The sequence below is a fragment of the Echeneis naucrates genome, chromosome 8 (assembly GCF_900963305.1).
Source record: "Echeneis naucrates chromosome 8, fEcheNa1.1, whole genome shotgun sequence".
In the NCBI taxonomy this organism is placed as follows: Eukaryota; Metazoa; Chordata; class Actinopteri; order Carangiformes; family Echeneidae; genus Echeneis; species Echeneis naucrates.
Genome location: NC_042518.1, coordinates 10,452,264 through 10,523,647, shown reverse-complemented (window position 1 = coordinate 10,523,647; position 71,384 = coordinate 10,452,264). Strand labels below are relative to the sequence as shown.

The following is a 71,384-nucleotide window of genomic DNA, read 5'->3' as shown; positions in this document are numbered from 1 at the left end:
ACAGTGTCAGCTCCATGTTTTTGCGTGTATTCAGTGCTCTTTTCCCCTATTGCAGCACATCTGTGGTGTAACCTTCTTGGACATCGCAAGATTTCACTCTCCGCCGCCACATTCTCAAGGGTGAGTGTGTGTGAGTGAATACATGTGTTTGTGTGTGCAGCATGTATGGGTGTAGTGCAGTCTCTACAGGGCTGGAAGAAGAGCTTTGATGTGCCTCTGTCTGAAAAGAGTATAACTATGTTGTCTCTATTTTGGACATGTTGGTAGATAGTGTTTACCTCTATTGTAAACAACCTGCAGCACGCAATGTGCATCTTCACTTTCATCACACCGGCGAAGGGCCACTGGTGAAAATTATGGTCCTGCAGTTGTAATTTGGGAAATTATGCAAAAGTGGAGTTGTGAATCTGGCATCTAAAATAAATTTGAATTTCAAATATGTAGACTTTGAAAGATGCCTTATACAATACCTGCATCTCAGGTGCATTGTATTGCTGACCGAGGCTAAGGAGGGCATGGAGAAAGATAATAATAAGGTCCTCGGAGTGGTGAGAGCTTTGTGCTTATTCTGAAAGTAAATGCAGGTAACAGACACCTTATAAAGTGCCTTCTTAACATTCATTTCTGGCTCTACTTTTTCTCCCAGCATCCATTTGAACATAGCTGTTATCGGTTGATATCTCCAAGTGTCTGTGGTCATACCTGCTACGTCCCTATGGTTTCATCTTCCCATTCCCCCCCCCCCCCCCAAAAGTTGAAGTCATGGCAGAGGCCGAGAGGGAGAGAGATAAAGAGGGAGACACTAGTAGGATAAAAGAATGGTTTTACATAATTAAGCAGATAGAAGTGATTACAGCAGCTTATCCACAGAGCACGAACTGCGCACATTCAGCCTCATTATGAAGTTAAAGACTCCAAACTGTCGCTGATGGCTTAATTACAGTTCCACAGTGGAACAAACGCTTTAGAGCCATTACTGCAATTCACAAACCTGTTTGTTAACACACAAGCAGTCATCAGAATAGATCCTTTTTTGTTCTCCTAATGTTTGTTTACTCCTTGTTTTCATTCGTACTTTCTTCATCTCCAAGCCTCACTCCTCCCCGTGCAACCTTGATGATCAATAATACTGAAAAAAGGTGAACTAACGAATCGCCTCTTTACACTGATTGTCTCTAATCTGATTCTCTACAATCCTCGCTAAGACCACTTCCAGTCTTCTGCACTGTAAGTTATAGAGTGAAGTTGTCCCTCCAGATTCCAGAGTGCTGCCAGCACTGCCGAGCTCCACAGAGGCTGGCCAGCCGGCAGCAGAGTGTGGAGTCAGCACTTCTGAGGAGTTAGTGTCCAAGGCCAGGCACAGGGGCTTTTATTCTCCAGTCTGCTTCTGCATTATTGAATCAAAAGACTGCCTTAAACTTGGGATTGGACACAGCCAAAAGGCAACATGCACATTTGATAAATCGATGTATAGCAGTGGAAGTGTGGAAGGAAGGCACACAGCAAAGGGACACTGACATGACTGGATCAGATAGAGACAGAGCAATGGATTTCTTCTTTATGCCTCACCTACTTATCTCTCCGTTGCAGCTATATACATTGGGACTGAAATACAGATGTCCTGAAATGCATACACTGCACATCACTCTTTCATATGTACACACATGCATCTACACACACGCACAAATCTATAGAGATGCAAAACACACAAACACCCATGCTCCCTCCCCTGAAGGCCTTCATTAGATAAAAGGAAAACAGCTCTTTTCAGAGCTACAGTGCAATTATTCAGTGTAGTCAAGCATGTCTCTGTGTGACAAAGCAAATTGCTTTTTTCGGTTTGCTGTTCCTGATACAGATAGGGCTTTCAAAATCTGAGGGGAAGCCTCGCGCCACTGCTTCCAATGCTACAAGAGATAGCGGCAGTTATTTACCCCACTGTGAGAGTTTGTGTTTACAGATGACTTTAGGTGCGCCTGTGTGCTGTGTATTTGTGTGCAGATATCAGCGTTTTTGCTGTATGCAGTGGGGGTGTGTGACAATCAATCACCTGTGTTCCTTATTGCAGTTCAGTAAAACCTGGCTTGATTGATAGGGGGGCCAGTGAGATGTGGTGTGTTATGGTCCATGTAGAAGAACTTGATGACCTGAGAACTATGTGGATGATATGCAGCGTGGAGTGAAAACTGGCAGTCACCTGCTGAAATGATGCACAGTTGAGGAGGCACCATGCGCCGGCCTTCTGTTAAGCACCTGTAATGTTTGCAGCTGCACTTCGTTTTATTTTTTCTGGTTATGATGGGATGCTTTACAGCTGGTTTTACTTAAGAACCACAGCCATTTTAGGACAATATGAGCAGAATGACAGGTTCTCCTGTAAGAGCAAGAAATCTTTTAAAAGCATGAGTGGATTCGGTGGATTCTTCAGAGAAAAGTACTATGCACAATCATTTGTATTAAAGTGACCTGAGAAACATATGACCACTTATTCAGATCTGGCAGATGATTACCCTTCCCTTCAAGTTAGGGTGAGTGAGAGAGCCATTCATGGCCACTGACTTCTTATTTATCTTATCCCTGCCTGCTTCTTCCACTAGGGTCCCAATCAATATCCAAGGACCTGGAGCGGGAGAAGGAGACAGAGGACAAGTCATTTGTAGGGAGGCGCAGGGGAAAGAGAGCGCAAGGGCAGAGCAAAGCGTGGAGATTTATTTGGACTGCCTGACTGTTTGTGGCCACACAGGGAGACAAATGCTTATAGGAAGCTGCAAGAATTTCCGATGTGATTTTGGGCCACTTCAATTGATTTTGTAATGATTTTCATCTCTGTACAATATTGACTAGCTGTATATCAGTCAGTGGTAATTTAAGTTTATGATGACTTGGCTGATTGGAATTGGAAAACAGAACAATGAATGGTTGCCTTGTTTGTTTTGCTGCATTGTTATGCTATACGCCAAGAAACCTAAGGGCCGTATAATGCCTGATGCTAGACTGCTCGCGGTTGATTGTGTCTGTGAGAGGACAAGGACGAGCATGTGTTAACCCTTTCTGGCTCGGAAAGAAATATCGATCGTTAACTGCTGTCCCAGCACCAAGGGACCTGGGAAAAGCTTGAAGCAACACTTCTTGTCCAAACACCCAGGAATCAAGGTACTTGCTAGTCTGTTGCCATAGAGACATGTTGTTGTCATGCCGACAAGCTACATAGTTTGCAATGCAAAAAAATAAAACCAAGACGGGATGATCCGGCCATACAAAAGCGCCCAACTTTGCTCAGAGAGGTGGGATGCCAGTTGCTCTGAATATCAGTCACCTCTCAGGATGCAAGTGCACATTCATCAAACATGGAAGAGCTGGGACATGCATTAGTATCAACACACAGGATAAAGGATGAAGACAGGGAAAGCTTACAGAGGCAGCGGTTGACACTTTATAAAGGAAGGTAAGAGAAAAAATTTTGGCATGAAACTGGAGGTAGATGGAGGGATTTCATGTGCCAGTTTCTCTGCTCACTACAAGCACTCCGAGGACACTTCAAAAATACTGATGACTTATGCCCATCAGTGCTGTCCATGTGTGGTTGGAATATCTGATCAAGAGAGAAAGAGAGGCCGAAATGAAGAGTACAAATACAAATGCAGTGGATGAGATGAAAGAAGAGCCGAGACAAGAGAAAGAGATGATGAGAAAACAGGGTGCAATGGGGTATATGGATGTAGACTGACAATTGAGGGGGAGATGCTAAAAGAAGAAGCTAACAATTGGAGAGTAGGAGAGAGGGAATGAAGGACAGATAAAGCAAGAGTGCAGCTTAGCTGTGTACGGCCCCATGGAAGCCACCGCCCACTCTAATTATCCTCGATTTTCTTCAAACATGGGCCGAGGCATTGTGAGCCAGTCCCCTGAGACACAACCCGCTCCTCATTTTCTCTGAGATTCAATTCCACTCCATCCTCCTGTGTCTTTTACATATAAAACACTTTCTTCAATTATTCCTCCAACACTCATATCTGTATTATTTGACGCCTTTGCCTATTCAGAGTGACTGCTCATTTTGCCCCACTCTAATGTGACTAGAATCAATCCCAGGATCACTCCAAGATAGGCAGAGAGAGTGAATGTGTGTGCGTGCGTGTGCATGCGTGCGTGTGTGCGTGTGTGCATGTGTAGTTTGTTGAGTATGACGGAAGACAAGACACGAGATTGGAGAAAAAGGCAGACCAGAGACGGGAGGGCAATACAATTTAAAAAGAGGTGTGCAAACGTGTGTGTGTGTGTGTGTTTGTTGTGTATGCAAGAGTGGAGCCAAGGAAGTAAGAATACAGGGGTATGTGTTTGGTGTAATGAAGGTGTTTCCATCTTATCCTACCCTTCTCTCTTTCCCTTGTGTAGGACAGCATGGTTTATTTGCGATCAAATGAGGCTACAATTACACAGTGGATGCCTTTCTCTCTGGATCGATTACAAACTAAAGGAGCATTCCATCAGACTCACTTAACTAGAGGTGCTGCCGCATGCGTCGCCATCTATAGCTTACTGGTTCATTGTTCCACGGCTTTGAATCTCACAAGGAAAAGGAGTTAGCTATAAGAGTTTTCAGAGAGTTATTTTCAAATGGATTGTCTCTGCTCAAATAGACGCTTAGCACGGAATGGAAGTTTGAATGTGAGGTGTTTGTATTCTAATTTTCTCTGCCAGAGAAAATGGTTTCTGGCTGCTCAGAGAAGTATTAAAAAAAAAATCTTCAGGTGATGTTACATGCTAATTTCACTTTCAGAAATGTTGTCAAGAGTGGTCTTGCCTGAAAAGATATAGTGACATTAATTACATTTGCAACTATTTGCTTTTTTTTTTTTTTTTTTTTTTTTCAAATAAGCATGATGATTAGACATCTGTAGATTAGACTAACGAGCCACAACGATTAACTACTACTAACTGCATTTGTTAGAAATCCCTCTTTTGAGGATTGATGAGAATCAGACGAGAGTATTTATCGTGTGTGTGCTATTGAACAGTAATAAGAAGCCAAATCATTGTGACATTCCAACAGAACAAACCTTCACATTTAATTGAAATCATCATAATCATGTAGGCAGGAAAACTGGGAGTAATATGACACAAGAACCTATACCACGATTTTGAGTTGTATGTCAGTAATAAGTAAGTTAATCTACCGTAAAATTAAAGCGGTAGGCAGTCATTTTCCACAATCAGAATGGAAAAGTTAATTAACATGATAGCAAACATGCTGTCTGGCTGAGCTAAATTGACTTTAGTTTCCTTTGCCAGATAATCTGTGTTATTATCTTGCTTGTTACAAGTCTCAGACAGATTGCCAACATGTCTATGACCTGCAGCTTACCAGCCATTTCCTGCCATCCTGATTAAGCCATACTGCTTTTACTCCCGCCTTCTGACTTAAAACACATTTTGATTATTGTTCTGATTGAATAGTCTCTTGAGTCTAACCACCAATACGTATTTGAATCCATTGTGTGGTTGTGAATCACTATATGAGAGATACAGAATAATGAAACATTAAAACCATATATGAGCCGCTGCAGTAGAGAAGCTATTCTCGCCCTGCTCCTGGGACTGGTCGCCTTTCATGCCTTTTGTGTTGTTTCCAAATGGAACCAGCACTCTGCAATCAATACATTTCACACTGCTTTGTCTGTCTTCATGCACTGAGCTGAGGCTCAGTCAAGTTTTAAACCTAAGCGTGTGTTTCACAATTTTCAGGGATGAATGAGTTAAGTTAGCATCCTTGTATGCTGCTGGGGAAAAAAAAACAACAACAAAAAAGTCTGTCATCTACAATGTTGACCCTGTCACAGCTGCAGAGGGCAATATTTGGAGAAACCACAATACACATTTATACTTCTATGTGTGTTAGCTGCGATGAATAGCTCAGGCGTGTAAGGGTCTCAGGGATGTTTTGGTGTCTTTACTCTGTGCAAATGGATTCAAAGTAAGTAAAAGAAAGAAACAAAACAGTGTGTAGATATTATTCTGCTATTTACTATTTTGTCATTTCAGCAACCATCACGTCGAATCCATGGATTGTACCTGAAATGGTCGTGACCACCATTCACATTCTAGTCTTGCACAAATAACAGGGGCCCGCTAGTGAGTTCTGAGTTTTTTCTTCCTCCGATTTTATTTTTTTACCACCAGCTGTGTTTCCTCAATGTGGAAGGACAAGGAGTGATGACATATTTCAATCTTATAAAAGTTTTGTTTTTTTTTTTTACAAATGTGTTGATTCTGAAATAGAAAGACATGTTCAATCAACAGCACATACTGAAATTGCTATTCACATTTCAATTTGACTCAGCACTCAGTTTGGGCCACATAAAACATTTTCCAAGCCTGATCGGAGGAACACTATTCACATTATGATGCTCTTCTAAGACCATGAAACCATCACCGCTTTCGCTCACTTTTTTTCTGTGAAACGTGACAAATACAAAAGTGATAAAAACACAGATGCATGTGTTCAGTTTTTAGGTCACCTTGTGGTAGAGTTTTAACTTTCTTCCAAAGTTGTCAAAAATGAAAGTGAAGCAGACAATAAAATGTGCCCGATATTTCTTTAACAGAATAGTTTGGCAGTACTCAGAAAGTGAATATCGCTTCCTCTGTAGCTTTAATCTTTTGTACCTCTTTGCACTCTGGGCCTCATTCAGAATTTACATCTGGCAGGTATTTCCATATTCACTGAGGGTCTTGCCCTAGTGGGAGCAGTCTGTGCACATAAGCAACACACACACACACTGCGCTCATGATGTCAGGGGAAAGACAGGATTGGCCTCTGCTCCGCAGCAGGCTCAGAGGACCCAGATGAAGGGGATCTGATCTAAGTGTGCGTGTTTGTGGTTGCGGGCACATCTGCATGTTCCTTCTGCATAGGTGCATGCATTTCCGTGCTTGTGTGTGTTTCTGTGCAAGTGTGTACACATAGGGGAAAAGGGATGGGCTGCTGTTCCAGTCTGCTGGCTGACAGTCTCTTGGTTAATGAGCAGCTGTCGGCCATCACTATTCATGAGCCCTGTCACTCACCTTCTCTCTGAAAGTACCAGCACCTGAAACCCTGAAACCCAGAGTCTCTCATTAGTTCTGCAGCAGCGTAGACACGCACATCAACACACATTCTGTGTAACACAGGCATGCATTCATTTCACAATGTAATCGTAACACTCCTACATGTGTTAAGATGTAAAAAAGAAAAAAGAAGAAGAAAAAAAAAATCATGCAGCGGAGAAAGATCATCTGTGAAGCTTGCATATTCTCCAGACTTCCCATTGATGTGCTGCGGTTGAAACATTGTGGTTTCTGGTTTATTCGGGCAGCGAAGCGTCTTTCAGTCCATCATCTGATGCTGAATCAGGCATGCGCATGAGACTTGACTAGAAATAGCTGTTTGATGTATCCTAGATGAAATGAGTAGGGGGTTTAGCTGAAGACCTCTGTATGTGCAACACAGTATGGGGGACATTCAAAGCAAGTGAACCATCCGCACAAAGACTTCTCTTATTGATAACAGCTGTATGTTAACGTCTGCTTCCTTTTCTTGCCTTTGTACTTTTATACTATAACCCAGCAAACACATGTCAGGCTTTCTCAGTAGATGCCCGCTCCTCCCTTCGCAATATTCAAGAGCCTGCTCATTTGAGTGGAGATGCTGTGTTTGAGAGAAGGCCTTGGGAGTTAGAGCCCACCCCTCCTCCATTAAAGTTGCTCTGTTGATTGTGAAGTAATCATTCTAACAGTTACTGCTTCCATTAAAGAAAAATCATTCATTATAGGAGATGAGTAGTAATGATTCTGAGTAATCCAGCGTTCTCAACTCGTGCCTGATCATTTCTTTGCCAGACCGAAGGTTCACCTTGTACCGCGTTAAGGCTGCTAATGCCACTTTTGTGTGACCGAAGTGTGCGTGTGCCGTGCCATGTGTAAGTGTGAGTGAGATAAAGCAAAGGCTTGACTCCTGTGAGCTGTGAGATGTGATCGTATACAGTGTGAAATAGAGAAGAACCAGGTTGAAAGAACAAATCTGCGTAAGTGAAAAAGACAGACATCAAAAAACAAGCTACTGCAAAAATAATTCCCAATCGCAGATTCAGAATATTGCTTCCTGTCTCAGGTTGGTTGTGAATTATTCAAGATCAGCAAAATCAGACCCAATTGTACCATTTGCTGTGAAACATATGAAAGCGTAATTCAAATGTTGCAATGATGAGTGGAGAGAAAAAAGATGCACTTTACCCCCTCAGCAGGTTTATTGGGTACTAGACCTTATCTATTTTGCTGGTGTAAGTACATACAGTTTTCGCAGCATTGGCAATTATGCGCCAGTGACACAAAACACATTGCTGCCTCTAACCACTATATGAGTTTCAGCAGCCTCATACCTCAAACAAGGTATTTTGTCCATATCTCTTTTTAGACTAAATGAGGCCTTTGAATACCAATTCTTTCCTGTTCTGTCACGCAACAAGCTCTGCTTCCCCTGCAGCTCACCTCTGCCTTGCAAGATTTATGAAAAGTGTCCAGGTGCCCATGAAATGCTGCCGTGTCTGATTCTCTGTGACAGAATAACAACCGTGTCAGTGCTGCTACAGGAGCTGATACAGGGCAAGGTACATTGATCATGCCGAGAGGGAGAAAAAGAATGACGTGGGGGTGAAGGAAAAACTGGTCCGAGGGGTGACAAAGCGATATGCAAATGGCTGATGAGGATCTCTTTGCATTCAGGACGCAGACACCGAGAGGCCAGACTCATCGGGGTGAATGGAAACAATTAGTTTCCCCTGCTTTTGGGCCTCGGTCTGGGCGGGTGTACTCCCGCAGCTGAATCACTCTGTCTCTGTCTCTCACTCGCTGCCTCATCTGATTTATGGGAGAAAATCATCTCTATTGAGTGATGGGGTCATGCAGTTACCACTCTCCCTCTCTCTCTCATTCACTCACTCCCTCACTTACTCTCACTTGCTAACAAATCAGAAACACACGCACATATGCACACACACACTCTGCCCCCCTCTCTCTCAATCTTATGCGCACACAAAGCTGAAGACAGGTCTCCTGTGACAGTCTCTCCTGCTTTCCTGATCAGGGATAAGTTTGTTCATTAACACTGTCTGTTTGGATTTATGAGCGGCTGTGCCTCTTTAAATTGGCCTGAGTGATTCATACAGTCCGGGCGTGCCTAATGATTGACTGTCACTCTCTTCCTCTCTCCTACCCTCTCGGTCTCTTCATCCTTCTCCTTCTCACTTGTCCCTCCCCCTACTCTGGTAAATAAGACGCTGTTGATTACTTTGGGTCTGTAGGGGAGCTTGGAGACAACTGAGCCCTCTTTTTTACAGAGGACTAAGTTAAGTGAGGATGGCGTGCCTGTAGTAGCGGCTATGGCTGTGGATGCTGAGAGCTGCGGCAGACAGCAAATTAGGAGAAGGGCGTGTATTTGTGTGTGTGTGTGTGTGTGTGCGTGCTTTGGAGGCGGCAGGGTGTTCTCAAGCTGTGTGTTTGAATTTGGGCTCTCTGTCTGCTCGATAATAATCTGACGCTTTCTGAGACACACAGAGCCTTGGGCTCCCAAACTATCACCAAACTCTTTGTCCACTCTCCCAGTGTTTTCTATTTCCCTGCTTTGCCTTGAAGTCTTTTTTTTTTTTCAAACTGCTTTACTAATGTTAGCGTTGCTGATAAGTGCTTTTGATAGAAAAGGCATCTGTGGAAATTATTCCCTCCACCCTTGTTGAGATAAAGCGGCTGAAGATGGGACCTGGCAGGAGAGGTGCCTGCATGCACACTAATAAGCGTGTCCCTGCTCAGCCACAAAGCCTCATGACTGTCACATAGCCACACGAGCATGTGCACAGTCACTTGCATCAAAGAGCATGTTTAGTGCTAGCAAGAGATGACCTAAGTTAATCAAACTGCTGCTTGTGCAGTAAAAGATGTTAAACTAAAAGGAGCGCTCATACACACATCAGCGGCATCTAAAATAATTTTTGCTGTTATCTGCTGTGACACAACATCCGGATTTGGGTGGATGTGCTGAGACCAAGGGATTGTCCCTGCTCACCCGGAAATAGTGATATTCAAATTCCCGCTGACTTGCTGGCATTAATCTGAATGTCTGTTTAAGTTGTTCATTTCTTACTGTGACTTTGTGACATGTTCAGCTTAGTTAGAATCAGTGTCACGGGAGAAGAGCTGAGGGCAGGAGGAAAAAATTGGAAGAGAGAGAAAAAGGGAGAGTACAGGAGGGAGACGAGACGAGACAGTCCAACAGGCAACAAAGAGAAATCTGTAAGATTTTCAACTTGCCAATAATGAAGCAGAGATGTGAGAAGAGCCGAAGAGCCACAGAGAGAGAGTGAGAGATGAGAAATGGAAAGACAGAGAGCAAGACTTGTTCCCAATATGCACCAACTAAGCGTCTCACTGCCGGTGTGTTGTGTATTCCACTCCATCACTGCTAAACCTCAGGTCCACAGCTCTGCTCAAATCCCTGACGGAAGTGAAATGGTGAATGTTACCATGCCGTTGGCTGGTGGCTCACCTCAAGAGTACATCGTAAGATTTTCTGATTTGCACGGCAAGACTTACAAGGTGACAGCAGATAAGCATAGATCACGCCGGAAGATCAGCATGCGTCAGGTTCGGCATTTCACCCTCCAGATACAGCGGGGGAGATACCACAAAGATGTGGCAACAATCCTGTTCCTCCGAACCAGTAAGCCTCGGTGTTCTGATTATTTCAACTTATTTTTATTTCACCAGCATGTAAGTCAAATCTAATTTTTCCCCCCGTTTATATCAAGGGTAATGCTATTCTTATCATTACATGTCCTCATAATTTGAGCAGCCAATTAGTATGACCTCACACTTCAGTTTGTGAGCTGCTGTTTTGAGGCCTTGAGCAATTTGGTCATCAGAATTGTGCTTTTTTGAAACAAGAATAAAGCATATTTGGAGGAGCAGGTGGAGTGAGGGATGGATCTGGCCTGGTCTTTACTCTACCCTGATTGCCAGGCAGGAGAGTAAATCACAATACTATCCATTCTCCTAATGCCTATCCAGCTTTATGAAGCATTTTCCTTGAAATGGGACCATATTGGTTAGCATGTTCTTTCAAAGAATCGAAACTACCACCTAAGACCATAATTGATTAGAGTTTAGATTTACTAAGGTAATAAATCAAGTGAGAAGTAAGTACATTTTCCCATCAACTTCAATACAATCTGTTTGCTTTTGAACAACCAGTGGAGTTCCCCCCTGATTTTCATTAGATAGAATGCAGGTTTAAGTTTCCTTAGAAACCAGCTTCACTTTTCATATCCAGACTCGATCTAAAAATAATGTATCTTGTGTTCTCATCCAGTTTGACAAAACAGTTTGTCAGAACAGATGGATGGTATCCTTTCATTTCTATGTTGTTGTTGTTGTTTGCTTTTTTTTTTTTTTTCTTGATGATTTGACAAAAAAACAAAACAAAAGCAAAACAATATATTTTCTGTTGTGCCTCTCATTTCTTCCTGATCCCAGAAGCCTTCACTCATCCACACAGTGCAGAATTGTTATATGTATGCTATGTGTTTATATTTGTAGCATATAATACATTTTCTTTTTGTGAAAGTGCAATTTCTTGGGATTTCCACAGCCTTTACCGAGCTGAGATCCAGGATCAGCTGGATGAGGAGCTCTTGTTACTGCTTAGCTCAAGCTGCTTTATCTCTGTGCACTGCAGAGTGTGTGTATCAACATTTTCCAAATGATTGTCATGTTTGACAACTCAATTCTGAGGGTGTCGTGCCGTGGAAAAGGGGAGTGTGTTATTTTATGTGCATGAGGCGTTTACTCTCCTTGTGCTGCATTTGTTCCATGGGAAGTGTGTGGCTTTGACAGACTTTACCCTTTTACTCAAATGATATCTCACGAATGAAATATAATTTGTTGGCCACTGCAGTGGTGCCACGCAATCGTTACGAATACTACTCCAGAATAAAGCTTTTTCTGGACAGTGGTAGTGGCCCTCAGCACTAAAGTGATGCCATCTGATAACTGTCCAGCTATCAGTGGGAGAAAAACAAGTGTTTGGACGCACAACGTCGCAGAAGCAGAGGACACTCGAGGATGGGAGGCAAGCAAGGAGAAAGGGCATAGTGCTGTGAAATACCATATTGACAGTCACACTGCTCTTCTGCTTGATCATTATTCTGAGGTAGTGGCAACAGATGACCTTTCCTGGTCAAGAGCTCAGTGTGGTTAAAATTCAATTGAGTGGAAGAGAGCAGAAAGGGAAAAAAAAAAATAACATGGTAACCTTTATTCTGCCATTGATGCTAACCTTGAACAATGGGCCCCAAAGGGGATAAGTGTCTTGTACTTTAATGTGCACGAGAGAACAGGCTTTAGAGTGCGTGTGCGCGTACGGCTCGGTATAAAGCATGCGTGTGTTGTGCATGCGTGCGATTGTGTGCGAATGGAGCAAACAGCAAAGACCGTGTGTGCATATTAATGGTAGCAACAGAGATAAAAGACAAAGCGTTTTGGATGGGGGTACAATGAAACTACTAAAACACAAAATCAGACATTGGTCAAGAAAGGAAAATTGGCAATGGAACATTTCCAGCACCTCTTTGTCTGTTTTATATACAGATGAATCAGACACCAAACACAATTGAATCTCCCCAGCTGCTTCTTATCCGCAGCCATTTTTTTTTTTTTCCTAAGTGACCGGTTCTGTCATTGTCACTATCCGCCCTTCCATCTTTCCCTTTCCTTTTTTCTCCTCTCCACCTTCCCTCTTGAGAAATGAAGAGGGACTAATTGAAAAAAATGAGCTGAGGAGCAAATCAGGTTTGATAACATCGTCTGTGTGAGGATGCTGATTACGAGCTTGTTGAGTGAGTGTTGCAGACAGGTTGATAATGAAGAGACTTGTTTTCCTATTAAATACTGACTGGACATGGTAGACAGTCACATCCCCTAAATGGATATTCTTTTAACCCACCAGTTGGGGTCTGGAGAGGAAAAACAACAAAGTGATTTATTCTCGTTTTTATTCGCAAATCCTTTTTTTTTTTCTTCTTTTTTCTTTTTTTTTTCTTAGGAAATACATTTTGTTTTTCAAGTCCTCAGCATAACTGTACAGTATATAAAATTAGTACAACAAACACTATACACCGAGGGGGGGGGGGGGGGGGGGGGGGGCAGGACGGGACAGGAGGAGAGGAGCTCATCACTGGAATGTTTAAATGCTATGAAACAAATACAACAGTGGGAGTAAATAGTGACATTACACTTGCTGGGTACACAGCCTACTGTTGGAGTTGGAGGAGGCGAGCAGAGCATTAAGAAATTTCATTTGCTAGAGGGAAAATGAACCATAAAATAGAATCCACATACATATGTCATTTCTGTAATATTTCACAGCTCTTTGCTAATTTAACCTAAATTTAACCCCTGCATTCTGAGATAGACTGTAGGAACAAATTCACTGAGAGACAAATCCTGCAGCTGCTCAACACTGAATACTGAAACAATAGCTGACGCCGTAATATCAATTACAGTCATTAAAAATCTCTCATTCACAGCTCCGCAGTAAAAACATTGTATTGACAAAATGATCTAAGAAAAACACCTGTAAAGGAACAACAACTCAAACTGTTGTTGCATTACTGCAGTTCTCAATTACAAGTCTCAATGTTTGTCATTTGTGGTTAAGGGAAACAGATGTCTGTAGATGTGGATTTGCTATCCAACATCGTTGGAGCAGCAGAGTCAGTTTTGATTTGAGAGTGTATCTTTCCTCTCAAGTGATCAACCATATTGCTCTGACCTCCTTTCACTGGCCTTGTGAATTCAGCCAAGAAGATGTGCACAAAAAAAAAAAAAAAAAAACCAACCCAAAAGAATCACAGCCGACTAGTCTCCAGCTTCTGGGGATGTTTGGTGCTGCTGAAAGAGCAATAACCCCTTTCCTCTCTAGTCCTATAATCTTGCCCAAGGAAACACACAAACAGAGTGACACAAACATCACAGAATCATATTTAGCACCACTGAAGAGCAAATGGTGTACGATGCTCAAATTTCTGCTCAAATTTCAACATGTCAACATAACAGAGAAACAAAACCCTTTGATGAAGGCAGAAAAGCAAAATCAGGTTATGCCAGCAACTCTAAAATGCTTTCAAGAGACGGAGCGTAACGTGTCTCTTGGTATAACGAACGGCAGTTAAGACAGAACATTTTAATCAGCTTACTCTCAATTCTTGCCCTGAAACATCCCAGCCAAGAGTCTGAAGTATGTGTAAGCATGTACATACCACAGAAGAAAGGATGTTGGTCTGACATATACAGTACTAACTCAGTGGAAACATGGAGGGCTCAAAAAGCTCGTTATCAAGCCCAGCGAGGGAAGCAGTCCAACGCAGGAAACAACCTTATCCATTCAAGTAAGTGTTGGGTTCAGTAACTACCTACACCTATTGAATACTAATCAAGGTAATTTGCTGCAAAAACTGCAGTTGAAGGGTAAAAAGGACAGTTTATCATTCCTGCACACAGGAAATTAATTATGGCGCTGGTGTGGAATTAATATGCTAGGCTAGTTCACAGCTGCTATGCAATTGTCATTATAGAGAAATCTGAGCATGCAAATGAATATGACGATGTCTCTGATTTATTCAGCCTCAGTCTTTGCAAAACATTAGCTAGCAATTAGCTCGTCCACAAGCTGAGAAGTCCCACTTAACTCACCCATACCACAGGATGACGGACTGTTCCTGTCTGGGATGGGACAGGTCCGTCTCATTTATAAGTGGTCATTGCCAAGTAGTGCGGTCCTCATAACTCTTGAGGATCACTTAGAATACAATTATACACTGGAAAAAAAAAAACACTTAAAATTAAATATATCTAATTGGAATATTTCCCTTTGGTAAATGTGCTTTGTGCCCACTGTTGCATATCCTCTTCCTCACCATTCTTCTTGTTGCTTTTGTAAAGCCATAGAACCGATTTCACCAGCTGTTGAAGAATCTTAAATAATATACCACAAACCAACCACATACATGAACATGATGTAATAAATATTGATTGGGGGCAGCGGCAAAAATTCAGTTCTTTTCACTGAAAACTTGCATTGGATTTTTTGTTTGTTGGTTGCTGGCAAGATGTTAACCATTGAAGCATACTCGTCCAACTTGGAATCCAAACTTCTGATTGTTGCTGCCAAAGTCGGCTGCAGCCACATCTATAATAGGAAGCAGCTCTGCCGAGGGGGAGTCGATCTCTAGAACAGTCCTTTCCTGACCTTTGCGGATCTGAAAGACAAAATATTTAAAGCAGCTATTAGTATGTGGACAGTTTCATTTGACTAACAAGCTCCCTCCACTATGGACTGAATCAAGACAGAGATTTGATGACTCCCCATTTAAAGTATGGGTTAGCAAGTGTAACAACTATTAGTTTCATTCAAGCTATGTCCTGTTTCTCCAGCTAGCCCCTGCCGCTGGCATGTCCGAGCACAGACCTGACATCCATCGTACACGGCGTTGATGAATGGGCTCTTTGCCTGTGTCAGCTCTTCATCATTGCTGCCCCGGAAGCGGATTGCATGCTGGTAGGAACGGGAGGCGTTGTCGAACCATCCTGCTGAGTTCTGGCAGGTGTAGGTGAAGGTCTGCTTGGCTGTGGCGCTCAGTAACTTCAGGAAGGTCAGCTGAACTACATGTACAGGATTCCCATCCCTATCATTGTAGGAGAACTGGATGACACAAAAAGACAGGCATTAAGACGTGCTGCTGCCACAACTTTATAGCAGCATTACCCTGGCACGACACCACACTTTCCTGAAGCAGAAGAAAGTACACAAAAACAGGATTTCACTCAAAGAAATGCAGCCGCAGATAAACACATCGGGGCCCATAATCTAAATCAGAAGCATCTGGGTTGCCTCGAAAGGGACAAATCTCTCTTTGAAAAAGTTTTCAGAAACTTTTTCTTCAGAATCAGCACAGACAGGCAAAGTAAAGGAAAGAGTAAGGAAATTAAAGGGAGGAGAAAAAAAAACAAACTACACAAATCCTGGCACACTGTGAGAAATGCAGTGGATCGCAATTGCGCTGCCAGCTCTGTGATTATCTGAGAGCGTTATGAGACCTCTGATCAGGTGCGCATGAAAAGCCAGTGCTCTAAGCATACTGCCCTGAATACTACTCAGAGATACAGAGCTGCCTGTGACTTTGTGTGTGTCATTCTGACTGCTGAAAGGCCCTACTGGCAAAAAAGTCTGCTCTCTCATGCCATACAGACTAATGAATTACTACCAAAATGTGCAGTGAATACATATAAACCCACACATTCACATATACTGTAGTCATATGTTTATGGACACACAAACACACACACACAGACACACAAATGCATGCCAACATATCCATGTTAATTAAATGCATGAATCACTGGAAAATAAAGAATGCTTGGTATGTTGTGCCAGCTAAAATTAATAGTAGGAGGTGAGGTTTGATGTTTTGTTTTGTTTTTTTCTCGCTCTGTACCTGCTTGCCTTTCCTGTACTGGCTGTACCAGCTTCCTGGCTTCTCTTTGTTCCATGCTGCTAATTTCACCTTAGACACAGATGCAGAAAGAGAGAGACAGAGGATGTTGTAGAACATTTTATGCTCAAGGGATATAAGGAGTTATTTGTGCTCTGATACGATATGATGAGGTCGACTTTGTTAAGGTTGACAGCATTACATTTGGAGACTCACCATTTCAAACCTCTTGTCAGGGTAAAGACAAGTCTCTCCATCAGCTGTGAAGTTGCAGTAGACCTTCATGGAGTCTCTGTTACAGCCCTGGTTAGGATCTATCCAGTACTCTCCTATTAAAAATGTACATCAATCAGTCAAGCACAAACACATGCGGAATAACAAACCAATATTATGTAGCTGGCAAAATAAAACCGTATGGTGAAATTGTCAAGCAATGTCTTAGCTAACCATCTTTGAAATCAGGCTGAACCATCATGAGCTCTTTGCAGGTTCGGGCAGGGCTCTCGAAGGTTCCCAAAGGCTTCCTCATCAACTCCACCTCAGTTTTCATAGAGGAGAGGGTAGCAAAGACTTCTTCCATCCCCTCAGCATCCTCCAGTGGCTGATCTCCCTGGAGGAACTCCTCCCTGTCTAGATCCACGTCTTCCTCCCTGGATGTGGCTGCTCCTCCTGCCTGATCGGAGTGCCTCCGCCTCTTCCGCCTGCCCTCCCTCATAGGCAGAGGCTCAACCATTTGAGCAGGATGTCCCTGGAGGGGGGCAAGGAGAGGCGAGCAAGATGTAAAAGGAAAAAGAAATGACAGAAAGCTGGCAATGAGAAGGCCATGATGCGGATCATTCAGTGTACTCACAGGCGGTCCCGGGGGGCCAGCAGGGCCTGTGTCTCCTCTTGGGCCAACGACACCCTTTAGAAGAGAGGAGGACAAAGTTTTGTGTCAATCATGTCCCACCTGGAGTCCCTCTCACACCACTTGGCTAAACCCTGGCTTTATCCAGGGAGATATGGCTGCTGTTTTATAGGATTATCCAGCTTTGTGCATCAGCACTCTGCGGTCAAAGCCTTGGCTCTTAAGACACACTATGGTGGTTTTCATAACATCACACACAGAGAACCAAATCCTATTAAAAGGGACCCAATGGAAAAATCACACACAAGGCAAGAGTGGCTGTACAGCCGGCTTTTAGTTCCAAAGACATGCAGTAAACATGGTAAAGTATTATGATTATGAAACGTGGTAAATTTCAGCCAACAAACACACTTTTCCCCTCTTCCCCAGCATATGCTCCCAGCAGCTGCTAAGCAAGCCCGGGCCTGAGTACAGAAGTGGCAGTGTGTATACAAGACAGATTACTGGACTTCATACTCACCACATCTCCCTTCGATCCTTTTTCACCAGCTGCACCCTAACAGCAGAGAGAGAAAGTGAGCAAACAACAAAAATATTATTTAAAGTATCAAAGTTGAGAAAACATAAGTAGAAAAAAAAAAAGCTATAACTGGAAAATGAAGCACCTGCTAAGCATCAACAAAGGTCGTGGTCAATTCCTGACCTCTCACTATTGAGTAACAATAAACCAATAACAGGACTGTGCACTTTCTGAACGGAAAAGGTGCTCGGCTCCTTGTAGACAGAATCATCAGTTGAAAGAATTATTTGTTCAATTCATTTCCTAAAAAGTTGTAAAATAATTATACTTAGTGATGCATTTGCTGTAACCAACTGTAACATTGCCTTTGTTGCGTTTGTCTAATAGCATATTAGTTTGTCTTATACCCTCTGGCATCTTTTTAAAAGACCAAAAGGTTGATTCCTGATCCAACTATTATTTACAATAACCAAAAAAAAAAAAAAAAACAATCACTGGTTACCTTTTTGATCATTTTCCATATAAATCTTTGACATAAATCCACACCAAAAAACAGATTTCAACACTCAGCTGTGCAGAAAAAAACTCTTGTATATTTCTTGCTATCATCCATAATTTCCTTTTTTTTCTTTCTCTCTGATTATCAGTCAGTTATAGAGCTATTCCTTTTAAAAGGTTTATCATGGCCTAACAGCCTGTTCTTAAAGCAACAGTAGGTGGTAACTTACTGCACATCTGTTGATGGCCGCTTCAGTGCGCTTTAAACATTTCTACTGTTGTTTTTGTGAGTCGTTGCCCAAATTATTTTAAGCATTATGACAATACTGGTGTATCATTAGACTAATGCAGACCAGCGGGATCTGTCTGTATATTGTAATTGCATGAATGTTTTGTGTTGAACGCTCAGCAATATCAAATCATTTTAAATAATGTTAGCTTGAAACATGATTGATGACTAAAATGGATAGCTGAAAAGCTTATTGGTGTAACACTGATTCACTTACTGACAGTCCAGGTGGTCCTGGTGGGCCGATGGGACCAGGTGAGCCAACTACACCCTAGAAATGACAACAATCGTATCATGTCAGTGAACTGAATAGTCCCTAGATACCTGTTTCAGATATACATAAGCTAAAGTTGCAAATGTTTTTACCATGTCTCCTTTGGGCCCTTGTGTACCCTGGTTCCCTGGCAGGCCTCGGTCTCCCTTCTCCCCAGATTCCCCTGGGGGGCCAATTAAACCGATCAACCCACCATGTCCCTGCAGACAATTATGTGGTTTATTACCATTGTATGCCAGGTTAGACTACCAAGTACTGATGGCTAAACAGAGCTCAACACTCACTTTATCACCCTTATATCCAGGGTCTCCTTTTAGCCCTGGAAGTCCCGGCGGCCCCTGTTAACAGTTTCAAATGTGGTATATTAGAAGTGGTTGGTTGTGATGGGTCTGAATCCACATTTATCATTATTAATGCTCCAAACACCCTCCCATTTTGTAGACCCCACTGTCAGGCAGATATAAAGATCTTACTAATGGCCCTGGCGGTCCATTTTGTCCTGGCGGCCCATTTAAACCTTGTTCGCCCTTTTAAAAGTAAGACAAGGATTAAAGATCATATTAATTAAACTTGAACACAAAAACACATATCGTTAAGTATTAAATTAATTTGGAGGGTTGGCAGTGTGTACTAACCGCAGGACCCGGGATGCCTCTAAGCCCTTCTGGGCCAGACCTTCCTGGCTGTCCTTGAGGTCCCACAGGTCCTGTCTTACCCACTGGACCCATGGTTCCAATTGTCCCCTACAGAGAAAAGGGTAGGCAACATAGATTAGAAAGATTTGGTTGAGGGGCAACATATACAACCACTGAGTCCTGGTCTTCATCTTTACCTTGGCTCCCTTCATGCCTTGCTTCCCTTCTTTACCGGCAGTACCAACATGACCCTGAGGTGAAAAACACCATCTTGTTAAGATGATAAATGTACAGCCTATAATCAAACATACGCATAGCTACATAAATATGCATTCATGCTTCATCCATTTTTATGCAGTAGACTAAGCTCACCCTCCGTCCAGGAGGTCCTGGCGGACCAGGCTCTCCAGAGGCTCCTGGGGGGCCCTGAAGCAGAAAAATTAGTCATATTAAAACAGAGACCATTCTCTATCAGGTAAAAAACACTGGAAGGAAATCTCAGTTTAAGATATGAAGTTTGTCTGTGCCAGAGGACAAAGACTTCAGCTAAGCATACAAGCAATAATAATGTTGTCAGTAAGCAAATTAATAAACACTGCTTACTGCTTTGCCAGGTTCTCCATTGTCTCCCTTAGGCCCTGGTCCACCATCTACTCCCTGGGTGAAGAAATGGCATACAGAATAAGTTATCATAAAGTTAATAACAGTTACTGCAAAATTAAAAATGACCATAATTCTCACATTGGGGCCAGCCTCTCCAGGGGGGCCTGAATCTCCAGGAAATCCAATAGGGCCCTATGGGTAAAACATTATATGCATGACATTAACAATAACCTGATTATCAGAGCAAAAAAAAAAAAAAAACTGAACAAGAGAGCAAAACCCACGATGTTGCCTTTGGGTCCATCCTCGCCTGGTGTTCCTCTGATTCCTGGAGGCCCAGCTGCACCGGGAGGACCAGAGTCACCCTTCTCCCCCACATCGCCTTTAACACCCTAGGACAGCAACAAATGAGATCACAACCACTGAAATGGCAAAGACAGAAAGCAAAGAAAGGATGACTTTCAGCAGGCCAGAAAGGAGATATGGCGCCAACGTGACTCACAGCAATGCCAAGCTCTCCAACTGAGCCGGGGTCTCCGGCCTCACCGTCCTCACCCTGGCCGAGAGGGGACATTCAGTAAAGACACAACACACCACACACAAGTCCAGCAACATTCATAAAACACCAGCGCCTCACTGTACATGCATGGGCACACACAGCCTAGTTACTGATGGGAAATGCTGACCTTCTCTCCAACAATTCCAGGCTGACCCACTCCGCCGGGCATTCCAGGTGGCCCCTGTAGCAGGAGAAGAGAGAACAGCTTGAACCAAAATACAATGAAAAATGAGGGCAAGTTTTAAATATTCATTTCGTTCTTGAAAATCAAGTTCTTGGTGTGGTATTTCTGGTGATAGAATACTGGAACAGATTTATCACAGATAAATACAGTGTCAGGTGACTGTAAGGGGCTAGTTCCACATTAATCGGGTGGTTCGTTTGTTGGTATATTTGCATGCATGTTAGCATGCACAAATGCATGGTGGCGTATTGTGCTTTATGTCTTCAGAGTAGAGTACTGACATGAGAGCTGAGTACCGAACTACCGAACTCCTGCTGTCAGCTGCTTTCCTCACATGTCATCCCGCCCCATTTTTTACTTCCTATTTTCCTGTATCAGTCCATTTATGGATCCCAGCATCCCTGCTCCACTGCATTTCTACGCTTTCTGTGATGAAGAACTACCGTGACTCACACAGCTTTCTGCAACTCACTGCTGAATAATTGACTGGTATGAGAGGCTGCAGAGAGACGGCCATTACTAGAGGTAAATATAACTGCCTCTCAGAGATGATAGTCTAATACATCTTAATGATTCATACAGCAGTAAATATAACTCTCTCCCAGGGATTATATCCTAATACTGTTTAATAATTCACTTTTCAAGCGCAGCAGAGGGTCTGCAGGAGACCGTAGCCGTAGAAATGAGGGGCTGCAAGATATAAGCATCTGTGGTGTATAAGAATCGGCTGCTGTTCAGTTTGAACTTTAGATAAGACTGTGTTTGAGATTTCTAAACTTCAGTGATGTTTCTCTGTCATGTTTTCTTTATGGCTCACAAAAGGTTGAAGCTGCCGTCACGTAAAAACAATATGTGATGTGCATATGTGTTAATAAAGCAGACTGATGGAATGAAAATAAAAATTCAAACCACAAAAAGTTATTATTTAGCCTTAAAAAAAAAAACAAAACAAACAACAACGAAACAAATAGAATGACTATTTTAAGACCATGGGGATTAATTTGGAAAATGCAAAGCTATCTAGCTAAAATCTGAGCAGAGGTGATGAAAATGTATGCACCTTTATTCATTAGGAGACAACCAGAATTACCAAATGAAGTCCATGCTGCTGCATATATTATTTCAACTGACTTAATGCTTATTGTCAAGTCTGTGTGTGTTTCATGGAAAGGCTTTTGCTAGAAATGAGGTTTTCAGAAAGATGTGAAGAATAATTAGAGTTGTGTCACACATATGAAGACGAAGACATGAGCAATAAAGCCAGAAGTGAGCCTGGAGTATTCTCATCCCTCTTTCTATCATATATCTCTGTAGTCCCACATATGTGAGAGAAAATAAATAAAATGAAAAAGCCAACAAATACAAAAAAAGAGAGGAAAAAAAATTGGCTGGAGTCTACCTCTCCACCAATAGGCCCCTGAGGGCCTCGTGGGCCATGCTGTCCTGGTGGACCCTGTGGAGAGAGAAAAAAATTAAATGTTTTTATTAATAGCTGGCTGCAGCCAAAAAGGATGTACCATATTAATAAAATACACAGAAATACAAACTGGATGTGAACTAGGGGTTAGCCGGTGCCTCAGAAATTAAATGAGAGTTAGAAGTCAGCTCATGGTGGATTGCTTATGCAGTGGACCTAGTATCTGTGATCATTATCGTAGTGACATGATGAAGACGTTCAGACAGGTCATTACCCTCAATATGACACAGGTTGTGATTCTCGCTCCTTTTTTTCCCCAACTTCCCCGTCACTTATTAATGAGAAACCTCTAGTCTGCGATGTGCAAGACCGTATTCTCTCAACCACAGTGACGGCATGTGATTTGAGTCTTATGCGCAGCTCAAGAGAGCGCCAAGCAATTAATCCTTACTGTGCTCGGCCTCAGTTTCAGCTGAGTAGATGTGGAGCTGTGCTCTGAATGGCTCTGAAGTCTTGGAGGGGGCCTTGTGTTGTAAAGACACTGAGACAGAAAGACAGACAATCTGCCCAGAGAGAGACTGTGTGGGACAAGAGGAAACACATATCCTTCTGGCGGAGAGATACTTGAGCATTAGAGGGGAGAATTTTCTGATCCGAGACGCTCACACATGAATGAAACTTCCCCACTGAGTCCTCAGCATCTTTCCCCTCTCTCTCTCTCTCTCCCCCTCCCTATCTCTCTCTCGCTGCCTTTTGTTTTGGTTCCATTTTGATGCATTCCCTCCCTAATCTGACTGTGGAGAAGAGAGACTATAGAGAATCTTGTTGAGCGTGTGTTCATGGTTGACAGCGTTGCGAGATGACTGTCACAAAGGAGGATGCTCATTAGACAGCCAAGGCTGAGGCTAATCTGATTAGCAGCTGTCACACTGTCTTCCTGCTCACAATCAGTGCCCCCACCTCTCCCTTCCACTACATTGCTCCACTGCTTTTCTGTTACAGTTTTTATTTTATTTTTTTATTTTCAGTTTTTTTTTTTTCCCCTGCTATACACAGGACCACCTCTTCATTCTCTGGCCTTGTCTTTTCTCATACGTGAAGTCATGGTCTATTTTGTCATTCGCTCTCAGCCTTGAAGATCTATCATGCAGCAGAGAGATGCGCTGAAATTGTTATACAGTAGGTTCAAAGGTTTGAAGGCTTTTCCTTTCTTTTCATTGCCATCATCTTTTCCTTTTCTTTTCTTTTTTTATTTTTTTTAAGCTAACAGAAAGATATAACTAATGCCATCAGACAGAGACCAGACATAAACGTGTTTTGTAACCGGAGGCTTTATTCTTTTACAGCCAGAATAATAACACAGTATATGCTATATTTTGGAGTAAAATGTGTGAAATGAGGAGGACTAGCCAGCTAGCAAGGCTGATGCGGGGTGTTATAGCTTCTCAATGCTCATTAAAAACACTGCCTTGCATGTTAGCCCACATACATGTCCAGTGTAATTTTCTGTTATGACAAATGCTAATGTCTGCTTTGAAAAACACCTATTCTGAGAAAATCCACCAAGTTTTCTCTGTTACAGATGAGAACATCACATTTTTTTTTACCTGTGTGTTTTATTTATCTCACTGCAAAAACCAGGGCTAAACATTATTGATACAAATCAAGGCGCAGAACAAACTGAGCTCCGCTCAAGACCACGGAGTGGATTTTGAGTGTGGTAAACACTAATGGTTATCGGCACCGGAAATTTTGTGTTTTTTGTTTTCTTTTTTCCCATGAGTTTGAACAACAGCAGCGGGATCAGCACAGCCGGTGCTAACAAACTAAATAGGTGACACTAATTGAAGTTTAATGAGCTGTGGTGGGTTTTCTGGGTAGCAGCTAAAGTTCATAGACGGCTGAGATCTTGAACTTAAGCTGTTCTGTCATTACAGTATCTGCTATATGTGAAATGAAAGTATATTTTCTTTGCTTTTCAATAATTAACCAATGCATTTTCTCATCTAATTTTTTATCATCTAATTAACCATGTGTGATTTGGCTTCTATTATCCAGTGGGATCCCCAACTCTCCCAGTGCAGCAAATTATTTAAATAAATGAAAGAATTAAATAAACTTGTTTATTACTCTTCTAATGGGGAGTTACCATTACATTGCATCTATTGGAATTTTGAATGCAGTATTCTATAATTTAGTAACTGTATGTACATCATCATGTTTCTCTAATCAAAGGAAATTATACACATTGTTGGATATGGGTGTCACATACAAAAATGGAAGCCACATACGGGAGGTGGGGAAGACGCTGGGGCGGTAATTTAAATTTTTAAATTACCGAAAATAACCTCATAGCATATACATCACAGACTACACAGACTACTTTTTGACTTAGCACTGAAAACTGATGAGTTTTGAGCTGTCCTGTGATATAACAGACCACGAACAAAATGCAATAATATCTGCAAGCCGCATCTACCATTACGATACAAGGTCTGGGTCTAGAAAAAGCATTTAAATCAATATCCAATAACAGCCAAGACCAAGACAGGTCAAAGTTATCACAATCATGAAAGAAAGTGCAGGATTTCAGACAGGTGGTGGGGAGAACAGACCTGATACTGATATGTTGGACTGTAATGGTGGATTTGTAATGAGTGTTTGATATGTGAGCAGCACTCACCATTGAGCCAACATGCCCGCTCTCTCCTTTCTCCCCTGGTGGTCCTGGCATTCCCTGCAAAAGAAGACATGGTGAGTGAGTAGTCTCGGGCATGGCACGGAAACAGATACACGCCGAAGAACAAATGTCAAATCAAATTTGTTAGGGATTTTTGTACCTGTAATCCAGAAGGACCAGATGCACCTTTAAAGCCTCGCTGTCCTTCATCTCCTTTTGCTCCGTTCATGCCCTGCTGCCCACGAGGACCAGGCTCGCCATCTGCACCCTAAAACATGCATTGACAGCAATGTTAACACTGCAGGAACACACTTATATGATAATACTTTAAGAAGATACATACTGGCAGCCCTGGCTGGCCCACGGGTCCTTGAGTTCCAACAGGTCCTGGTGGTCCCTAGAAAAGCAGTGGGACAATTCACTACACATTCACTGTAGGAGAGACATGATTAAAACCATCTGCTCATTCCACTACAGTATTCACTGTGCAGGCAAAATTATTAAAATAAGCTACTCCATGCCAATTATCAGCCAGTTTGCCCTCGACCTCCTGCTGATCCAAAGTAATAATGTGATGCTTTGACATAAAATTCTAACTCACAGCTTCTCCTTTGTCTCCTTTGCTGCCCTTTTGTCCTGGTCCTCCTGTCTCTCCCTACGGAAAAAAAAAAGAAAGGGCAATGGCAATGTGCACAGAAAAATTAGTCTAGAATCAGTGCTGCAGTCAATGACTGTTTTCCAAGATGACTACCTTGTCTCCATCTTCTCCCGGAGGGCCAGCAGGTCCTGCAATCCCTGGCAGCCCGACAGGTCCTTGTTCCCCATCGTGCCCAGCTGGCCCCACAGGCCCCTTTTCTCCCTGGGGCACACAGTGGAGAAAAAGCACACATCTAGCAAATGCTAAAATCCTTATCCTCATACAGCAGCATGTCACTTTGATTAATGTATCATACCAGGAAGGAAACCCACACCCAAGAAACCTGTTTTCAACACACTTACAGTTCCTTCTGTAATGCTTTCTCTGTCTCTGTCTCTTTTACCTCGCCATTGCACTCCATATCATGATTACACATTCCAAAGTGAGAGCACATGTTGTTAATTACCCAATAGTGGGAGGTGATGGTACAGCATGTTTTGGTGAACATTGTGAACCAATAAAATAGCAATGTTCCATTCTTACTGGCTCGCCTTTCTCTCCCATCGGCCCAGCAGGGCCCACGCCACCAGGCCGTCCTGGCTGCCCAATAGCGCCAGCCAGCCCAGCGGGGCCCCTCTCTCCAGTAGCACCCTGGAAATAAAAGGAGACAGAGAGGTTAGGTGAGTCTGTCACATGATTCATTCCTTGATTTAATGTGGTGGTCACGATCGCTGGTCACCATGGAAACAGCCTCCTGCTTTTTTTGCCCTTGCATCCTATATTACATAGCAGCTGAACAGGGACCAAGAAATGTAATGGGAAGCAATTTAATGAAAGAAGACTTACAATAGCTCCTGCAACACCAGGTAGACCCTCTCCTCCTTTAAGACCTGAAGGACCCTGGAGAGATACAAACAAAATGCTTTACAGTCCAGGTTACAGCCACATACGTTACCAACTTTATAAACAATAAATTACAGTAGCGTACAATTGCTTTGCTTTTCACAACAGAGTTTCAGTTTCCATAACTCTTATGTGGAACTCTCTGTGGCATTATGTTATGATTTTAAGTTGAACTTTGATTTATGGTTAAATCAAAAATTGAACATTTAATGAGAATGTGATGTAGCCAGGCTTATAAAAGTGAGCATATGAGATCTGCGTTATGTTATATCACCGTTGCACCAGGGGTCCCTCTGCTCCCTCTGAAGCCTTGGAGCCCTGGAGGGCCATTTTTCCCAGCGGCTCCTGGTGGACCTGGGTCTCCCTGGAAACCACATAAACACAAGTGATTGGAGATAAGGCAAGTAGCCAGCAGACAGCAGGCCCTTATGCATCCATAAATCACTGCAAGCAGCAGGTCACTCCAAGAAGGAACATTTATCTTTTATGAGCCATAATACACTCAACACAGCAAGGTATCCTCTCTTATTTATTAGCAAATTAGCGGAAAGGAGGAAACCAAAGAGATAAGATATTCAGACAGTGCTGAGAGTCCTTGGGTTTTATCTAATATAACAGTAATAAGGTGATGCTGGTAAGTGATTATGATCTTGACATGATGATGAAAATCACTCACCTTGGCGCCCTCCTTTCCGGCAACTCCAGGTAAACCGTGCTCACCCGGTGGTCCCGGTGAACCTGGATGGCCTCTGTCACCAGTTGGCCCTGTTTCCCCAGACTTTCCCTGTACACGTTGAAATGAGACAACAAACATCACATTTCAATGAACTAATGAGCAGTTGGCTCCATAATCAAACGATATAACATGAACTTATCCTTTTTACCTGTGGTCCAACAACACCTGGGGGACCAGGGGGTCCGTTCTTGCCTTGGAAGCCCTGAAGAATACGACAAGTAAACCTGGAGTTACAACATGGGCAGTAGGTAGTACCTGAAAACACTCTCACTAGATTTAGTCAAGGCCTCTCTGCTTGCACTCTGACAGGAGCTACAGTAATTCAAAGATGAAGTTATAACTTTTTCATCTTTGCTGCATAGATTGGTTCATGTTGACTCTAGGTTAATACAGCTTATACTAAATATATAGATTTATTGAGAGTAATAGTGACTCACTGGTTCCCCTCTCTGGCCAGGATGACCTGGTAACCCGTCCTTTCCAGGTGGACCCTGAAAAGGAGGCATTTTAGCATCATGCTAATAAAAAGAACATGACCAAAGGTGAGCATTAAATGTGCAATCAGGTAAAAATGTACTTTAACCAAACGTTAATTAACTAAAACCAGTAACTCAGGGAAAATACTCTACAGTACAATACATGTTATATTTCTACAGTACAACTCACATTAGGGCCCCGAGGTCCCGGTTCACCGTGCCTCCCCTGTGGTCCTTGGGGACCCTAGAAAAATGATAACATAGATAATCACAGCTCTGACCCACGCCCCAGATCTTATTTTCCAGGACTGATTTATGAGGCTGCATCTGTAATACCAATCTTAATCGTTTTTCATCCGTCACAACTGTGGTTTTATGTGAGCATTATATTTACACTGTTATCTGAGAGTTAAAAGGTTACCTGTTCTCCAGGGGATCCCGGAGGACCATCTTGTCCTGCAGAACCCTGCCATATGGACAAAGCAGAGGAAAAATAAAAACACAAACAAGAGCGATTGAACCATTTTTAGCTTTTTGCCAAAGAACAAATCTTTATTTTTCCCACAATGCTCTTGGAGGGTGAGAACGCTAACTGAAATGTCCTCTTGCCAGACAGAGACGTCTCACTGCACCAGATGGCCAGTCATCCAGAAGTGAAACGCAGCAACCAGTTCTAACCCGGTCAGAGCATTCATTAATTCTTTATGTGAAAGCCATGTATGTGTAACTGTATGTGCATGGTTGCTTATGCCAGACGGCGTGTGTGTGTGCGTGTTTCAGTCCGGGCCCACCTTTTCTCCAGGTTTTCCACTGGGCCCATTTGCTCCTCTTCCCCCTCGAGCTCCCTGTCGGAAAACGAACAATAGTCTGATTAGCACATGTGGGTGGATGACAGCTCTCTGGTCATTTGGAAGCGCTGCAGCGTGCCTCACCCCGACAGGTTGGGAGTAAAGCGATGGGATCCGATTAGAGCAAATATATTTTTACACATTGAGTGAACTGCAGTGTTACAGGCACGGCACTATATACTGCCTCTATACTCACATTAGGGCCTCTTTGGCCCACAGACCCTTGCTGGCCAGCTGGACCCTGGACATTGGAGAGATGAACAATTATTTATTACTCAGTTTTTTTCCACAAAGAAAAAGTTTATACATTAAGAAGTAAAAAAGTTATTTGGATTAAAATGCTGGCACCCTTCGTCCTTTCTCTCCCGGGGCCCCCGCCATACCAGGGAAGCCAAGTGATCCCTGGAGACACACACAGAGGTTAATCAGCCTCAACCCTCCATTCATCACACATCACCCCCAATGTCTCATGAATGTATAATTAACTACTGTATCAAATTAAAGCAAATCTAATCCATGAGCCCAACACAGCCTTAAATAAACCATTCATCAACAAGTAATGAATTGATGTCACTAATGAACTATTAATAAAGTAGCCTTTTTTTAAATAACCAATTCATCATCCTTTATTTTTAATGAGACAGGAAACAGTCCAGCCAAAGACACACGTCTCACTGGTTCGAAGTCTGATAAAGGAAGCAGACAACACATTAACTGATCATCATGCCTCATCAGTGCTGAATCACCTTAGGACCTTGTCTTCCTGGGTATCCTGGCAATCCAGGCACACCAAGTTTACCCTGCAGAGACATGACAGAGAGAAATAAACCAGAAAAAAAATATTAAAAAGTAAAAGTGCATGGCAACCATTTATTTAAGATCTTTATGGCATACTGCTGACTGTGCGTGCACCACTACAGCAGGGTATCTCAAAATGAATGCATGCAGTGATGACAAATAGAGGAAATGCTTAAACACATGTACTGCTTTAGGGGCAAATTTGATTTAGGAATAAACTATAATTAGATATCAGAAATGTGGTTGCTTTAAAATCCTAAAGTTCAGTATCTCTGTGATTTTCAGACACATTTCAAATGAACTGTGCGACCTAGCTTTATAATGGATGGAGCAGATTCAATTTCCCCCCCCAAATTTGCTCTCCCTGGCCTCCTCTTTCATGTCCCCACCTTGTCCAGCAATGTAAATTTAATGTATAAAAATGCACCTTCTCGCCAGCGATTCCAGCAGCTCCTGACTCCCCCATGGGTCCTGCTTGGCCCTTTGCCCCTTCCGGTCCGTCTTCTCCACGAGCGCCTGGCACTCCATTATCACCCTGAAGTCAAGAAGTTTTATCTCCATTCAGATGGAAAATAACTAGAGAAAATGATATCGAGATGACTGGAGGATGCTGTTACCCTGTCTCCCTTTATGCCCATGTCGCCTTTGAAACCTGGGAAGCCATCTTCTCCCTGTGATGCATTGAAAAGAGTTAATTTAATCATAAATGGCACTATATTATGTCAAGTGTCCTTCCTCCTAACTCAGACTAAGTCAGTTTGACAAGCAGAATGAATGCCCAGCAGCTGCTTCACTCACCTTCTCTCCTTTGCTCCCCTTTAGACCGCGAACTCCATCTGCCCCCTGTGAAAAAGTGGAAAAAGCACCTAATTTAACAGGAGTTAAACACCACTTATCAGCTCCCTAACAAGAAAATCTCTGGATATCACACAGAAAAGTATCCCTGGTTTCCTGTATTTTCAGAAATACTTCACCTTGGAACACCAAAATGATTGAGTGTGTATTGATTTTCTGTTGACCTAACATCACCATTATGGAGCAGTGATTGACCTCACATTCGTGTCAGACTCACGATTGCTAACAAGGTTGTGTTTCCCCCAAAGGATGTCAAGTCAAGCAATGCAACAAGATGCAAACACCAAGCAGAGTGCTATTTCACATCTTCACTTCTCAATTTCAAAAAGTACACTCCATCATAATGAACTGCACTCCAGCACTAATATACACAGCTCTCGCCTATCTGACTGTGATGTGTCTCCTTTCCATCAAATGTGCCTCCCTCTCTTGTTAGCTGTCCCCTTGAGAACAGTGGAGCTTTCCGTCCACCTGTCACCTGTCACTTAGAAACTGCAACAGCTTGTCCATCACAGGCAGGCAGACACATACGTGCAGAATAAAATAGGCAAGGGGACATGCATCTAAGTGGACATCACACCTGAAATGATGAAAAATTTATAGCCCACCTTGACTCCGCGGGTCCCTGGGTACCCAACAGGCCCCTGAGCGCCTGGTACACCCTGCATCAAAACACAAACATCAATAAGTATTCTTCAGTTTTTTTAACCAGTACTAGCAACAATACATTTTTTGTGTCTGGATATGATTGACTTCATTCAGTCACTTTGCTATTTATGTAACTATCAGAAAAAAAGAAACAGAAATAGTGGATATGGCTGATGAGTTGATGCTGCTGACTTTAATTTGGCTGCTACTCTTGTAGCAATATTCTTGTACAATAAAAACAATGACATTGTAGCTACACAGTGATTATAATGACGAGAAAAGGCCTTATTGTACCCCAGCAAGAGTGAGTGCACATTTATAAGGCTGCAAGAAATGGCATAAAGCAAAATTTTAATATCTGGCTATGACACAAAAAAATACAAGGCTCAGATATTCAGTTACCCACTTGAATTCCTTTCTCTCCTGGGGGGCCCTCTCTTCCTGGGTGTCCCTGAAGCAGAAAAACATGAATGAAATAGGCTCGGTGCTGCTGCAAATAAACCATTTTTATATCACTCTTTGAGTGAAATTTCTGAATGCACCGAACCCATGAAAAAGAGGAAACCCTGGTGGCATTAAGAGAGAGGCGACACAAAAATGTCATTGTCTGTCATAAATTTTTGCAGAACAATACAAAAAGCATTAAGTGAAACTCATTCAAATTTGTCCGACTGCAATATTAAATTAATTCTTGGAAATGAGAAAAACCTGGCTGTTAGATGGCTTAGCATTTTTTAAATTTTCTAAATGCTATCTTGTTTTGTATCACTTTGAGAAATGTCAAAATTTCATGCCAAATTTATCCTCTGGGTGACTCAAGGTTAACTAGCTTCTGAGTTGTGTATTATTTGCCCACCCATAAATATGTGTAAATGCATACAGTTGTATTTATTTACATCTCTTGTGTGTACCACATCATGCACTGGGCTATTTTGACATTTCTCTGCTGGAGATAGGTGGCACTGTAGAGTAGCGTTTAGCACCATTGCCCCACAGCAAGTGGGTCCAGGTTTCGGGTACTTTCTGTGTTGCGCTTGCATGATCTTCCTGTATCTGGGTGATCTCCCACGTGAACATTAGGTTCATCAGTACCTTCAAAGTGCCCATAAATGTGCATATGAACATGAATTTATGTCACCCCTGTGACTGGCAACTGCCTGGTCAGCCCAGCCATTGGCTGGCAACTTATCCAGACCCTCACCAAATGTCAGCTGGGATTTGTTCAAGTCCCAAGACCCAGTAAGGATAAGCAGCATAGACAATGAATGGATGTACTGGTGGTGAAAATGCATATCTTGTCCTTTTGTAGTTATTACGTTGTAAGCCTAAGCTTCTGTAGAGTGATACGTGTATATATGTGCATGCTTATTCAGCTACCTCTGCATGAGATGCTGGAATAAAGTGCTGATTCTTTTAGTAAACCAACTGATGTAGCTGAGCTGTCATTTGCATTGAGAGGTACTCTCTGTGTATGGTGGGGTTCAAAAGTTTGACGTTGTCATAGACCTTGTTAGATACTGGGCATGGAAATACATGAATGTATTTTTATGCTAATGTATGCTGTGAAGTATTTGTGTGTCTGTGTACTTACAGGAGGCCCATCAATGCCCGGCAGTCCCTGCATGCCTTGTTTTCCTTGGGGACCCTGTATCAGACAGCAAGACGTATGGATATTGTAGCAGAGCTTCAGGTATGATAGAACACTTCACCTCATCCCAAGACAGATCACATTTGCCATTTTGCTACTCTTCTACCAAACATATTGTATTTATGACTAAGTGCACTTTTTATTCCGTTCATCAGTCTAACCTCATGAAGTGCACCGGTCAAGGCCGTCTGAAGTCTGCTACTCCTGTGTGTGTGTGTGTGTGTGTGTGTGTGTGTGCGTGCGCGTGTGTGTATGTTTCTTTTGTATTGATTTCCTGTCCAGCCTTATCTTGTCTAAATGGGAGCCAGAAGTGGCTGGGTTGTACTTTCCTGCTCAGGCAGCCTCCCTTGGGCAAGTGATGACAGAGGTCACAAGGTCACAGCTTTAATTCTGAAATTAAGTGAGAGACATGTTACCTACCTTCTCTCCCGGCTGTCCAATTGGACCCTGAGGACCAGGCAAGCCCTGGACCAGAACAAAGCATCAATCAGGTTAAGTGTCACAAGGCTAGTGGAAAGCTGGGTGTTGAGGTTTTGCTTGAGTCGGTAGATGTGTGGATATAGTGTATGTGTATGTAAGCGTCATGAGCAGCGTGTGTAGATGTTTTTGTGCAGATTGGATTAGATTGTTTGCCAGCCAGCTGAAAAACTGAAAATGTGATTAAGTCCTCTTTGTATGACAGCACCTGCACTCCTGGATTTCCCTGTTGACCTGGGGGTCCTATTTCTCCAGCTGGACCCTGAGAACAAGAAAACACAGACCGTCACACACTTCATGTGACCTTTCTCATAAGCTCAACATCACAAGGGTGGTTAGCAGGTTCATTAGAAGTTCAGGCTAATCCAATCCAGCTAATGTTTCTGTGGCTGAGATCACTTTGAAAGACCAGTTGCCCGTATTTCCATTTTAAATTATCACAGCATATAATACTTTAATTGATAGGACATAATGACATAGATGGGGATGAGCTAATTTGATGGTGGAGGAAATAGGACTGACCTGATTGCCCTTTGCCCCTTGTACTCCATCCGTTCCACTAATACCCTGAAAAAATGTGAAAAAAAAAGAAGAAAAGATTATAGAAAACAGTGGCTGAAATGTCAAAGTTTGATGGAGGCAGTTCAGAAGCTTCCTTTTTATCTTTTATGGCACACTGCATCATACACTCCGGGACCTTTCATAATGTAGAAGAGACTGAATAGCTCTGATCCTGTAATCAAGGCAATGTTGACTTACCGGTTGGCCAGGTGGGCCAGGTGGGCCCCTTGGCCCAACAAGGCCCCGAGGACCCTGGAGACAAAACACAGCAAATAGTCAGCGGCTAACATGCATACATGATGAGTTGGGGTGAATGTGGAATACAGAATCGTACATCAGAGGTAAAGAGACAGAGAGGGACAAATAATAACATTTTGTGTGTGTCTGTGTGTATTCGCATCTGTTTTTGTATCTGCTAGCTACATAGGCTGTGCTAGTCTGTGCTTGTGCGAATGTGTTTGTGTGCTCTGTTTTTGTCAGCCTCCCTCTTTGTAGGCCGGCCAAGCCACCTGTTCCAAAGCCACATCTGTGATCTCCTGGGAAGTGATTGATATGGAAATATAATCATTCAGGCCAGGATTTTATCTCTTCCCTCTCCGAGTCTCCCTCTTTCCTCTTTCCTGTCTCCATCTCTCTTATCTTATTCACCACCAATCAAATTTCTGTCTTGAGTTTGCCTCTCGCTCTCTCAATTTTTCCCATCACTTCCTCTCCCTCATCAAAACAGCCAACTCTCCTCTTTTCCTGTGTCTTTGTTGTTTAACACAGCTCCTCTAACATGTCCTATGGCACTCTATTTCTTCCTGCAGTGGGTGATCCATTTGGCGGGGCAGAGCCCTGCTGAGCCCCAACCATCACTGACTGGGAGAAAGATAGAGTGTGAGTCATAACCAATCAACCAGTGTGTGCTGCAAAGATACACAAGAAGAAAGATTGAAGCTTCTTTGTGGTCTCTCGGTGATCCAGAGTTACTTTGCAGGTAAAATCTCGATGACAGGATTCAAATACACTGGAATGCTCTGCAGCTCTATGTTTTTTGTATTCAAGTTCTATGCCTTTTTGTCCAGTGGCCTTTTCTCTCCTTATGCCTGGTTGAACACCCTGATTACATTTCATTAACAAGGTTGGACGGTTCAACTTTTTTGTCATTCTATTCCGTATTCTTCTACACAATAGTCCAAGCAATACAATTTATATTTTCATATGTTTCCCTGAAACATCTTGGAAAACATATCTCTTGGGGCTTATTTCTGTTGTCTCTCTCAGGTGTTGTTCTGCCTTTCCTGTGACTCTGCACTGTGAAAAAAATCTATATTTCTAAGAACCGAAAGCAGAGACTGCATTAAGTCAATATAACATTGTGAAACAATAACCATGGCATTTTTAATGTAGAGGTGTGCTTTTATGTAAGCATCTATGAGGAAGGATAATATTCTTCCAGATGTGGTTACTCACCGGTTCACCTGGCTGCCCTCTTGGCCCCACAGGTCCATCAGCTCCCTAGAATAACAAAAAAGGAAACAGATTCAACATGTACATCTCATTCAACTCCGAATCAACCCCGGGCGTGGATAAGTTTATATCCCACAGACATAATCTGCGAAAATAGCTCATTAAAGAAATCCACAGGCTGGCAGATAAGGCTCAACTATCTTTCCGCAAAGACTAATAGACTGCTCTCTCAAACTTCATCTGCCTCTCTGTGGATAGATAGCATCGTGACAGAGCTTCTACCTGTCATATTTTCAATTCAATGTCAGTGATGCACTGCCAAGCTTTCATTTCTTTTGCAGACCTTGATACTGAATGAACTCAGGCCTGCATAGCTGAATTAAAAATTCAAGAGTTTATGACTTCATTTCAGCAAAGCCGGCTTTGATCTGCTGTGCTTTACCATCCAAATGGTTTGTAGAATTGATTCATTAATCTGGAAAGGCTTTCCCTTTTAACTCTGTGTAATGTAAAAATTGGGCAAAACAAAGCACTGCTGCAGGGTGTCTTTTCCAGGCTTTCTTTGTTTAAAATAAAATTTAGATGGTTGTGGGCACTCACCTTTTCTCCTGGCTCTCCAAGAGGCCCGTGAGGACCAGGTTTTCCTCTGTCCCCCTACATGATAAAAGCATTATCCAAAAACCTCAAGCTATTTAGAACAATTCTGTTTATGCCAGAGCAACTTCAAGCAGATTATTTTTAGTTTACATAGTCGTCACAGAAATTACAGCAATCATCATGATCATAATATGCAAATAAACATCTGCTGTATGATGTGCAAAGTATTTTTCGAATGCTGTGTTAGCATGGTAGTGTCTAAAGGACCATATAAATGCCTTGACAATGTCAAGTTACTAAATCTAACTTACCCTGTGTCCCTTGTTTCCTGGGAGACCTGGCAGGCCGTCAAAACCCCTGTCGCCCTGTGAAGTAATAGAGAAGCATTAAACCCTGAAACACACACACACACATATATGATAATGTGTAAACATTAGCAGAATTGTCGTAAAAGTCTCCCCTGGCAGAGCCTTCCATCTGCTCTGAGTGTGTGTCGGCAAGAGGAAGCTTTCAGATTAGCTGTAGGTCTGCTAAAATGCTGCTTTGACTGATAAAGACTCTGCTGTTCTGTCAGAGCGGCATCAGGGGACCCTGATTTATTTACTAAGCTCTTCCTGCAGCTGTTAGGTATTGAGTTGCCTCGTTGCCAATACATTTAATAAGCTGTGGGCTGTTTGATAGCTAAAGGCTTACACTTGCAAGTGAGATAGTTTGTTATCATTCAAGACCTTGCTGCCTAGACATGTGTGGTATTGCTGCATTCGTGGATCGAGGAGGTGATGGGATGTACGTACTCGGGTGGAACAAAGAATGAGTGTGGGTTCTTGGTGCAGCTCGTTTTGATGAGATTATCGCTACTGCAATGCAGTGAAGTGAGATCTCAAAAAGCTTACCTTAGAGCCGGTTTCACCTGGAGCTCCACGACCTCCATCCACTCCAGCCCGCCCCTACAAAGTCCAGTTAAATGAAAATATGGCTTTACACAAAGTCAGGCACACTTATGTGCAGAACTCGACACATGCAGATCACAGGTTTTATGTGTGGACAACTGCCATACCCAAATATCTCACCCTTTTTCCTGCCTTTCCATTACTTCCAGGGGACCCTGGCAACCCATGTGGTCCCTTTATGAAAGAGAGCAGGATAAATAGAAGATGTAAAAGTTTGAGCATGAGGACAAAAGTAAATCAATAGTGTAAATCAATAGTGTAACAAAGAAAAACTGCGTGGTTAAAAAAAGAAAGTTGCAGTGATGAGAATGTGCAGACTTACGGGAGGGCCATTAAGGCCTCTGTCTCCCTTGAACCCAGCAGCACCTGGAACACCCTGCAAAAATAAGAGCAAAGGGTCATTGAAAACTGACATGATGTACAGGGTGAGGGTAATTCTTTCACTCTTTAATTTAGCACCAAAAAGAAAAAAAAGAGGAGTGAAGAGCAAATCATCTTAAAAATCTGGTTTTTTTGCAACCCTACAGTGATCCCCCGCCCGCCCCCATAAATGATAAATGACTCCACAAGAGAGTCAAATGCACTGTACATGCATAATTATGAGGTTAGAGTGGGGAGAGCATAGAGTTTGTGCCTGATCAGCCAGAATGTGAAGCTGAGGTCAAAGTTTGCAGAAGCCCTTGAGGTATGATGCAAAGTTGGCCAAGGACAGAGAAGTGCCTTACCATTGGGCCCGGTCGCCCTGTGAGACCCAATGGACCTGGAGGTCCCTTCAGAGAGAGCTGAAAGGAAAGAAACTGGATGGATCATCTATGTGTGGTTTGTTTTCAACTTTTCATTGTAAAGCCCTGGCCTTCAGATAATGTGTAATGGAAATGCCAACAGTTGCTGCTATGTTAGAATATAACAACCAAAAAAAAAAAAAAAAAAAAAAGCAGGCTACTGAGCAGTGTACCTTGGTCTGTTCCAGGATGGCTTGTGCCTGTAGCTCCTGGGGAGACACCACTGGGCCCTTCTGGGAATCACCTCCATACCGGAACTGGGGGGCAACGGAGAGGAGGAGTCAGAGCTCATTGCAGGAGTTCCCAAATCTAATGAAGTTCAATCACATAGCCTCCCCTTGTGGTTGCGCCACTACACTGCACAGACCAAAAGTGTGCTATGTGCATGTGTTTGTGTGAACATGAGCATGCATAAGTGTGATTTAACGCCTTACTGGTAGCATCAATACGGTTCCTGGAGGACCTGGAATCCCATCAACCCCAGCAAGACCAGGACGTCCTGGGGGGCCCTGAAAAGAGAGGACAAGGTAAGGGATGACACATACACACACAAACACACACACTTCCTTATCTTCTTTTTACACACTATAAATTACCATTTTTCATTTAATGTAGCACTGAATCATTAAGATAGAGAAGAATTTATCGAGCAACTATTCAAATTATCCTTTTGTCCAATAACTGACCGTTTTCTCCATTCACTATACCCTCTGATGCTTTGGACAATACAGTGCTACAGGAGTCAGTAATATCAGACATGGTGGCAAGAAAGAAATTTTATAGAGAACATGAAGATGATAGTGGCTTTAATATATGGACTGACAGCACAGTCTCCAGGACTAGATAATGAACTGGACAAAAAGAGAAAACCGAGCAACAAGTGTTGCATTTTATTGCACATTTATATTTGTGTGAGCTTATGCAACAAACCTTTCCAGACAAACTTTGAGAGGAATATATGATTGCCAATGAGGACCAGAAGTGCTTTCAGCTAGTGAACGAGGCACAAACTTTTGATTAAAAAAAAAAAAGTCTCAAGTGTAGATACAGTGCAGTCTATATTCCTTTATTTCAGTTATGCGTATCATTTTTCAGGATAAAATATGATGATTACTCCATGTTAACGCCATGGTGATTAATTTGTTATAATATTGAACCTGTTTATGTGGTTATTTATTTATGTTGGAGTCATGATTGCTTTTTTTTTATCTTTGGAAATAAAATAGAATTGTTGTTTTGTTATGTGGGCAGAACTGTAAATGGCAACTGAGAGCGCGTAAATCATTTAAACCATGGGGAACAGCATGGTAATAAACTGCCATCATCATTTTTGCAAAGCAAATTGATAAAGACCATCAAACTGCTGGAAAATGATGGCACATCTGTCACTGGGTGTGTGTATTTGTGTGCGCGTGTGTGTCTATGCGTGTGCTTCTACGTGACTTATATCACCAATGAGACACACACAAAGTAAAAAATTAGGTCAGACATGTATGAGTCAACATCCGTCCCTGAAGTCCAGCAGGTTGAGTTCAGTGAACCAAGAAATCATGATCCCATGGACATATTTTACACTGAGGTTGCCCAAATCTTGTCTCAAAAGTCAAAGCATCAAACTGAGGTCAAACTTACTCACTCAACATTAAGCTGTTCAGATCCTGTACAAGCCACACTCACCAATTCACCAGGATCTCCCCTGGGTCCCGGGGGGCCTGTTGGTCCAATTGGGCCAGTAAGCCCCTGTGAAGGACACATGTCCAACATTTAAACAAACACTAAGGAGCATTTTTACAGTGAGACGATCTTCTATCATGTCATATTCTAATGTTGAAAATACTCAACTTGCAATATTTTGGGTCAGAATCCTTTTACTTTTTTGTAATAATGTACTATTAATGCTCACTTCAATGTTGTGTGAGTATAGTAGTCTTTCACGAAGTGTCATTTTGCTACATATTCTAAAAATATATAGTTTCCTACATTGAAATCACCACTGGTTGCTGCAGATGGTCAATTTATACTAAGAGTAATAATTTACATTACTCCTGTTTTAGGTAGAGAACGGTCTTACCTCTGGCCCGGGTAGACCTGTGGGTCCCACTGCTATTGAACCCTAGAAAACAACCACATGTAGTATGCAATGTCTATTAGTAGAGTATGAACTTATTCAACTCATGCTCATAACTCAGCTGTTCGACTATTAATTAAATGCCTCCGAGAGCTCACCGGCTCAATAACAGCAGGCTCTCCCTTCTGGCCTTTTTCTGCTCTGAGGCTTGCCTGAGGAGGAAAAACAGATGAATAGATGGGGATTGTTAGGAATTGGTTGACAAAGGCAATTGAAGTCATGACAACTTACTGTACCTGATGAGTTCACCATGAAAATTACCTCTCCGTGCCAGGTGTCTGCCCTGTCCCTCTCTGCAAACTCAAAACCGTCCTCGTATGTTTCATACTCCTCGTACTCGGTATCATTCTTGTAATCATCAAAGTCCGGAAGCTGTTAAAGGATGGCATACTCCATTAGCACAAACGTCTTCGGTTAAAGCCATTTCTTGTATTTGCATTTAACTTGCCTCATATTCGGTAACATTTGGGTTCGCTGTTACCGTGGAAACTGAGAGATCATCATAGAGGTCCCTGAAAAGGCCGTCACCATGCTCTTCCACCACTGGTGTCTTCGTGGGGTTGTTCTCCTGGAAGCCAGCACAGGGACTTCAATGAGTAATTGAAAAGATGGAGCGGGGAGACTGAGCATGTCTCATTAGCGCACAATACCTCGGAGGCAAGGCACATGTTGTGTGTTATGAATGTTAGCAAAACAGGTGGATTTCATGGCAGTGTGTTGGTTATCCGGGAAACAGGTTGACAGGTGTGCAGTTAATTACAGTGTTGGAGTGTAATTAGCTGATGGACTGCATCAGATTCACATCGCAGCATGGCAGAGACTGCAACAGCTACAGAAACAGCGGGAGCGTGAAAAATTTGTTTACTTTGCAAATTAGCACACAAACACGGAGACATACAGAAGCATCCCATGTCTGTTGCTGTGTCAAGTGAAGAATTGATTGGGTTGGGGGAAAAAAAAGATTGCACAGCTGTTCTGGCATATAAATAATGTGCAGATTGATTTGAACTATTTATGTGATCGGTCAGGCCAAACTTGAAACAAATATTTTCTCCTTAGATGCGCGTACATAAAAATACGCAATGCATTCATGATACATACTATACTCGTTTGGAGAAGTAGTATGCATTTACTAGTGCGTGTTCTTCAAAAAAAAAAAAAAAATGCACACAGCTAGAAAGCTGAGTGAGACAACACTCATTTAAAATGCATTCTCCACATTTTCTGGTGGGGATGTAGAGGAGGTGATGATTAGGATGGTGCTGGTTAGTGGTGGTGGTGGAAAGCAACTGTAGTGGGAAGAAGTGCTCACTATTGTTAGGAGGAATTAAGGGAGTGATCGGTTAGAACTGCAATTGGCAGGGGAGGGTGGGGGTGAGGTTGGAGGGCATCTACAGGCAAACTTGTCTACCTCCTCAGTAACCCCTGTTTCAGGCACTGCGCTGGGAACCAAAGTGGGTGCCTGGGTCGTGATGTCAGGTTCATGTGTGGGCATCTCCTCGAGGGTCTTGTTGGAGGCTTCAGTTGGATTGACAGTTTCTTGGGTGCTCTTAATTCCAGGCAATTCTGTGGTGAGGGAAGGTTCTTGGGAGAGATACTCGGGCAGTGTTGTGGACACTTTGAGGAAGCCACCCTCAAGACCTTCCTCATGCTTTTTCTTTCGGGATCCCTTCTTGCCCTTGCCCTTGCCCTTGCCTTTGCGTTTGCCTTTCGAGCCCTTGTCTCTCTTCTTTTTGTTCTTTTTGCCTTTCCTGTCCTTTTTGGGTGCCTCTTCTGGCACCTCTGGCTGGTCACTTTGCATCAAGGCATCAGACCCAAGTTGGAAGTTCTTTTATGAAAAGGGGGAACGCATGATGGGGGCACAAATGGAGGGTGGGGAAAAAACAAACAATGCTGTGAATGAACGAAGTACAATAAAAGACACACCCTGCAATAGGCAAGTCAGGCAATGGATACATGTCCTTTGACACCAACTGAGATTCCCACTCATAAACAACTAAAGCAAATATGAAATGAAAGGGAACAAACTAATTGAGAGTTGTTTCCTCTCAGTCAGAGCAGAAGATGTATTTGTTTGGGAGGTCAGGGGTCTCTGTCAATGATCGTTTAGAGGTGTTAAGTCCTGGAAATTCTTGCTCCGGCAATTGAGCAAATATGGTATGTGTCATCCCCTAGACTGATGTCCATTACGTGTCAGTGATATGAACAGCCTCTGCCTGAAAGCACAGCTGAAGGTTCAGCCTGCGAAAAACAATAATGACATGATTTACATCCACTTGTAAACAAGGACTGTGAGTAAGGGAGGATAATGGGAAGTAGGTCAGTGGGGTGACAGATGTTGACATGTTTTGGATTCAGAGTCCGTTGCTCAGCTGTAGTTCTACAAAAGCCAGCTGGATGACTATTGGAATGGCGTCACACTAGCATTCATGGGCCGTCTGGCCTGGAGCATTATTAATGTTGCACACACAGTTGTGTGCAAACACAATGTGTGTAGGTGACACTTTAAAAAATGACCACATAGATAACACATTTCAGGTGTAAAACTGTATATTCCTCGAAGACTGTCCACTCACACAAACTCACATCTTTCATCCGAGGATTGCTTCCTCTTTATCTTTGTCTTTCACACACCACCAAAGCAATATACAGTAATTCATATCCATGATTGATTCTACTTTTATACATGCCTCGAGGAAGGGAAGAGCTATTATATCATGTTTAAGATATAGGCGCTTGGCTCTGCGTCTGTGTGTGGATGTGTGTGGCTGCGAGTGTGTGGAACACCTGATCTTAAAATGCTCAACTGCTGGCTGTGTTTAAAAGAAGTCACTCGCACTTTGACTGATCTTTTTACAAATCATTCAGTACATATGCCGTGCTCAGACCTATTCTTGGCTGTGAATGTGGCTGATTTCTTATATGGGTGCTCTCAGGATAGGTATGCTTGTGTTCCTTTTGTTGGTTAGCTGTGAAGCAAGAGGTTCTATGATCCCACTTTAGGAGCCAGAAGGACCTGACATGGGCATAGAAAGAAGAAATGCTTAAACTTAGAAATAATACAGTGTCTTCTTTAAGAATATGGAGAACACACTGAAACAAAGAAACATGAATTAAGATACACAGGCCTCAAATAGGAATACATGTGAGTCTGCAGTTAATTAAAATGATACTAAAGCTATGCTTTATAAGAACAGCATGAAGATTTGCGGGGGTTTGCCAGTAGGCAGTGCCTCCTGTTGGTCAGACCATACTAACCTCCTGCAGGTCCGGGATTTGGCTTTTGTAGGGCAAAGCAGCGTCACAGTCTGGTATGAAGTTTACACAGTAGTTGGCAGCGGCCTGGTCATCCTCTAGAATCAGCAGTTGCTGAATATCTCCCTGATAGAAAACAGAAAGCAGATTGAAAGTGCTTGGTGTCATGTTAGATATAGAGGAGTAGACAGATAACCCCAGCAACAGTACCAGTAACCCCAGTGGAGCAGTAACAGAAACATATGGTCACTGCCGCGACACAGTGAAGATAGATTTTGCAAGACACGAGGACTGAACCCTGTAACAATACACTTACATCACCACAGACATTGTGAGAACTCCAAAACTTGCTCCATACCTGGAATGCATTGGCATTAAAAAACAAAAAAAAAAAACGGCCAAATGTGAAAAACTGCTACTGTTGCTGTTATGATTACTCCTGACTACTGTTTTTCTGTTTTCCATAAGCCCAGGAGGAGCCTGACTGCATACACAATATGGTCAAATAGCTCTCTCTCAACCCCCTGTCAGGACCTTTCACTTCCCATTCTACCCTGGAGGCGCAGCTAGTGTGTATATACAAACATGTTCAGAGACAGCTATGCTAGTCCCTGCAGCGCTGAGCCCAGAACCTATGTTGGCTTTGTGGCTTCAACATTACTCTTGTCTTTTCCCAAAATCGTATGATAATATCATGCACTCACTATAATGTCACTGAACTGTCACTTGATGTTTTAAGGAACCAGTTAGCAAGGGCAGACACAAAGCTTTACAAATAAAATTATATAAATTATAACAATAAAATAAAATAAAAAAGACTTCCTGACGGTGAATTAACTGAAGTGCTAATTCTCTCTGAGACAAGTCAGAAAATAATTCAATAATGCATGCTGCCCTATGGCACGGTGTCTGACAGGCCTTAGGCTACACTGGCGATACAAATCTATGTAACTGACAGGCCACTGCAAACATATTACTGGGTGAAATGCTATCCAGGGACAGCTGGGCAGCCATTTGTGATGAATTAAGTCAGATTAACTGTGTGATGTTGTGGTAATTATAGTCCCATTGTAATCTCTTTAATTAGGCTTTAGTGGCCAGAGATGAAATAAATCAAAACATATCGCTTCTCCATTTCCTGCTACCAGATATATACCTTATAATGCAGCTCAAATCGTGCCTTACCAGCAGTGCATGTCAGCGCAATGCCTAGATAACCGAACGCTAAACTGCAGACCTGGGAATGACTGCTGAAATACTTTTTTCTTCCTGCTCTGCCAAAAACCCAGTCAAGCAAAGTATGGCACTCTGAGGTGAGATAGACGGGGTGAGAGAGAAAGGCAACAGGGAGTTAATCCGATCTAATCCAATCTAAATTTGAGATCAAAGGGGACGGCTGCACTGAGAAGTATTCCTGTTTTTCTTCCCTAGCAGCGGCTAAAATGTGGCCCAAAATCATGTCTGTCCTTCCAATGCCCATTTAGGATCAGGGCAAGGACATCTGAAGATGAGGTTAGGACCTGCATGAGGCTCAGCATGACTTTATTGGCAAAGATTCACAATCAGAGACTGACCTCTTAACTTTCCCTCTGATGTCTGCGAAAATCGTGTCCCATTCCGGCGAACCGAAAAACTCACTCTACCTTTCAAAATTACAGACTTAATACAAGCTACTTCTCTGTAGGGCCTTATTCAGATCACAATCTATGTGAAATATCTTGCACTCTTGTATGAGTCACAAATTCATGTGGGTGAGGAGGCAGTTGGAAGTTTACCACAAACAAGATTGGAACCAATGCAACAGCCTGTTGACGCTCTTCGTTTGCTTAAAAAGCAACAGATGCACAGAAGTAACAAAAAACATATGACAACCATCAGACATTAGTCACTACCAGGGCAAAATATGGCTTAAACAGACCCTGACAGAATTGATGTGTCTCTCTGACTTGTGTGGTAAATCGATGGGGTTGTTGAGCATTAAAATAAAGCTGCTCTTTAATGATATGCTCAACATTTTATGGTTCCAACATGCCTTTAACACATAGCCAAAAACAATTACGATTTCCATCTCTAAATTAGGCGAAAAAAGAAGAACAAATAAATGCTGGTATGGATCTTATCTAAGCAGCTAGCATGTTGGAGGCACATACACACGGTACATGGCAGCCAAGTAAGAGCACAACCAGACGTGTGGACAGTGTGATGTTTGCTTTACTGAAATGCAAGCAAAGTGTTGAGTTTGAACATCAAACTTCTGTGGTCATTCGTAGGCAATCTGGAAGCAATAGAGACATTAGTGGCTGAGCATGGTCCCCATGCTCCCACGCTGAGCTCCCACGCTGGGAGAACTGGGCCGGAACACTGGCCTCCTCCCCCAGAACCAGGGCCTGGGAACAGAGGCCCAGAGGTCAGCCAGTGTAATCTCTCCTCCCCTGGTACCCGAGGTATACAGCGTTGATGCTTACACTCATAGACATGAATGCATACATCAGTGACACTGATGATTTACCATTGTACATTGTATGCAATTAAATATATAATGTATATATATATATTTTTTTTCTTTATGTGAGCTACCAAGACTATATATTGAGAGTCAGCTCTAAGTCAACAAATTGGGCACAAAAACCATGTGAAAAGGACAGAAGAATGGATTCATCTGAAGGGTATTAGTCATCTTGGCAAATCCTGTATCATTATCATCATTACTTTTCGCATAGCATCATATCTAAGGATGTGGGAGTGTTTTTGGAGTATGGCCAAAGATTAAACGGCCTCTATTGCCTCTGAAAAGGGGAATTTATAGAGCCCACAAGGAAACGCATTTCTTTGTGAAGTGGAATATAAAGTCGTTTGCGAACTGGAGAGCCTGTCAGTGTTCCGAGAGGGGAGCAGAGAGAAAGTTGGGAGGGGCAGCTTAGGTTAAGTCAGGGTGTAGGGAAAATAACATGAATGTGTTGAGTTTAAGTTTTTTGTTTTTTTTTTTGTTTTTTTTTTTTTGGGGTGGGGGGGGGGTGTTGAAGTCCTTCTCCAAATTAGAAGGGCCTCACCTGACAGGACATCTGTTTTTCTCCTGGTGAAAATACAGATGCTTGTGTTTCTGTCCATTAGATCAGTGGGGAGTGATAACAGCCCTTTCTCTGTGTTCTGTTAAAATGTAGCCATAGCATGTTTCCCTTTTCAGTTCCGTATATTCTTGGGGACACTGAACAGATAACTGTTTGGGAAAGATTGTATGTAGTTTATACCTTAACTATATTTCCTTTCTTTTCTTGTTCCACAGCTGACTAGACAGTGTTGAGAGGATATGGCAGGGGAAGGGACTTGAGCTGATTTCTATTTAACGCTGTGGGCGAGAGATTTGGTGTGGAGCATCTCTGAGAATGACAATGGAGCAGTTGTTGCATATTGTCATGTGAAGCACAGAGAATGACTTATGACAAGCAAAGTTTCTGCACTGGGAAAATAAGAAATTGGAATCACTCCCAGAATTTAGCTTAAATCTGCTTGCTCCTCCAGTTCTCCCCTGCATACTGATGCATGTGTGTGCACATTCTCTCATGCTATTGACCCAAAGAAATGCACTTCAACTTCAAGATGATCAAAATTATAAACCTCTTTCAGGAGGATGCAATTTGAAATAATAATTTCGAGTTATATCGCCTGCTCCTCCTTGAAAGTCACGAGTATTCTCCAAGAGGGTGACCCATGGCCATCACGAGACATGACCAAACAGTCAAACATGTGCAGATGGCTTTTCAGACTCACATCAACGCATCCACAGCCAACAGATCCAACTGACAAATCCAAATAGAAAAGAGAATTTCTCATTTGTTGGTGTTAAAATCACAAGGCTGGGCATGTACGAACAACATGCCCCCTCCTCCCTATTCTCTTTAAAAACACCTCTTTTCCTCTTCATTGCTTTGTTCCTCTTGCAGCATTTGATTGACAGGAGACCCCTATCACCCCAGAGCCTCTTGAACTGTTATTTTCCTTTAAATCTTTGCTTAAGTAGCTTGAAAGGTTGTGGTGGGTTGTAAAGGCCATGGATTCCACACAAAATGCAATTTACATTCTTCTTTTCCCACTGTTTCACCAGCTCAACTCTATTGTATCATACAGTATATACAGCCTGTATTTTGGAAGAGTTTAAAGCAAAGTGGGCATAAACAGAGCCTGGTGATTGCTGAGGTTATCCTATCTGTATTGAAATATCCAACTACATACAGCTTTACTCAACTGGCTTTAGAAATTTTATAGTCACTCATTTTGGTAAAATAAATAAATAAATGAATAAATAGGTGAGTTTACTGAGGTAGACCCCCCACACAGATTCTGATAATATGCCTTGTATATTTAGCCAGCTTCAATACAGGGATGACAAAACCGAACGAAATGCAATGAAAAGTTAGCAACTGAACTGAATAAGCATGTGAAACCTCAACAAAGCATGTAATGGAAGACAGGAACTGCCCTACCTCAAACACTTCTTCATCCAGCAACCGTGTCCCGAAAACAGTAACACCGTCCGTACTGACGACGGCATCATCCCCTCGCAGCAGATCCAGGGTCTCTACTGTCTGACAGTCCAAGTACAGGGTCACAGACTTTCCCTGCACACTGTAGGCAATCCTGTGCCATCTGAAAGATCACAACGTGCATTAACAGACAGTCTGCAAAAACATACCGTGCAAGTCAATTTTTATGTGTGTCGTGCAAAATCTTTATAACATTGTGGTGGAAGTGTTTTGTGTCTGAAGGTGCTCAGCAGAAGCAGTGATGCAAACAGTTGTTTCATGCCTCTTAAATGCTGGAAACCAGAAGTGGTTCAGAGCCCAAAATTACTGTGAAGGATGGATTACTTTAACTCCTTTGATCAGGTCAAATGAATTCCCGCAAGTACTCCACAACCATCTTTTCTTTTTAAGGTCACTCAAGTTCAAGCACTCAGAGACAGCTGTATGAATAACTGTAGAAATGTGAGCCCTGCCGAAGACTTCATGGCTTAGGAAAGTTACACATGCTCTGTTAAAATAGATTTCACAGTGCCGATCTACCGAACATCCACATCAGGTGCAGTGTGGAGCTGAAATCAGCAGAGAGACAGCTGTTTTCATTATATCTAGTGCAATAATGAGGTTAAAAGCCCTCAAGCCACCCACTTTCCATCAGCCAGGTTGATTTTCCTGAAGATGGGGTACATTTCCGGTGTTGGCTGCCCATGTTGGTCCTCATAAAGGAACACAGGTGAACGTCCCACTTCAAGCCCCAGCTGTTGCACCCCCTGGTCGTCATACATCGAAAGCAAAAAGAACTGGGATCCCTTTTTGGCCCGGACCGTAGTCATCAAGGAGAAATTCTCAGGAAATTTGGAATCTAGGAGGAGAGGAGTGGAGAAATCATACTGCAAGAAGTAGACATTGCTGACAGTGAGACTTGAGCAAATATAATAATGATAAAAAAAAATTGCCCATGGAAACAGTGTGCACCCATGAGGAAGAATAAAGGGAGCCTGAAGTCACATTTCTAGCAGTTTTATTGAGAAAATAATCCTTCATAAAAGTGACATGTTGGATTACTTTTAGCACTTTTTTGGAAATTCTTTTCAAGGTGCCAAGATGTGATTAGAGGAGAAGCTGTATGTGATCTAGTAAGACAAAAGTCCACAAACCAGGGAAGAGCTGCTTGGTAGGAGCACTGAGCTGGATCTTTTTGTCTATCTTGTAGGCAAAGTCCGGTTCCTCTGTACCCATCCTGTTGCTGCAAAGACCAGCCTCCAAAGACACCCCCTCCATTTTCTCTGACAGCTCCAGCACTCGCAGAATATCAATGGGATCAGCTGGGAATGGAGACAAAGAAAGAAAATAGCCATCTTCAGAAAGGTAGAGAGCAGAAGAAATCTGGTGTGTTTTTATTTCAAGCTCACAGACTACAGCTAATTGTCTGCCTTTAAACAAATATTACTTTTTGCATGACTTTAAATAAGAGACTGCCTTGATTTCTGCGCATTATTATTTTCTAACACTGTATGAACAAAAAAAAAAAAAAAAAAAACTACTTATGATAGGGTGGAGATTGCTGCAGATGGTAACAGCATGTTTTAGCCATGTCAGAGTCACAGTTAAATTCTGCCAGTGTGACAGCACTTTGTTGTCTGGCTCAGTTAAGTGTTGGTTGTTACCGAGCTGAAGAGCAGGGTTTACTGCGGCTGAAAGCCGGTCTTAAAATGAGGAGGCTTCCTGCTTCCTCAAAGTCGGAAGAGACCCGCTCCTCTGAGATGTGGCGGCAGGTGGTCAGGCTTCTGTGGGTGTTATTATAGGATAGGGGTGGTACACAAGCCTAACCCGTAATCCCACTGCAGCACACCTGACAGCTGACACCTGCACACCATTCACCCTGCACCTTGGAGGAACAATATGCCCACATCACAATTTATCATAATTGAAATGCTTCTCTATGAGCACATTAGTGATTCCTATATTCTCACTGGTGGTACTTCTCTCCTAACAAATTAGACAGTTTTGTATCGAACCTTCACACATTATTCATCTTCCATTAGTGCATTTGTGCATGTAAAATGTATAAATAAATAAATAAATAATAAATAAGGGCAGTTGCTGCAAGACCTTCGGTATAATTGATGGTTTAAACAAGTAAACTTTTATTATAAACAAGAGAACCAATGTCACTAAAGGACTAAATTAATACACTAAATAAATAAAATAAAAAACTAAATAAATTTGCAATGAGCACAGCAAGTACTGGCCCTCTCGATAGTGTATTTCTCCAAGTGGTTGGTCTCTCTCATTCCAATGAGCTTATACTTTATTTGCAGTCTGCTGGTCATGTTATTAGATGTTCTGTTGATAAAATGTTGCCGTAAGCATTAGCCAGGATCAGAGTTTTGTTTGCAGCTGCTCTCCCACCAGCTGCTGTAGAGAGTCTGTTTGGGGCGACTCAGCACTTAGTATTTCAGGTATCTGAAATGAGGATCCTAAACCCAAATTGCCTCCTGTAGCTCTGTGCCGTTCATGCAGGTCTTGTCTTTTTATTCTGTTCGTTAATTAAATGTCGGAAAGGGTTTACTGTTGCCCAGACACCGCTTGCAGAAAAACACTATTTTATGGCATAATTTATTTGTAAAGCAGAGTCAGCTTTGAGAGACTGATCTCTCAGACCTCTAAAATGGAGGTGAGGCTCTGAATAGGTGAAACTGTGGGTTGTGAATTCCAACAATGGAAAAATTCAGGCGGAGATCTATATGTATATACAATCTCAGGGCTTACACTTGGAATTCATAGTCTTCAGAAAATTTAAGAAATAATTATAGATGTTGCTGGAGCTAAACAACAAAAACCGCAGGCTTTTATATGTAGCCTAAAATTGGCACTGATAAATAGTCACCCACACACATTCATTGGGGATGTTTTCGAATCTGCTCGAGTCATCATGACAATAAACCAAGCACAAAATGTCAAGGAATAAGGTATTCATTGACTAAAAGGTCATGGTCCAGCCAAACACACTTAAATCAAAAACTAGGTCCCTGACATTATCTGTTGATTAAACATTTTCTTGGCACTAAGGCATACAAAAATTAATTCGCAATTTAACACTGTGGGTTCACAAGGGCTCAGTTTCACATTCAGTTCAATTAAATTTTGTTTTTGTTTTTTGTTTTTAGGATTAATAAAATGGCCGGTAACATGAATGGCTTGCAACAAGCACATCACCATGACATTTACTAAACTAAATGAGTCATCAGACAGGCAAGCTGCAACTTTAAGCAGGCTGCCACTTCAGAGGCAAAAACAAAGCCACGGCGCGCCAGTCTCTTCATTATATCCCCCTTCATCAAATATGTAAACATCTGCATTTCTGTCAAAGGACTTCATTCTTTGCAACACTTAACTTTGTACTTAACATCATGTCTGGGTCCTAATCCTTAATGTTTGTGTTTAATTGAGTTGGTGTGAGTGTCTTTGTCATTGTCTGATCCCATGTGAGCTCTTTATAGCTCTGCTGCTCCCTGTTTAATACCGAACTGCAATCGCTCAGACTCAATTTCCTTTAGCCAGGCAAAGTTGAAAGGTTGGGCTTTAGTGAAAGATCAGAATCTACAAATCTCCTTTTCTGTCTTTCACTCTTGTTCTGTCTCTATTTTTCACTCTCTCCCATACATACACTTGTGCTTGTGCAACATTATTCAGGATTCTTGGATTCCTGCCCCTTAAAACAAGTTAAAAATAGTCATATTCAAGCAATCAAACTATGATATATAAATGCAACCCCTGAAAATTAAATTTCTGCCTAAACCACTGTGAGATTTAACGACAACTTTCGCCCAATTCTAAACATGTTCCGGCTGTCAGGGCTTTCAGGAGATGGTTGACCCCTGACACTCTGAAGACAACAAGAAATGAGTCCAAATGCACAACAATGCCACAGGGAGAAATATGAGACATTCTGCAGAAATTCCTCTCCAAAAAAGAAACGGCTTGCACAATGATCTTTCAGTTAAATGTGCTGTGATAAATAGTCATCCCACACCCAAGTGTGCAAAGCACACTGCCAAAGGGATAAGTTTGGCAAAGCTGAGGCCAAAAAACATGGGGGAAAAAAAACGTGTGTTGGACCTAAAAAGCTGCAATCTTAACTGCTGCTGCAACAACACTGAACCCGAGAATGACAAGCTTCTCTGGAATATCCCGTTCAGTCCCACCACCCCTAACTCTGGGCGTCAGGATGAAAACCCCAGGCAAGTGGCAGGCTGCCATTTGAAGTCTGGATACACAGAGCATTCAATGAAGAAAAGCTATCTATTCCCTGCTTTGGATCCATTTATATCACCTTGACTGGTGCCAGTTCTTGCAGCCTCTTTACCTTTCCTGCAGCACTGACTGTCTGAGCAGGCTTTGTTTGCATCTCATTCAGCTTTGTGGTGATCACATCTGTGCCTCACCTGTCAAATCTTCTACCTCTACAGATACGCCAGAAGAGTGCCTAAGTATGTTTACTGATAAAAGTTACGATGCAGCAGCTCCTCTGCTGACCTGTGAAGTTTGCCGTCCTTTTTTCTTAAGAAATGGTTAAAATAGCATCAGTGAATCTCTAAGGACTGATGACTCAGTGTTCAGTCCAATCACACCAGAGGGTCGGAGTACATGGGAAGTAGCTGAAACCTCCACCGCATTTCACAATCATCTGGAAATTCTGGGTGGACAGTTAGTTGTACAGTGTATGACTAGTGTGTGGATGCATGAAAAAACACGATGATGTTTCTAGATTCTGCCTTTTTCTGTTTTCCTTGCGACAGTCATGACTGCCTAGCAACGGAGCTGTCCCACAGTTATCCTGACAGAAGAGAGCAGAGGACAACACCTCACAGATCACGCTCTATCCCCTGGAAATGCCACCAAACAGTCTAGATGTGTGTCTTTTCTCTGGCAGTGCAGCTATTGCCAAAGTCCTTCCAAGTCCTGCAGGCACACATCTCAGCAGCACTTCAGTCACACACGGACATAATGTGGTCTCTGTGTTTCCAACGCTAATGTCTGTAAAGACATTGTTCATGACTCACACCACCTACACTGCCTGCTCAGCCTGAAAATACCAATCGCACACACAATACTACTCTGTCAAAAGCTATCGTGCATGGGAGCTGGGGAATTTTAATCAAATATGAAGCCAATATGAATCTGGGCAACAAGAATTTGGCATGGTATCCCACACCACACCCTATTATGAGGAACAGGAAATAACTGATAATCATCCTGTATTAAATAAGATATCAGTACTTGTTCATATGCTCAAAGCGTGTGCTTACAGCTGAAATATATTGATGTTTGCTTCTCTTTCACTTTTTTAATATGGATTTCTTCCTCCGCCTAATGGCTTTGTTTATTGAAATGAAAATTGCAATGAAACTTTGTGAGGGGAAAAAAAAAAAAAAAAACGACTGACGAGAGAACATTTCTTCTCTGTGACAAGCTATAAAACAGATAGTGATTAATAATGAAGAAGTGGTGGCAGAGCCAGTGGAAGTGAATCGGATGAATCCAGACAGTATTCCTCCCAGGCTGCCCGAAGGATCGCCTTAATCTAATTAGCAGTGGGTGTGGCCTCTCGTCTGGGTCACTGCTGAGTGTGGACATGAACTAGGAGAGACCTTGAGAGATAATAGCCATCTGAGAAGATGAGGTATTATCATAAACCTAACATGAACCAAATATCACTGAATTACTGACTGTACACAGAGTCAAACCAAAATAAGCAAACATTTTGCGATAACTGTTTATGTGAAGCTTAATTATAACATCGGGGGTGGGGGGAGGCAATACTTTGGATTCGTGCCGTTCTCTTAATTTCTTTCGGCATCATTATTTTATCTGTCAAACATTATGCTCTTTGGCTTGTAAACAGAGGCTGTTAAAACATCTGTGACAGAGGTAAATCTATTGTAAAATCGAGACAAAGGCATTTCCTGGGCTGCAAGTCTGCAAACTGAGAGACAATGATTTTTATCGCCATAGATGTACTTTGTTGCTGGGTCTGCTTTCAGTTATTACTCAGAGTTTAGGAATAAGTCAACATGTTCCGAGGGGTTATGAGCTATGAAATCATGAATATCGTTAGTACGTAATGGAAGCGCTGATTATGGCACTGGCTATTCTCAAGTGTTTGATCCGTTTTAAGCATATCGTCTATAATACTAAATATTTGAAATACCACAATATTAATATTCATGATTATCTCTCTCAGCCTGTGTAGGCATGCAGAGATAGAAGTTAACCAAAGTCATGCATATGTTGAGGTTTTAAGGTTGAACTGCACAGGTGCTGGAAGAGTGGAGGACGGGCTGGACTTGACTTGAAAACAGCAACAGGAAATGTCGAAGTTCTATATGCAAACGAAAAAGTTGGCTATTGGGGCATTGGCATTCTGTTGCTCCGGATCTGAGTAGGACACATAGTCAGCTTTGAGGAACAAAGCACACATTGTAAAGTATATGGGACACTTTGTGAATGACAGTTATAAAATGGTTTTGGCTCTGCTGAATATGGGTCAGTGGCTGCGTCCAGTTGTTTATTCTCAATGTCAGTTACTCATTTGGAGTCGAAGCAGAAGATTCGTGCCGGAATCTGGTTACATGTTTCCTTCCAGTTCTCATCAGCATCACATTCTCCGATCTCCACAGTTTGTTCAACACATGTTTGTTCACAGCAGGTTGAGTTGACGGGCCAAAAGCTGCTTGGCCCACAGAGAAAACACCTGCCCTTCAAGCCCACAGACTGGGCGGGCTGTCCACACAAACATACACAAAAACACACGCTTGCTTTGCTCTGCTTGTGAGGACACTCTAAAGCAATAAAGTACATCTCCAGCCCTAACAGTGATCTCCACTGCTTGGCTAACATTAGCCGTAACCAAGCCTGACCCAATTCATACTGAATACTTCCGATATGTGTAATGAAGGTATACACGCATTCTCCTGCAGAAGTTCTGCTCTATTGTGCTTCTGGCAGACACTTTGAAAATATTGTCAACAATGTGTGGGCCTTTGCTGAACTTTGAGATCATTCCCTTTCAGCAGTTTTGTTCCTATGCTGAAGAACACTTGGCAGCTTCAGAGAACGCTAAATGTGAGCAGGTTCCCCGTGTCGCTGAGAGTAGCATATTGTTTTCTAGGGGCTGCACGTGACTTTGGCAGAAAGGTTCACTACTCCGATCTCACCCAAGATGTGCAAGATGTGGATGAGTATGGCAAGTTTTTTCTGATGCTCATAAACTGGGATAAAGAGGGAGATGATATGTATAGGGATGATCCAAAGAAACCAGTTCCTCTGATGCCTGCTCATTGCAATTCTACAGGAAGCATCTCCAAACTAGTGCCACAAAAATACTGCTTGAAACATCCGGTGATCAGAAAGCACAGGGCTATAGAAGCCTGAAGGGAAAGGAAGTTCCTGAGCTTCTGGATACCAGATGTGTATTGAATACTATAGATTTCACTTACAGAGCAATGCATAATCGCTTCAGCGTAATCACTAAATATTAAGGACCTGGGTAATACCAAACAGTTTGCCTCATCAAAAAATCTGAGGAGGAGTTTGTTGCGACACTTGCAGAATCAGCAGCTGGGGATAGACATCAGCATCTTTGACACCTCTGATGTTTAATGTTTCCTTCAGAGAAACAAAAAACTCACATAATAGGAAAAGTCACTGAGGCGGCAATGGGCATAAAAAGCTTTTTTCCTCTTCCTTTTCCCTGAAAAAGTCAGATGCCTTTTTCATTTGCCACTAATTTGTTATTAGATCAAAGGCGAACAAGGCCCACCGCCCTCCTTTGGGAGTCTGGGACAGGATTGGCAAGGAAGTTGGATCAAACAGGACGCAGTAAGGGGGCTACATGCACAGTTTCTCTTCTGTCATAGAACCAGTGAAGGATTAAGGCATAAGCAGGAGGAGGGAGACGATGTAAATGAAGTGATAATGCATATGAAATAAAAACAAACACTCCCTATTCCCCGACTTTGAATGGAACATAAAAAAGAAAAGAAGGGAAAAGAAAACTTTGCAAAAATGTGTTGAGGCAAAAGAACAGAGGATTCTAACTTAGACTAACTGTAGACGTGTGCAAGAATGTCTCACTTCCTGTCAGCAAACATGACTACAAAGTACTCTCTCATCTTTTTTCGAACACACACAGAAAGCATATGGGAAAACATTCTTTCACATTCACACACACACATGCACACAAACACCCACAGACTGAGAGGCACAAGCATTATCAGCCACATGCACATATCTAAGACTGCCGTATCAGTGCTGCCATATGTCCCATGCAATTTGAAATCATCTCAGCCTCTCACTTCACAAGCCCTCATTAGAGAGCAGTGGACGCTGTGTCACTTGAATATGATTATGGCATTTGGCTCACTTCCTGCTGCCATCGCTTTATTTCAGCTGAAGAAATTCCAGCTGCTCCTGCCAGCCATAATGTGTGCACATGCAGAAGGCCACTAGTGAAAATAAGACATCTTAAAGCCCTTCTGGTCCACCACGGGGTCAACTCCAGCTTTTAAGGCATGTCTCTCCATCAGGGAGTCTCTCCACACACCGCAGCACCTGCAAGGAAATGGACTGCTGCCAGTTGAAGATACTCAGGATTTGGCCACAGGGCATGGAGGCCTGCGTGGGTGAAAAATCGCAGCGGCAAAGAGTGAGGATGCACAACCTGGTTGTTTCTGAATATCCTGAGAATTGCAGGGTTTGTTGAATTAGATCTGGAAATGCATTGGACACAGTGACACACAGGCAGACACCATGGAAAATATAAAATTGCGCCAGAATAATCATAACTAAAGCAGTGAGAAATTTGGTATTAAGCACCTCCACTTAAGACCTGTGTGAGCAAAAAAAAGGGGCACATTAAACAGATCCATGACAGGAATTTTAATCTGCTCAGCTCACTGTTCAGCCGTTCACCTCCTTTCTCAAGCCAACGTTAAATCTTTTCACAGTAAACTAACGCTGGTCACAAGCAAACTCAAACATGACATCATGCATGTCCCGTGTCCGAGGGTCTGGGGGGGGGGGCACCTGACCCGGAGACACGCGTCCCCATTCAGACTTTTGGAAATTTGTGTCCGATTACAATGCAAGCTGGAGCAGGAAAAGCTGCTACTTGTGCTGCAGCGCGGATAATTAATAGCCTATGTATGAATATTAAATTGAAAAAAAAAAAAAAGCTCATACATACTTGAACATCATTTCCACTGCTCAGAATTCGTCCAGACAACTTCTAAAAATCATTTGAGCCAGCTCCAATTTCTAAATCCCGACCTCAATCGACTCTGTGGGGCAAGTCGCAGCATCCCCAAAAAACACTGAGCCAGATCCAAAGCGCAGATGTCAGCATACCAACATGTGAGTGAAAGCTCGACAGACAGTAAAGATTATTCTTCTTTTGTTGCTCTTTGCTGGTTTGGGAGGGTGGCCGGGCTCGGTGTGTGTGGGGGGGGGGGGTCAAGTGATGAATGGGAAAAGTATTGGAAACAGAGATAAAGGGGCAGTGCATCACTTCTGTGCAGAACTTTACTTATTCTCGCATCTAATCCAAAGCATCCTTTACTTTTCTTTCTCCGCAGTTGGTCAGATTGATACTTTACCCGCTTTTGAAGTCGTCAGGTGAAGCAGGACAGCCACGACAAAGAGCGATATCCTCCTGCGCGACCTGGTCCTTACTAAACGGTCCATCTTCTCCAAGACCAGAGACACCCCCCCCCCCTCCCACCCACAGCCTCCAATCTGCCTCCGCTCTCACTAGTTTTCTGCGGCAAGCCAACTAGGCAGCCATGCGGTGCCGAAAAGGAAGAGGACGGCGGAGTCTGTAGTTCCACTCGCTTGATGGCTGGAGAAGTTTTGTTGTTGTGATGCCTGCTCTCAGTTTGCCTCCGCTCTGTCCCCCTCTCATTCAATTTCTCCCTCTCCCCCATCACTCCCTCCCTCTGTCCGCGCTTCCTCCGCCCTCCTCCCTCCCCCCGAAGGGCCGCTGTCCCGGGACGCACGGATGAGCTGCGCGCCAGCACGAGACACCGCCGTAAATCACATTTATTGCTCGCGATAATTTGTTAAATCTCGCTTTTTAAAGGATGGAGATTAGCCAAAAAAAAAAAAAAAAAAAAAAAAGTGATGTAAGCGATCTTGTCAGTTTCCTGAATTTTTCCAATCCAACCAGTGTAGGCAGGTTTATGATCCACAGAGACTGTGACAGGACAGGAATTAAAATTGATTTGACTAGAACTGAATACAGCGATGGTGATGATTATATTGTGTAGGCTCCTTATTAATATTGTTTTATGATTAATATTGTTTTAGGTAAGCCCATATATCCCATGGCACAAGCTAGCTGACTGGAGATCAGAGGTCTGACCAGCCCATTGAAGATGGGGGGTTTATTCATGCTTTGAACTGCACAGCTGAAGGTAAATAGCCATTAACTTTACAGTAATATGGCCACTTCAAGAAGCTTGATTCGCTTTTGTTTGTTTATTTCTTTCTTTATTTTGTTTGTGTTTTTGTCGTTGTTTTTTGCAGGCAGGTTATCTCCACCATCACTCTAATCTCATCCAAGCATTTGGGCGTTGCGTTTCTGCAGTGCTTGTTCAGGCTGGAGCTTGACCTCTGAAATTTGGAGCTGCAGCTTGAGGCTGGCGGGCTGCATCCTTTGAGGTTAAAGGTCACTGTAGGCTAACAGTGTAAGATCAGGCAGTTTAGGTAGTTCAGAGACAGTAACACCTGGCTAAAAATCTGAATTTAAAACAATAAGGTCTATTGCTACACAAGCACCAAGTTCACTGTCAGCGTTCCTTCCACCTTTTACCATCCTCCAGTAATCTACCAATAAAGACCATTTCATGTTCCTGTTTTCACAAAACAGAAATATATAAATATACATTGCACATGTTCAAGCTCATCACAACACATGTGTTGAGAGTTTTGATACCAACGTGTTTTTACAGGTAGCCTGTGAGAGCATATAGACTGAATTTGCATGAAATGTCAGGAAGTTCATAATATCTTTAAAAGGACACATCTGACAGGAATGCACAGAGGTAATTGGTTTTGACAAGTCACCTGCTTGTCTATACTGCAGGGGACAACTGTCCCAATCATCTGCCAAACCTTCTGCCAAAGTTTATGCAGTCTTTATCGCTCGCAGAGGCTGAATATACTCCTGCCAGAAGCCTAACTAATTCAAAAAGACTTCAGTATTCAGTTGAAACATGCTCTAAGAAAAAACTTGTGACGACCTTGTCTAATTGGAAAATTACCAAAGACCAAAATCTTTCTGGAGTCCAAGCTACGACAGGCCTTTGTGAAGTAACTGGGAGTTGGAGCCAAACTGTACCGTTTCTCTAAAATATTATCCCGTATTATCTCTAGCCAAAACCAACTGAATCACAATATACTAAATTAAAATTAAACACCACTGGCCCAAAGAGAATTATGATGTGATTGCAAAACATGGTGATGCTCTATGCTAAATTAGTTATGTCAAAAGGTTGAGCTTAACAACATTCAAAACATTTCTTCTTTGTAGTCTTCATAATAAAGAACCTTCTGGCAATATAAATGATAAAGAATATATTTCCAGAGGTCCAAAATTATTGAAATTATTCAAGCACTTGTGAGAGACTTGATAAAGAAGAACAGTGAAAGACAGATAGAAGCAAATTTAACAGAAACATCCAGATTAGCGGACCGTGAGGTTGAATAGACCCCCTGACCTCCCGCCATCTCCATTCTCAATACCAGTTTAGTCAGCCTGACTCAGGGCCACATTCTTTGGAGCTTTTAGCAGATAGTTACTAAGAGTTTGCTGCGTAGTCTGAGTTCTGGGTGAGAAATATTTCTGGGCGTCCGCTATGTGCCTTTGTCCGACTCCTGGACCTGGACAACTTACTTGATGCTCATTCTTTAAAACAATAAATAAATTAATAAAATAAAATAAACAGAAGAAAATAAACTTGATATTAGCAGCTCATAGATTAAGGTTTTCCACAAAACTGGCAAATATTCATACATTGAGCCCCCGGCCCAACAAGCACGTTTCCATTATCACGTACGACAGGGGAAAGTTGATCCTTTTGTCTCATGCCAAAATTTTGTAGACTGCCATTAAACAAGAGGGTTTCATAAATTAGATTGAACATGATTAATGTAAGGTAAACAGGAGATCCTTTTTTCAAACACATCAACGCTTCTCTGAAGTGGGATGCACGGAGAGCGAAGTCAGTTCATGTCGTCCGTCTCTTTATCCTGATATTCAATCTGCAGGAACTAATTGAGTCGGGTTTTTTCATGCTGCGAAGTTTGTGCAAACATCATGATTATGAATTATACTCCATGGGTCTTGACATGCATTTGAGGATTTGTGGTAAGAAACTAAATCGCAGTTGAGGTTTGGCAGGAGAGGAATCTTTTACAGACTTTATAGTAAAAGAAAAACAAATGATTGAGGATGCATCTCCTGCCGTTTTAGTTTTAGCCTGGTGTCTTATTCATTTAGTTAGTCTTCAACTCTCCAGAATGATACATATCGCACTCACTATACTTCTAGTGGGAAGTTTATATCAAGCATGTGACATTTGGTCTCATAAATCGAAAACAACTCTTTCTCCCTCTGCAGGTCGTTCTGTGCTGATAAATGATGGTGGACATTTCTTGTCATTTAATCACTGAGCTAGTGGAAGGAAGTTATTGAATGAGGTGTGTCATCACCTCATTTTAGGACTTGTGAGCTGCCGTGAAACCTTATTAATTTTCAACAGGAGCTGATGAGTGTTCGGTATGGAGTATGTCTCTGGTTTTCTCCTTGTGTTAAAAACATGCCAGAACAAGATAAAAGGAACTTATATTCCTGTCAGCAAGTATATGCATCCAAAGTTTCAAAAGGAAGGAGCAACTGACTCTTTCAGCTTGTCAAATAATGATTTATGTATATTGCAAAGCAATCAAATACCTTTCTTCTTTCCTCATCTTTGTGAATCTCAGATCTTACACTGCTGCTTAATAGCCTTGTGGTGTCATTTAAATGTACGCTATGTAATAAGCATTGCTATTACTTTCTGGTTTTGTGATTCAACGAGGATTTAAAAATTTGTGTGAATGATGATTACAATGCAGTTTGTATTTTTGTGTCTGCCGGAGCGTGACAGCTAATCAGTTCTCATGATTATATCAGAATATTAGATAAGAATTCCAGGCTTTCTATGCACATGGTGACTTGGAGAAAATACCCACATCTGCCTGCAGCACATGAAAGAATAACTATATGGTTTCAGTGCTCCTGCTAATGCTAAAAAAAAAAAAAAAAAGTAATTCCTGCACAATGGTTTAAAATGTGTGTTTTGTCAGTGATTACAAATCAAAGAGGAAATAATTCTGACATCCATAACTGATCAAGAGCGCCAGCAAAAGAGGCAACAGTACAGACAAAATTCACATTTTGCTTGCGGGAGAAATGTAGGTTAATCTGTCAGAGGCTGGTAAAAAAAATCTGTGATCTGTCAAAATAACTCAAGGGAAATGAGACTGTGCCACCCACTGACTGCTGAAGATAGCATCTCAATACACCAGACAGCCTGTGTTCTTACATAAGAGCTTCCCCCTAACCATACCCAACATGCTCACCCCTCCTGCAACAGGTTACCTATGTTTATCTTAGTATGACCAATTATCCCGTTTGGATTTTTTTTTTTTTTTTTAATGTTTCAACTTGAGTTTTGCCGAAAGGAGCAAGATCTCTATCAGAACTAAAACTGCACAGGGACTGGACGCAAAGCTGAGCAGACATATCACTCCACGCTGTTGTTGTATATTTTGGGAAGCATACTGATATTTTCCCTTTTGCATTGGTCTAGTGAGGGGAGCTGCCAGTCTGGAGGTAATTATAATCATTAGAGATGACCGGAGACTAAGCTAATTAACATCTAAAGGCCATGCCTGTTAAATGAACTGCTCAAACAAATAGACTAAATAAACTCAACCAGCAACCGCACTTAAGCTTACCCCGTTGTGTACCCGCCTTCACTGTTAGCTTACAGCACAAAACACCATGATTTTGATACCTCGATAGCGAGATAATTATGTTGAAAAGGGAACCTGATAAAAGGAGCTACTTAAGACGATTTGAAACAACACTTCTCTGAACTGAGATTTTCTTGTGTTTTTTATATATTAATAATATATATTTTATTGTTAGTTACAGAGTACATACACAACTTTTAGAAAAAGAAATAATTTGGTGAGACGTTTTCCGCAGTCTGGTGCCACAGTGGTCAGTCCCATTGGAATCTATTTGTGCACTTTGTTTGCCAAAGATCAGATGTAAGTAGCACCACACTGTTGATTCTGCTTTCTGTTTTTACTGCCCATTGAATAACATATAGGTGGCAATGTGCATTGTTTCTGCTTGTTAGCACATCCATATTTTTTTTAAAGATGCGAAACCTGCAATATGGATTGACCAGTTTGTGTGACAAATCACGTACAATGATGACCTGTGACTTTGTGAATGTTTCTACTTGTGGCATTCGCTGACGAGCTTCAGCGTGCCAGTTCTCTAAAAGCACTCTCAGTAGAAAATTAATTGTGTGTGGTCTGCAGCTGCAGCAGTTATTTTAACTCTCCTCTTCTGGTGCAGCTTGTGGCACTTTCCTTCGGTTAACGCCATCCTCTGTCTGCCTCAGAGCCCCCCAAACCATTTTCTCAGATCACTCCTTTCGAAATCTTTCCACCCATTCTTTTTCTGCTTTTAAGTCTGCCTCCCTCCACCCTGCCGAACCCCAGCTTCTCAATCCCTTCATCCCTTTCTTTGCCTCTATTCTCATGAAGTTTGCATTCCACACCTCCTCTGCAGACTGCACACAAAAGAACAGAAAGCGCCACTCCTGACCTGTGGCAAACATTCCAGTCATGAAGGACGAGAATCCCCGAGCCGTTGCTTGCACATGCGCCCTTCTGCCATCACGGTAGATGTGCAGAGAAAGTCTGCGGAAAACAAGCGAGGAGGGTTTGCAACAGGTTTTTAAAAACAAAGAGAGCACGTGGCAAGGGAAGGCATGTTTTGGCATGTGTTTTCTCCTCCTCTTTGTCTCTTTCCTCACTCCCTCACTGTCTTAGTGCCTCAATCTTTTGAATTCCACACCAATAGCTTTGAGGCAGGTAGACATGTCTGGCTGTACCTCCTCGTCTCCATCCACACCTGTCCACTTTTTCTGGAGGCACGAAGGGAAAGCATTCCAGGAACACCCCTGATGTCACTCCATTGACTTACTGTAGTCCTTTGAACACATTATCCAGGGGCGAACAGGTCATGTCAAATGTCAGCAATCTCCATGATCCTGTTAGTTTATACTTTCTTGCATCGTGCTGTGATAATGATAATGATAATGATAATAATAACAGAAATCATGGCCAGTGGTGTGGTGACCACTGACCACAGACCACCACGTTTCTGTTCTGCCATGAAATGCAAAAGGTAACATACATCCATAACACACACTTAAATTCATGTTGAATTATAAGTGACCTGGATCAGAGGGACTTCTTTGCATTGGTGTCTATTTTAGCTGCTTCGTTATGCCCTTCTCCTCCAATCTAAAGTGTAGCCAAATAGTATGTGTAAATGTCACTGCAGTGAAAGTGTTGCAATAACAGTGGCATTGCAATTTACACTTTTATTTTACCTGTTGCCAACTTCTCCACTGGAAGAGAAATGTGTCATGTTTTATGGATGTTGCAAACGAGCAGACAACAGCAGTGAGAGGAAATTGGGCCTGAACTCTTTGTGAGCTGACAGGATGTTCTCTGTTGTCTGCATAATAGACGTTTTATGACAGGCTGTGATGGTTTGAAGTTTATGAAATGTAGTCATATATGTTAAGTTATAAATGAATCACATGCTTGTGATTTATTTATTATTTTATTTTTTACAACAAGGCAGAACCTGTCTTCATACTGCCATCCTCTTGGTTCCTGGCTGACCATTGACAGATAAGGCCAGGGATCCTTTCATTGCTAAAATATGTCTTCCCTTCAGCAGAATTTCTCTTTTCAAAGTGGTGATGGAGCTAAGACCATCAGTTCACCATCACCCTCTGAGCAGACAAATTAGCTTGGTATTAACCAGGAATCTGTGCCTGTCTGTTCTTACTGGCCCCTCGTCCGAATTGTGCTTGTGTGAGTCTGTGTTGGAATGGGGGTTAATGGGGTTAAGCGAGTGGGAGGATAGGAGTGTGTCATCGTTGTGTACTTGTGTTCAAAATGTTGTGTTAAAAGGCAGAACTGTTGACATGCGAGTTTCAGTTCCAGGGAAATCAAATGAAAAGCTAAGCTTAGTAATTACATTGATAATGGTGATAGAAATCAAACTGCTTCCTAAACGCACACACACACACAAAACAACAGTAGGTACAGATTCGATCACATTAACCTAATTTCATTTCAGTTTTTAAAACAGCAACAAATTTGATAATTATTGCATTGCAATATATATATGCAAGTATTAAGAGAATTAGCATTTTTAAATACAAAAACAAAGGATTTAAAAATATCATCACAAAGCATCCTTAACAGGAGAAACAGCCAGTTGTGTTTGAAATATTTTGAACAGATCATTCACGAAGTAATCATTCTTATGGAACATAGAGCCATCTCTGCGTTGGGGTTATGAGGACTTAGCATTGAAGCAAGCTGTAGACTTAAACTCACAGTGATCTCCTGTGGTTTGGTTTGCATGGGGTTGCATCACATTTAGTAACAGGCCCAGACACAGCAGACTCTGACTCTTGCACATTGGTCTTTCAGAAGGGGAAAAAAAAGTCTTGGTTGAGGCCTTATCACAGGCACTTTGGCCTCTTTCTATATCCATCAAGAACAGGGTCCACTTGCCACAGTATCAGCTACTAAAACACAGCTGATAAGGTCAGACTCTGACCATTACTCCTGCGTTCTTGTATTCAGTGCATTTTTTTTTTGTTTTTTACATTGATGGAAATAGTCATTTTATGAGAGATTATAAGCTCAGAAAGCCTGAGAAACCCCGAAATGTGCTGCCCCTTTCCTTACCACCAGATGTCAGTACAGTACAGCGCATTCAGGTAGCCTTTATTATTATTATTATTATTATAAATTACCACAACATGGGATGAGCACTGACTAAACCGACCGGGGGATGATAGTATTTCAGCTTGTCCAGCAAAAAGCGTGACTATAACTTTAATTAGTATTGTGGTTGTTGTTGGTGTTCAAATTTCAATCTCCTAAGTGTTCAACCCGAACATTTGATTTGACCATTTAAAAGACCGCGGTGGATTCGACTTCACTGAATTGCACGTGAAAATAAAACCAAACAAAAGTTGTTCTGCCACCACGGTTGAGCTGGGATGTCGGAGTGTCTGGGGAAACGGCCAGGTGACCAGCTACTGCGTAGTAGCCTGTATTTATTTGCAGTCGGGGTCACCAGCCTCAGAAACCGAATAAGCACGGCCCCCTCCGCCACGCGCACGTACGCGCAGGCACGGCCGCACACATTTTGTAGGCATTAACGTTTTTTTTTTTTTTTTTTTTTAGGGCACAGATCAACGTTTTGCAAAACTTGTCCGCCGAGAGGAGAGGAAGGTGGGGTGGGTGGGGGGGTGTTTGCGCGATCGCCACGTATTTATTTGGTGGCCGATTTTTATCGAACATGTGACCGAATTAGACGCTCACATGGCTGCCGTGGCTGCGTGATCCGCTTTACTTTTTTAAAGTCCGGTGATCGGTAGCTTCCCCCTCGGCAGCGACAATCCGGAGCTGAGGACCGCTGGAGGAGAAAAAAAAAAAAAACCACGGCGCCCTATCCCCGGACAGATCATGGCGAACGGCGGGCAGAAAGTTGTGCTGATCACCGGCTGCTCCTCCGGCATCGGGTTACGAATCGCAGTCACGCTGGCCAAAGATGAAAAGAAGCGTTACCATGGTAAATGCGCTTTCTTTTTACATTGTTTCTTTGATCGAACCTATTAGGTGCAAGCCCATAATAGTGTGGTCGCCCGAAAAAGGAAAAAAAAAAAAAAAACAACCCACCCATCCCGTGTTAACTTTTCCTGCAAAGCTCCTCTATTTGCACCAAAAACCTAATTTTACGCACAATGTTTCGTTTAAGCGTTTCATGCGCAACGCTCCGTCTGAACGCAAAATGAGTGATTTTGTGCGGCGCCCATGGAAGGAGCTAACCCCAGTGGTATCGGATCCATATCCTATTGTAAAGGACCGGGGATCCAACCGCTCCTTTGGTTCAACTATTATCATTTGAAAGCGCAGTTTCCAGGGTAGGGCTCTGCGAGGATGCCGCTTGCCAGGCGGAATCATAAAAGAAGTCTTGTCAGTTCTCTTTCAAGTGACTTCTCCGGCACAAAGCCTTCTTTTATTGCAGTGAATTGTCGACCGCCTGCTCCGGTTTAGTGCCGTGTCTAATGTGTCTATAGTCCCCTCTCTGGAGCGAGTGTTGAAAGGGGGACAAAGTTTGAGACCTGTACAAGCAGAGTTCACTCTGAAGCAAGGGCCTTGTTTGAAGTCTTCATTGGTCCACGGTGGAGTTGGGGTGTCCCACTTCAACACTGTTGGTCTTTGCTTCTTCTCTCCTTGCCTTCCCAGAACATCATTAATGTCACTCCTGGAACCTGGGAGTCTGAAAACTTTCATCATTCATAGAACCTCAACGGAGTTGCATTGGAGCACTCCCTCCTTGGAGTTTGCTTTTAAGACCCCCCTGTGACTAGATTTTGTTGTTGGATGTGACTTGCAGAATTTGCACAGTTGGCTGAAGGCCTACTGTCACCGAGATAATAGGGTTAACATTTGACCACAGCCATCTTATTACATTACCAATTTTAGCCAGGTTTTCAGTGTTGTCCTGAAAACAACAGTGCAATGGTTCGGGTAGTTAAAGATTCATTCTCTATCTTTTTGAGGGCATCTGGGATCTGATGGCGTTTTATTAATCCCACCGTGGCATAGATGAGCAAAACAAAAGTGATTAACTGATCCCATAACGCTGGTTGTACCATTGTGACCAGCTTGCAATAAGGCCACCTCTGAGTAATGAAGCTGATCCGCTCCTTTCCCATGGTTTTTAGGAAATCCAACTGAGATTAAGTATTGCATTGTGCATAAAGTAATAATTAGTTGCAGCAACATGCTCCGAGTTCATAGAAACCCCCAAAAAGACCTCTGTGTGTGTAATGCGGTGTGGATTCATTCAAGAATGTTTAAGCTGCCCAAGAGTAATTCCTGCAGGAGCTGGAGGAACAATGGATCTCTTGTTCACCTCTCTACCAATACATAAATCCCCGTGTTGCTTCATGGACATCCAGGTCTCAAATCATGAGATAAGAATTCACGAGACATCGTTAATGCATAGTGTGTCTTTGACTACTTGCAAAGACAAAAGCCATGTGGCTCTTACCAAGTGACATTTTCAAAAAAAAAAAAAAAATAAGCCTGATTTCATGACTATGCATGGTGAAATGTTACATCAGTAGCATTCACTGCAAAGCGAAACCTCACATCAAAGAGACATCTCTTTTTACTCGCACTAATCCAACACTGTGTCTGCTCAGACAAGAAGCAAGGTGAGGGTTTTGTCTCTAGCTGTCAAGGACAATGGAGAGATTTGGATGAATAAAAGGGTTGTTTACTCTTCCTGATTACCAACGGGGGAACAGCACTGTCTCTCTTTTCTTTGTTTGATAACGTCAGTCAGCCAAGAGTAAGCAGAACACACAACGTGGAATAAAAACCACAAGAGCCAAGTCAACACACTGCCGATAGCTGCTGTCACTCTTGGTGATAGATTCATGCTCTTTGTCTATGATAATATCAGCCAGCGTGTAATGTTCACAGGAAATCAATCCTGTGTCCTGTAAACTGACAGGCGTGGTCTTGTGTGTGAACTTTGCCCTGCACGTTTAAGTCTGTCACAACACTGAGTATTTGAGTGTGTTGTTGCTTGCGTTTGTGTGATAAGGAAGTGGTCGCTTCCCAGATCACAAGTTTCACAGGGTTTCATCATCAGTTTTTTTTTTTTTTTTTTAAACTGCAGAAAATAATGAATAAAGATTTTCTTAATGACTCCTTACAGTGGAAAATTTAAATAAATGTACAAAAATAAAATTGATCGAAAAATAAATGCTGGTGAGTTGGAGTGCTCTGCACATAGTCCATGTATTCATCTAAAGAGCCGTTCTCTTGTGTTATAGAGGTTTTAAGACACATCATAAAAGTTTCACTGTATTTCCACTTCTCCGTCTCTCCCCCTCAGTTATTGCCACCATGCGGGACCTGAAGAAAAAGGACAAGCTTGTGGAAGCAGCGGGAGAAGCATATGGCAAGACGCTGATGCTGCTTCCACTAGATGTGTGCAGTGATGAGTCGGTCAAGCAGTGCATCGACAACGTGAAGGACCGCCATATTGATATATTAAGTGAGTAACCAACCTAAGGTCATTGTGTAATATTATGTTAACTAACCTAAATTCAACAAACGCATCCTCCTTTTCCCAGTTACTCAACAGGCATGTAGTTGTGTTACATCACACCTCTGTGAAGTAGTTTCAAGTAATACAGTATCTAATCTGTTATTGGGGCCAGGTCGCATGCAGGCTGTGCAGTAATCACTTCGTATTAAGTTGACACTATCCTTATTTTTATAGTCTTGATAATCGTAATGCAGCGCTGTAGATACAAGCATTGCATCACCTGCATGCCTCTGTGTTTCCGTTCAGTCAACAATGCAGGTGTGGGCTTGCTCGGACCGGTGGAAAGCATCAGCATCGAGGAGATGAAAAGAGTGTTTGAGACCAACTTCTTTGGCGTGGTTCGCATGATTAAAGAAGTGATGCCAGACATGAAGAAGAGGCGTTCCGGACACATTGTAGTCATGAGCAGTGTCATGGGCCTTCAGGGTGAGATTGGCGTGTACTGCAATGCTATTATGCTTGTTTGAAGAAGGTGTGAACCGATCCTTCCAATTCCAACTGACTACAGTAAAACAGGATTTTTACAGATGCAGTCATAAAAATAGTGGATATGTTAGCTGATCGAGGTCACAGTTGGAAAGCACTTATTTCATTTGACATTTGCATATTGCACAACAAGAGCAGCCTTTTGCAAATCATCAGTGGAAACCTGAAATGTTTGTCGGACAGGCATGAATCTTCTCTTCTCTTCAGTGTTTCATGCTCAAGGGTAAAATGAAAAACTAATGTCAGAAATTTGAGTTTGCAGTATTGCAAAATGCAAAACAGGGAGGACCATTTCAAGCTTTTTTTTCTAGCTATGTCTTACAATTTGAGAAAATCTCTGGTGAGAAAGCTGGAAGAAACTTACATATTGTTTGTTTGAACTTGTTTGAGATGTCGGATGGGTGGAGTAAAAAATATTGAATAAGTGTTGAATAACAGCCAAGTGAGCTAAAGTGACTTTACCTGTAATACTCTATTTTAAACCTGTTCCAATCCTTGTTGATTGCAATTATTTACTTTGAGTGCCAACAGGTCTTAAAATGTAAATGATTTTTCACTGAACTGTGCTGAAAGTGTGTGATGTTACAGATCAGTGACACATTCCCTTATCCCTCTGTTTTTGTTCTTGGATCAGGAGTGGTCTTCAATGATGTTTACACAGCCTCTAAGTTTGCCATGGAAGGATTCTGTGAGAGTATGGCGGTACAACTCATGAAGTTCAACATCCGGTATATTAACCGTTTTCCCGTGTTCTTACTTGACTTCTTATCTTTATTGTGAGCGCTCCTTCACGGTCCTTTCTGTTTCTGACTCCCCACAGGTTGTCCATGATTGAGCCTGGCCCTGTGCACACTGAGTTTGAGACAAAGATGATGGAGGATGTGGCTAAGATGGAGTATCCAGGAGTGGATGCGGACACTATTCGTTATTTTAAAGATGTTTACCTGCCATCATCCATAGATATTTTCGAAGCAATGGGCCAAACACCAGAGGACATAGCCAAAGTAAGAGAACACTTCTAAATCACATTTTACTGAATCCAGCTCAGCATTCAAGCATCAGTGTTGTTTTTATGATCATCTGAACAGGTAGAATCATTCATCATATACAGAGTAATGGAATCAGTCAAAACCTCTTTTGTTTCCTGTCTCTCTAGTGCACTAAAAAGGTTATTGAGTCAAGCAGCCCTCGCTTTAGGAATCTGACCAACAGCCTCTACACACCCATTGTGGCCTTAAAGTATGCAGATGAGACTGGCGGCCTGTCTGTCAACACCTTCTACAACCTACTCTTCAATTTTGGCCCTCTCATGCACATAACCATGAGCATCCTCAAGTGCCTGACGTGCAGCTGCTTGCGTAGACGCACAATCTCGCCTAACTGAAGAGGGTGGCTGGTGCTGCCTTGTACCCTTACCCTCCCAGTTTGCTGACCCCCACCTAGTTCCCCTGTGTCTTTTCCCAGAGGGTTTGGGCTAAACAGGTAGACTAGAACTAGTAACCTGGAGAGAGGAGGTGCCTTTTACGTCTAAGACACCACCGTGATAAGCTTTGCCAGAAAACATGCACAATTGCACAAGTTTGTCAAAGAGATGTTGTATGCAGAATGACCTCATGTACTCAGACATGCATACACAAAATAGGAACACAGACATTGGATTATTGTACATATATATTATAAAGAGAAGGCCATGCCTTAGTCATCACTATATGGAAGAAACTAAACAGTTAAAGCATAAATGGATAGATGTCTATTTTGTTTGAACGAAAACACACATAGAAAACACGAGATACAAGTCCCATGGACAGACAACAAAGCACAAAGAATAAACTCAGTTACAGAGAGAAACAATAAAATTATAGAGAAATAATAATGCTATAATGAGTAGCCTAGATAACTTTGCGCTCAGGCTCACCGGAGTTATAACGTCTAAGGCAGAGTTGGAGAGAATATATTTGCTTTTATTGTTTTGTGCCCTTAATTTCATGTTTGCTTTAACGTAGTGTTCTCATGGTCATAACTGCTGTTGAATCATATTTTTAATCTTCTTTTGATAAACTGAATTTTTTGTTTTGGTTTTTAAAGGTTTGTGAAGCGGTGGGTCAGATATCTTTAATCTACCAACTTGATTTAGTAATAAACAGAAATCTGATTTATCATCAAAGGGTTTTTGTGTGTGTGTGTGTGTGTGTGTGTGTGTGTGAGTGAGATGATATCAATAACAAAATGTGACTATTTTGGCTAACGTTGACATGGATAGTGGTAGCTCTGCAGTGCTACTCTGCCTGTCTGCAAGAGTCCTTGGAGACCAAGAGGGGGCAGTATTTTATCTTTTTTTTTCTCTCTTGTTGGTTGCCAACCTGTGGATTTCACTGGATCAGCAGCAGTGTAGAGGAATTTGTCCTCAGCGGCCTCAGACAGACATCTGCAATAGAGTTAACCAATTGTGTTGTTTTTTTTTTTTTTTTTGTTTGTTTTTTTTATTGATTGTCAAGTAATCGTGTTTTTCATAAGAATTCATTTAATCAATGGATTTGAAACAGTTGCATATGTTTCAGTAGGGCACACAAATCCATTGATTATAGGCTAATTTGGAAAGATGCATAAGCTTTTATGAAGCCCATTGTGTAAAAGTTTTCATGTAAAACAGTGTTGAAGCAAACTGACTTGCTGCTGGGACCATATTCAGGTGTGGACACATATGAAGCCTCTTGCAGAACACATACTTGTATTTAAATAAGCATAATTGTGTGCATGTCTGTGCACATACGCACACATTAACATGTGTTTGCATGCATGCGTGTGTTTGTGAATGTGGTGTATGAGCATGTCTGTGGGCCAAGTTAGTGATCTGTTGATGGATATAAAGAGGTCATGGCCTGCTCCCCATCAAAACCCCTCCATTGAACCCCCGTCCCTCTCACACACACACCCTGCTTTGTGCCGTGTGAGAGAATGTGACCTGGTTCCCA

At 42.3% G+C, this 71,384-nt stretch overlaps 2 protein-coding genes across 3 annotated transcripts; one reads left to right on the top strand and one right to left on the bottom strand.

The window, feature by feature from the left end:
• Positions 1-13,075: 13,075 nt before the first annotated feature.
• On the bottom strand, positions 13,076-57,302 carry col5a3a (collagen, type V, alpha 3a). 2 transcript variants are annotated; one of them, XM_029507552.1, is made up of 67 exons: positions 57,011-57,302; positions 48,509-48,676; positions 48,000-48,213; positions 47,316-47,478; positions 42,838-42,960; positions 40,991-41,407; positions 40,028-40,147; positions 39,841-39,951; positions 39,678-39,731; positions 39,523-39,564; positions 39,129-39,191; positions 37,886-37,960; positions 37,625-37,708; positions 37,395-37,451; positions 36,992-37,045; positions 36,790-36,843; positions 36,613-36,666; positions 36,031-36,084; positions 35,723-35,776; positions 35,126-35,170; positions 33,869-33,922; positions 33,632-33,676; positions 33,318-33,371; positions 33,053-33,097; positions 32,576-32,629; positions 31,391-31,435; positions 30,945-30,998; positions 30,280-30,324; positions 30,099-30,152; positions 29,909-30,016; positions 29,430-29,483; positions 29,032-29,085; positions 28,880-28,924; positions 28,627-28,680; positions 28,257-28,301; positions 28,026-28,079; positions 27,797-27,850; positions 27,508-27,561; positions 27,300-27,407; positions 26,898-26,987; positions 26,567-26,620; positions 26,264-26,371; positions 25,835-25,942; positions 25,685-25,738; positions 25,427-25,480; positions 25,244-25,351; positions 25,087-25,140; positions 22,386-22,439; positions 20,930-20,983; positions 20,746-20,799; positions 20,528-20,635; positions 20,382-20,435; positions 20,244-20,297; positions 20,013-20,066; positions 19,838-19,891; positions 19,641-19,748; positions 19,479-19,532; positions 19,290-19,343; positions 19,098-19,205; positions 18,949-19,002; positions 17,945-17,980; positions 17,428-17,481; positions 17,025-17,325; positions 16,794-16,906; positions 16,581-16,649; positions 15,554-15,787; positions 13,076-15,344 (listed from the first exon to the last, which is right to left on the bottom strand). In XM_029507552.1, exons 1-67 carry the CDS (start codon positions 57,096-57,098, stop codon positions 15,198-15,200), a joined length of 5,622 nt encoding a protein of 1,873 aa, XP_029363412.1. In that variant the 5' UTR covers positions 57,099-57,302; the 3' UTR covers positions 13,076-15,197. The 2 variants fall into 2 exon arrangements, with proteins under 2 accessions (XP_029363412.1, XP_029363413.1); XM_029507553.1 differs by lacking the exon at positions 40,991-41,407.
• A 7,760-nt stretch (positions 57,303-65,062) lies between these two features.
• On the top strand, positions 65,063-70,551 carry rdh8a (retinol dehydrogenase 8a). Its single transcript, XM_029508606.1, has 6 exons — positions 65,063-65,367; positions 67,711-67,872; positions 68,173-68,352; positions 69,047-69,140; positions 69,233-69,416; positions 69,569-70,551. Exons 1-6 carry the CDS (start codon positions 65,262-65,264, stop codon positions 69,794-69,796), a joined length of 954 nt encoding a protein of 317 aa, XP_029364466.1. The 5' UTR covers positions 65,063-65,261; the 3' UTR covers positions 69,797-70,551.
• The last annotated feature ends 833 nt before the right edge of the window (positions 70,552-71,384 follow it).

What these genes read in the sequence shown, in the direction of transcription:
- col5a3a (XM_029507552.1), bottom strand. Translation starts at nt 57,098, where the DNA reads ATGGACCGTTTAGTAAGGACCAGGTCGCGCAGGAGGATATCGCTCTTT. An exon ending in CAAATGTTACCGAATATGAG is followed by an intron (nt 39,952 to 40,027) that starts GCAAGTTAAATG and finishes ATCCTTTAACAG; the next exon opens with CTTCCGGACTTTGATGATTA. An exon ending in CGGGACCTCGGGGCCCTAAT is followed by an intron (nt 27,851 to 28,025) that starts GTGAGTTGTACT and finishes CCTCCTTTTCAG; the next exon opens with GGTCCACCTGGAAAGGACGG.
- rdh8a (XM_029508606.1), top strand. Translation starts at nt 65,262, where the DNA reads ATGGCGAACGGCGGGCAGAAAGTTGTGCTGATCACCGGCTGCTCCTCC. An exon ending in CAGTGTCATGGGCCTTCAGG is followed by an intron (nt 68,353 to 69,046) that starts GTGAGATTGGCG and finishes TTCTTGGATCAG; the next exon opens with GAGTGGTCTTCAATGATGTT. An exon ending in CTCATGAAGTTCAACATCCG is followed by an intron (nt 69,141 to 69,232) that starts GTATATTAACCG and finishes GACTCCCCACAG; the next exon opens with GTTGTCCATGATTGAGCCTG.